General features: G+C 40.5%; 1 protein-coding gene across 1 annotated transcript; it reads right to left on the reverse strand.

Annotated features, from left to right (window-relative positions):
- Positions 1 to 1,985: 1,985 nt before the first annotated feature.
- Positions 1,986 to 53,453, reverse strand: LOC136886419 (farnesol dehydrogenase). Its single transcript, XM_067159192.2, has 6 exons — positions 53,027 to 53,453; positions 51,126 to 51,294; positions 39,146 to 39,275; positions 18,300 to 18,429; positions 6,653 to 6,802; positions 1,986 to 2,087 (listed from the first exon to the last, which is right to left on the reverse strand). Exons 1-6 carry the CDS (start codon positions 53,201 to 53,203, stop codon positions 2,046 to 2,048), a joined length of 798 nt encoding a protein of 265 aa, XP_067015293.1. The 5' UTR covers positions 53,204 to 53,453; the 3' UTR covers positions 1,986 to 2,045.
- Between the last annotated feature and the right edge of the window lie 18,636 nt (positions 53,454 to 72,089).

Genomic DNA, 72,089 nt, shown 5'->3' on the forward strand with positions numbered 1-72,089 from the left:
ACCGCAGTGTATAAATGTATTGCCATTGATGCTTTCACGACCCGTACTTATAGACATGATATAGGCTTTTGGGCTTATGCCGTGTCAAGAAAACAAGGTGAAATTCTTAACGTTTGGCAGACAACTGTGCTCTGCGTCATCGGAAGAAAATCTCGACTGTCCACGAGAAATGCTTCTTAAACAATGAGCTTTGAATTTAGACGTTATAGTAGAAGTGGAAATGGTACGTTCATTCGTCACCAGATGGCTCCTAGGACGCGGTACAGCGCTAGCGTTCGAAGCGGAAGCTGACGGAACCATCAGAATAAGCCCAAAAGCCTAGCCTATAATGAAAATGAAAACCTACAACCTGTTTTCCAGTCAGTGACCGGGTCAGGGATGGAATTAATGAAGTCCCCAACTTGCGACGAGGTTAGGAATTGTGCCGGCTGCCGAAGCCTGTCGCACTCCTCTGGGGCAATGATTAATGACTGACAGATGAATTGAAATGATACTGGAGAGTGTTGCTGGAATGAAAGTTGACAGGTAAAACTGGAGCACCCGGAGAAAAACCTGTCCTGCCTCCGCTTTGTCCAGCAAAAGTCTCACATAGAGCGACCGGGATTTGTACCACGGAACCCAGCGTTGAGAGGCCGACGCGCTGCCGTCTGAGCCACGGAGGCTCCGAAAGCCTATATCATGTATATAAATGTATTACTCAAAATTAATTTCAGCAGAGTCCGGCTCCATGGCTAAATGGTTAGCGTGCTGGCTTTTGGTGACAGGGGTCCCGGGTTCGATTCTAGGCAGGGTCGGGAATTTTAACCATCATTGGTTAATTTCGCTGGCACGGGGGCTGGGCGTATGTGTTGTCTTCATCATCATTTCATCCTCATCACGACGCGCAGGTCGCCTACGGGATTCAAATCAAGACCTGCACCTAGCGAGCCGAACTTGTCCTCGGACACTCCCGGCACTAAAAGCCAAACGCCATTTCATTTCAGTTTCAGCAGACCGAAGAACCTAACAGTTATAAATTATTCGGGATATCGTGGGTTCGAGCCCCACTGAAGGCAGTCTTGAAGATGGTTTTCCGTGGTTTCTCTTTTTCAAACTAGGCAAATGTTGGGGCTGTATCTTAATTAAAACCATGGTCGCCTCATTTCCAATCCTTTCAGTTTCCTATGCTATCGTCGCCATAAGACCTATCTGTACCGGTGCGATAAAAAACAAATAGTTAAAATGAAACACAAAATAATGAGAAAAGAAAACGTAATCATTCACTTTCCTGGTACGCGGTGATTACAAAGCATATCGTTTCGCGCGTTTTATTGGAACACCTGTTGAACACATTTAGGGCGTAATTTTGTATGCACACATATATGCGCTCATAACAGCTGTTTCTTATGCATGCAGAACTGTCAATCAACTCGTGACTACCGGGCGAGTTGGCCGTGCGCGTAGAGGCGCGCGGCTGTGAGCTTGCATCCGGGAGATAGTAGGTTCGAATCCCACTATCGGCAGCCCTGAAAATGGTTTTCCGTGGTTTCCCATTTTCACACCAGGCAAATGCTGGGCTGTACCTTAATTAAGGCCACGGCCGCTTCCTTCCAACTCCTAGGCCTTTCCTATCCCATTGTCTCCATAAGACCTATCTGTGTCGGTGCGACGTAAAGCCCATAGCAACTCGTGACTTTGAATGCGTGGGATAAGAGCTCCGAATTATAACATCTCCGGTATACCCCCATCTTCTTCTCTCACTGACTTCATTTTTCGTAGCAAGCCTCTATTCTAAATAAATTATTTGGTGGGGAAATTCGGTTAACGTGGTGGAGTTTTGGGATAGTGGAACTTGCTCATTCCAGAATGAAAGGAAGATTACGAAAGCTATGTAAGATACAACTTCTGGCCCATCGGTTTCAACAACGCCGCACAATTTGAAAGCTCTCACAAGGATTAAGGTCTGGATCTGAATAAGTTGATTGGGCGGAAAAAACATACACATGTTAAACTTATAATACAATTTATTTTCTTCAAATACTTTCAATTGTGGAATGCGCATCATCTTACGCAGCTTCTCCAACCGGTTTAATGGTAAGTTCATGGATCTGAAACAAGATAAACAACACATATTTAATATATTGTTTGTACAACTCATCGATGTAAATTTCGTCTATTTGTATTGCCTCCCACAAGACAGATGTTGGATGTCCAGTTTTACTGACATATTTTCTTCTGATTTACTGCTGAAAATAAATAATACGACGTATCTCCTGTTTTATTTTTCCCTTTGGAAGCTAAATTTCAAGCTGTATTGGAAATGATTTGTCAAAAGTATCATTCAAAAATATTGCAAAAGAACTTAAGGGTTGTCATGGTTCAAATCCCGGTCACTCCATGTGAGATTTGTGCTGGACAAAGCGGAGGCGGGACAGGTTGTTTTCCGGGTATTCCGGTTTTCCCTTTCATTAATCATTGCCCCAGAGGAGTGCGACAGGCTTCGGTAGCCGACACAATTACTATCCTCGCCGCTAGATGGGGGCTTCATTCATTCCCTTCCTGACCCGGTCGAATGACTTGAAACACGCTGTGGATTTGTCAATATAATGCGTTGTTTTATACAAAATAAGAATTATGGATTTATATGGACGTACCTATGTCAAAAATATGCACGTATTCCGTATATATGAATTTATATGCACTATAGGGAGCCTCCGTGGCTCAGACGGCAGCGCATCGGCCTCTCACCGCTGGATACCGTGGTTCAAATTCCGGTCACTCCATGTGAGATTTGTGCTGGACAAAGCGCAGGCGAGACAGGATTTTCTCCGGGTACTCCGGTTTTCCCTGTCATCTTTCATTCCAGCAACACCCTCCATTCTCATTTCACAGCATCTATCAGTCATTACTAAATCACTTTGGGAGTGGCGACCCCATCGTACTAATAGACTATACATGATTCATTTATTACATCCCTGACCCAGACAATGACTGGAAAACAGGTTGTAGGTTTTCATTTTCATTTTCATGCACTATAAAACTTAGCCAATCGATTTCAACTGGTATGAATTTCCTCGAGCTCGATAGCTGCAGTCGCTTAAGTGCGGCCAGTATCCAGTACTCGAGAGATAGTGGGTTCGAGCCCCACTGTCGGCAGCCCTGAAGATGGTTGTCCATGGTTTCCCATTTTCACACCAGGCAAATGCTGGGGCTATACCTTAAATAAGGGTTGTCATGGTTCAAATCCCGGTCACTCCATGTGAGATTTGTGCTGGACAAAGCGGAGGCGGGACAGGTTGTTTTCCGGGTATTCCGGTTTTCCGGCTTCCTTCCCACTTCTAGCCTTCTCCTGTCCCATCGTCGCCACAAGACCCAACTGTCTCGGTGCGACGTAAGCAACTTCAAAAAATATATTGTACCAGGAAAGCATAGGCCCTGGCACATGTATGTATGTTCAGTCTTCAGCCCTAAGGCTGGATCCCCAACAGCTCTGCCATCAGCTGTCATAGATGGCCTAGGCATCACTGAAGAGGCGTACTAGGGAAATGAGGAGTGAGGTAGTTTCCCGTTGCTTTTCTCACCGAGCCAGAAGTTGCTATTACATATCAGTCTGCCAATCCCACGGAAATGCATGCACCAACCGACCCTATGAGCAACATTCTCACATCATTCATAGCAGGGACTGGCTGCACAAGGAATAGCATTACTAGCATCACTCATACCTCAGTCACTTTCATATTGTCTAAGCCAAGGATACGACAGAGACAGATCAATGAAAGTAACAAAATTGCTCTAGCCCATACCAGAAGACATAGTGCACTGTAAACACTAGGTCCTGCCAGCAAAGGCATTCCCGGCACATATGAGTTATAAAATCTTTATTCATGAGCGAACGGCTAAGTTACGACGTACAAACAGCTGTGCGAGAGAATGTTCTCGTCCCTACTGCACTGCGTGAGGAAGACAGCATGAGAGGGGCAAGGTCGAGTGACGTCAGCACTGCTTGTAGCTCACCTGCCCGCAGAAACGTCTCGAAATTACTTTTTTAGCTTCTCAACGACTGGACCAATAAATATGAGACTAACACCAAATTGTAGCTCGCATTTTAAAAGTACAACCCTGCAAATTTGAGACTAATCCGTCCAGTGGTTTCAAAGATATGACGAGTTGAAGTTTGGGAAGTATTATCACCCCTCTGTCACCTGACTCAGAGTGCGGCTCCCAGCCAGATATAAATAGGTCGGCGAACCGAGGATATAGTCAGTGTATCTTAAACTCTACAATCATGACAAGACGTCAGTATGCTCCGTCGCGCTTCGCGAGAGACATAAAAGTTACACTCTAGAACTTTGAAAGTGTGCGAGGACATCGCAAGTGAAGTTTCAGCCGCGTCGAGGCGTGTGAAATGTTATAAAATTTTCTCCGACTAAACCATCATTGTATAAGATTTACGAGTGTCTTAACCAAATGAATTTACGATTGAGACTGTGCATTGAAGTATAATTGGGAATTCAAATGTTTAGTTTACCAGTTGACGGTATTGTGGCCTTTGTCAATCTCTCGTAATTTTGAACTTTATCACTGACAGTAACAGCATACTAGGACATCGTGTGTAATAAACTGAACTTCCAATTTATGACAATTTAATTTATTCTGATACTCATTTCTCGTATACTAGTGCGATTATGAACTGTGTGAAATACAATTCCACTAAATATTCAACAAATAACAGGACTAAATGTGACAATTTTTTCACATATTTTCTCGAACTTTCGATCATGACCCTGAAAAACTAACTGAATGTTAAGGACTTTTTATAGCAATATTAGGTCATACGAACTCGCGTCATGCAAATTCAGTCATAAAAACTTCTTAATCTATGAACCTTAGTATTCCAGAGACTGTTATAGGAGTGATATTACTGGCATTTTCTCGAGTGTTTCATGGACTGTGATGATTATGCTACGATTGAACCTAAGACATAATCAGTGACTATAATGAACTGTGACAGTGTTCAATTTTTATTCAATGAGTGAAACACTGTGTTTTCCATTTTTGAAAACGACTGTAGGTCATTACTGCATTAACTTGACTTATGGGCCATACTATAGCATAGACTGTGGTATTCTGAGTCACGTATTTAACATCGTAAAACAAAAGTGGGAATACGAACACTGCATTAAGACTTGTGTCAGTGTAAAATACCAATCTTAATGATAATTAAGAGTCCTACAACCCATTATATTGTGCCAATTGAACTTTCCGTGTTTCAACATTTCTCTTAAAAAAACATTGGAAATCTTGGCGAAGTGTCGTGATATTACACTGCGTAGAACGTCATTTCCAACGCGTGATCAAACGTGGTTTCTTCGATCGTGGTCTCCAGCGAGGGAATGATCGTGATTTCGGCGAGGGATAATAACGTGGTGTCTTCATTGAATGGACGTGTCACGCTGCTGGTGATGAGTTCGAGTCTTGGCTGCACGCTGCAGAAAGTTCCAGTCACCAAGCCGCAAGACAGTATTTCATCAATCCTTATAAGCAAATTACAGGTGATATAAGTGTTTTTCATACAATTTTTGAGTGAGTAATTCCACTTAGACACTAACTGACTTTTTAACAAAGCACTCAATCATTTATAGCGCTACATTCGCCAACAGAAAAGTGCTTCATGTGAATTTTACTATTCCTAATAATTCAACAAGACTCCATGTCTTGTTTTGAACTGTAGATTTCTCTTTAAAATCTTTTATAAATTTAATTCATTTCACTTAGACGAACTATAGGGTTTGCCATAAAGCAAGTGCACTATTTTATTTTCTTATAACATCGATTTAGATGAACTGTAGGAGTATACAGCAAGTGATTGAAAACTTTTACTTGAACTATCAGATTATTAATGGAAGTGTGTGTTAATATTATGTTTAAAAATCTTAGAAAAACTGTAGGTTTGCATCACAAGTGATGGACTTGTGTTTTACGCAAATTGGTTAAATGAAGTACTATGTGCAAAGTGTTATTTTGGAAGTTAAAGCTATATAAGAGATCCTAGATGAACTGTAGGGTGTTTATGATCTCAGAAAATTGGTATATCTTTTGGACATTTTTAACATCAAGTGGATGTCTCAGAATATAACAGCGCCGATATTTCATTTTTGCATTTTGAAAAGATTGACTGAAAAATTAAATTTGACAATTCAACTGCAGGGTAATTTACATGAAAATTTAAAAAAATATTGTCAAAAAGATTTTACCATCTATTATTCGCCCTGCGAAAATATCATTCTCTGTACCTGCTCCAATAAGTAACCGCACACTACCTGAGATCCTTCCCATGCTCTGGCCCCATAATCATTTCCCGGTACAATATATGTCTTAAAAGAAACGGAGCATGCAAATATGGCTAAATCTGCCCTCTAGTTATCACAGAATCCACAAAGGTTCAACCTGATAAAAACATTGGGATGCGTAAACCTTGAGGAAAAGAAATACTGTTAAGTGATATGAACAGAATCACGAAGTAATGTGAATTAAAAAAATCGAAACTATGAATTCTGTTTTGATTTAGAAATATATATAATGGGATGAGTATGCCGAGAGTATTTTCTGTCGCCAGAGGTAGAAAGAGGCAAAGGTGTCATTCTTGAGAACTACTAGAATACAATATAATCACCTGAACATGGGGTGGTGCTGCAAGAGCGTACAGAACAGCATCAGCGATGTCTTCAGGGAGAAGATGAGGACCTGTCGTCAAGACATTGGCTCTGCTGAACGTCTTCAGATTATCGAAGATCTCAGTGTTTACCAGACCAGGACTGATGCTCTGAAATGAAAAGGTGGTTATGCATTAAGTAGCTATAACGAGGAGGTTTCTAGCATTACTTAATGCTGATAATACTGACCCTTAATTTTATTTACTATCTTGTAAAATATTTGTTACATTGACAGTCTTCCTAATGAATGATGTGTAACTTTTATACCAGGTTTATACACCCTTTATGTGGAATTTGTCACTAATAAAGTGCGTATAAGTCTCCCGTGTATAGAGTCGGTAGATGTAGAGTGGGTCTTGGCCCATAAGTGGCCACGGCTCTGCACTCTGACCGGCCAACCGAGCAGAGGAGCGGTGGCCGTGGCTCTAGCGTGGCTCTCCGCCTCTGCATTCCGGAGACGGGACAGGGCTGGACGTCACGGCTGGCCCCAACTGTCGGCTGTCCTGAGAATGGTTTTCCGTGGTTTCCCATTCTCCTGCACTAAGGCGAATGCCGGGGCAGTTCCTAGTACAGGCCACGGCCGCCAACCCCCTCACCTTCTCCGAGCATCTCCTTCCCCGTAACAAATCTCCCGGCCTGAGAGACGGCGTCACCGTCTAATAAGGCTGGTTTCACACCAAGGAAGTCTTTACAAGTCAATCCAGTCACGTCTGGGTACGTCTAGGTCCGTCACGGCCAAGCCAGTCTAGTTAAGTCCTGTGGTTTCAAACTAAGCACGTCCAGTCCAGTCACATCCCCAGCTTAATGACCTGGTTCGAAAGAAGGTGAAAAGAAAAACACTAATTACCGAAAGGCTATATAATCAGAGCTTCGGCTAGCAATAATTTTAAGGTAAGTTAACACAAATACTACCGTACCTTTAATGCAAATAAGTATTTATTACACCACACAAAATAATTACAATACAAATTATATTATTTTAAGATAAATATTATAATTACAGTGATATTAACATAATTACAAAGCACAGACATTTAAGAAAATTGCGTAAAAGAAAATCCACTTTTCCAGATTCATGCACAAAACGCAAGAAGGAAATACGCTAAATAACAACACTGATCAGAATGTGACTCGTGTTGTTAAAACAATGAGACTGGACTGGACTGGACGCGTCAGAATCAAGCCCGGTTTGGTTCCCCTTCCACTTGACGGGACTAGATTAACCTTGATTTGACTGAGACCTGGTCTGTGTGAATGAAATATAGCTGTGGTAGCCTAAAACAAAGGGAGATTTCCGTGTTGGATTTTCCTGTTGACGGACTAGACGTGACTGGACGTGTTTGGTGTGAAACCAGCCTAAGAGGCCCACCTCCCGCTTCAGGGGAGAAATGAAAACATTTAGTAGCAGTAGTTACAGTGTATACATCTGTTATAGTTATTCACGGAATTGCTTATACAGACCAGAACCTCCTTACATTGAAAGAGCGGAAAATAACGTTGATGATCTCCACGATATTTTGAAGATAGAGGTTATGGGAGCTGGAAATGTCAGCAAAATAAAACACTTTAAGAGGCGGAGTGACTCATTTCTCCTGGATGACGGAAGTTAAAAAAATTAATGTCTATTTACGAAGGAATATGCTGGAATTGGTCCGCCTCTGTAGTTTAGTGGTTAGTATGATTAGCTGCCACCCGCGGAGGCCCAGGTTCGATTGCCGGCTCTGCCACGAAATTTGAAAAGTGGAACGAGGGCTGGAACAGGGTCCACTCAACCTCAGGAGGTCAACTGAGTAGAAGTGAGTTCGATTCCCTCCTCAACCATCCTCGAAGTGGTTTCCCGCGGTTTCCCACTTCTCCTGCAGGCAAATGCCCAGATGGTACCTAACTTACGGCCACGGCCGCTTCCTTCCCTCTTCCTTGTCCATCCCTTCCAATCATCCCATCCCCCCACGAGGCCCCTGTTCAGCATAGCAGGTGAGGCCACCTGGACGAAATACTGGTCATCCTCCCCCGTTGTATACCCCGACCCAGAATCTGAAGCTCCAGGACACTGCCCTTGAGGAAGTAGAGGTGGGATCCCTCGCTGAGTCCGAGGGAATAACCGCCCATGGAGGGTAAACAGATAAAGAAGAAGAAGACGAAGAAGAAATATGCCCGAATTGCCATTACCACAGACAGAAATGGCTTAATGAGACATCCTAGAGGTGGCTTTATACCTTGCGAATGTCAAGTTCTTACAGCACTACGGACATGAGCGCTGAATGAGGTTAGTAATTATTACCCGAGACGTAATTATTTCTTCTTCTCCCTCTTCTTCTTCTTCTTCTTCAAGTGCCATATCCGGTCCTCCCGACGTAGGCGATCACCCTGGAGAAAGCACCCCTTTCTTTAGCTAACTCAGAGTTGTTCGATTTTGTTGAAGCAAGTCCAGTCTTTGATGTTTTGGAGCCATGATATCGGTGTTCTACCAGCTTGCCTTCTCTCTTTCCTTGTAATATGAGGTGCAGAAGCCTGTACTATCTATCTATCTCTTAGAACATGACCTAAATAAGCTGTTTTCCTTTCTCTGGTGATGTTTGACAGCTCACGCTCGGCTCTTGCTCTCTTTAACACTTCAGTATTGGTCATAAAACCTGCCCCGGCTATTCTGAGCATTCCCCTATGTAACCACATTTCAAAGGCCTCTAATCTGTGAGAATTATATACCGCTGAAATATACGTATTATTGTTGTGCCCTTGTTTATTCAAACATCTGTTCGATTCGTGCTACCAAGTGGCTTCTCGAAAGGTTTGCTTCCTATATAGATAACTAGCAAAAGCGATCATAAAGGCGGTGATAAAACCAGTGGCTGGACGCAGCGTTTTACAACGAAGTCCAAAAAGCTAACCAGGAAGAAGAAGAAGAGGGTGATCGTGAAGAAATACGTCAGAGAAATGCAGGAAGAGATTCCTACGGCTTGGAACGAGTATATGCGTACGTTATAGTAATACAATGCGTATACCACGTTTATTAGGAAGAAAACATGCAACGCTTATACAGGGTTTATTCAATATATTTCTGTACAAAACCTTCTCAATGTATAACTATACAAGTGTTAACTAACTGTAATTTTTTGTTGTTGCTATTTGCTTTACGTCGCACCGACACAGATATGTCTTATGGCGACGATGGGATGGGAAAGGCCTAGGAAGTGGAAGGAAGCGGCCGTGGCCTTTATTAAGGTACAGCCCCGGCATTTGCCTGGTGTGAAAATGGAAAACCACGGAAAACCATCTTCAGGGCTGCCGACAGTGGGACTCGAACCCACGATCTCCCGATTACTGGATACTGGCCGCACTTAAGCGACTGCAGCTATCGAGCTCGGTCTGTAATTTTTTATTCGTAAGACTGTGAATATTTAATTTCTACAAAAGCATTATGCTCGAAACAAACTTTGAACGTAACAAGCCTTTGTGCAATCGCGATCAGAAGTATTCCGGGTGGAAAAGGAAACAGGTAACGTTCGGACGAAGATGATGGCTAACCCTGAGGATGAAGGAGAAGTAACCAAGCCAACGTCACATGTGTTCGTCTTCCAGGAGGTGTGGCTTGCAACGTTGCGCACTCAGAGGTCACTCCCAACTCATTTTTTTCGGCTATAATTTAATTGCGATGAAGTATGCACGATGTAATCCCACCCCAATATATGGCATTTAATTGTTTGATCAGCGCTGATAATAACTTCATAGGAACGGTTTTCCAAACGCCCTTGCGTCTCTGATAATCATAATTATTTAATGCCAGGTTATTTTTTTACTTTGGTTTTTGAGGATAAAAGTGATTATGGGCCGATGACCTACATTTTAGGCCCCTTTGAACAACAAGCATCATCATTATCATCAAAAATTATTATTGTTATTATTAGTATTAGTAGTATTTAACACGACCTATATTGACGAAAATGAGGGTCATTCTTTCTTACAGTGGTTGAACGCGATGCCATTTGATAACGAAGTCATCGCCGAGACCGCTAACATTTCAGTCAGACTTCCCACACAAGAATTACAAAGAAACTGGAGAATTTGACCTTCATTGAGTTGACATACACATTACATCTGTTGCCTTGAAGGAGCCGTGTGGTTCCTCCCTTCATTGCCCTCTCCCTTCATTGTCGAGCCAGTGGGACGTGTGGGCGGGCGGGGAAGCAAGTACCTTCCCCTCCGCGTGTGTTTCGTTCATTTTAGATATCGTCGTACTTCGTCTTCTCCACCTCCCCTCACTCTTCAGATGTGTGCATGTGTTAACGCGTCTAATGGATGTGACCAATGAGAGAGAGTGTGTATAAGCAAGTACTGGGTGGTACTGAGGGCTGTACTGATTTCTTGCCTGAAATGAATATTTCTGGCCACGAGATACTAAAGATTTCGAGTTGTAAACCATCAATTTTTGTTTGTTTGTTTGTCAAATTCAAGACTGCACAAGAGTTTTGAACATGCTACTTCACAAGTTTACCTGTCAAATTGCTTCCAATACATGAGAAGTCTTGAGAAGTCTTCAAGTGTCTTGAAAGATATTTTTCTTTTTGTGTTGGGGGCTAGTAAATGGAGAGCTCCAGGGTGAAAACTATGCCTTCTTACATACATATTTCCTAGAATTACCCGATGAGTCGGAAAATCTCAATTTTACTGTAATGGTGGGGGAGAAAACGATCTGGCTTGGAGGCGGTATTTTCTCCCAAGCCAGAGAAGAAAACCCCTCTTCGCTGAGTAATTTGGAGAATGTTGTGTTGAGATTTAATTAATGAGAGGATCAACCCTCACTTCCTAACAAACGTGTCTTTTCAGGGTTGAATTTTCAGTTATTTAGTGATCTAGATTTTTAATTTTGAAAAGGCCGATCACAACAAAAATGGCTTCGTCTTGAAACACCGGATCCCGAGAGATCTCGGAAGTTAAGCAACATTGGGTGTGGTCAAGATTTGGATGGGTTGTCACGCGCTGTTGGGGGGGGGGGGGTAAAGGAATGGAGAAGCGGAAAGGAACTGGCCACTCTACCGTACGTAAACTCCGGCTCAGGCACACATGTGCGGAGGTTGGGACCTGCCTTCGGGCAGATTACACCCTTACCTTATGGCGGAGGGATGTTGAATGTGTATTAATTGCGAAGTATGAGGCACTCCACGGCTATAGCCTAGTCAGTGAGCTTCGTAGAGTTTGTTTGTTTGTTTGTTTGTTTGTTTGTTTGTTTGTTCAACCCTTGTCCCGTTTCGTACGGGGTCGGGTATGAGGTGAGATGAATCTGTCGTGGCGGTTTTTTATGACCGGACGCCCTTCCTGACGTCATCTCATCAGAGGAGTTAATGAGATGAAATGAATGACGTGATATATGATACTAGGAAGGGAGAGGGCGAAACTTGGTGCTGGCACATAGCCTACTCCTGTCGAATAGCCTCAAGGGGTCTGATCAAGGCTTAACGTTTCCATCCGACGGACGAATCACCACCAACAGCGTCATATGCCCTCACTCCATATGAGCACTGCGGAGAGGTTCAGAATTTAATCCAGGTTTTTGGCACGCAATCTAGTGGTTAGAAATTGTATACCACAATAAAATGAATAAAAGGACAGCATATGAGGAGATTGCAAGATAAATATCTCAAGGAAGTTGACAGTTGTTTATTCTTAATACCATGCAGTAACTTAGAAGCAAACCCTATCTGGATGTTCGATTGACAATCTTCGCATATAAAAAATAGCATTCATTAAAAACTCAGCCATAGACGTCCAAGGGAGATACGGTTTACTCTGACATCTAGTAGGCCTAGAGTGAAACGAAACGTCGAAATGACGAGCAAACATCCAGATGGCGTCACATTAAAATAGCTGCACACGGTAGGTGAAGCCATATGATTATTTCAATTATTAAGATTATTGTTATCATGGAATTCCAAATACGTTTTCATGAAATAAGATATGAATTACCCTTGCATTGCTATCATTTTTATTCAATTCATGTGAGTAAATGCAATACAACATAACATCTGCAAATGATATATGATATATGATATATGATTATGTTGGAGGTACCCGCGTTAATCTTTTCCCAATGTAAATTATGCTATATTGCGTGTTTCTCTTCTTTTTTTTTTTTTTTCAAACATACATCCCACTGCAAGTCCAAGAACCACAACTGCTGCTTGCCTCTCCTTCATTGTATCAAACCTTGCTAAACCTTCAGCGATGTTGAACAGGCTTTGACACGATTTGACATTTTTTTCTTGTGAAATATTGAACTGAAAGAAAAACAGGCATTAGATCCTTTCCAACAGAGCAATATGACCTAGGCCACATTAGTTCAGTAGGTGTCTTAGATGCAACAACTTATCTCTTGGAGAGAGAATACAAGAAATACCATTCTGGTATCTTAGATGCAACAACTTAGAATAGCTTAGCTATTGGGCAGACAATAAAAGAAATACTGTTCTCATATCCAACGCGAAATCGGATGGTCGTGGGTTCGGATCCCACTTGTGCCCCGTTGGACATTTCTGTTCTCTACTCACTGAATTACGAGAGTATAGCTAGTTACCCAGTTGAACTACCCCTTAAAATAATAAGCAGCATCCACTGTCACCAGTGTTTAATTCGCATACAACAGCTTAGCTATCGGTGGGACAATACAAGAAATACCATTCTGGTATCTTAGATGCAACAGCTTAGCTATTGGAGAGACAATACAAAAAATACCAGTCTAATATCATAGAAGAACTTAGCTATTGGGGAGACAATAAAAGAAATACTGTTCTCGTATCTTAGATGCAACAACTTAGCTATTGGAGATATAATACAAAAAATGCCAGTCTGGTATCATAGAACAGCTTAGCTATTGGAGAGACAATACAAAAAATACCAGTCTGATATCACAGAAGAACTTAGCTATTGGGGAGACAATAAAAGAAATACTGTTCTCGTATCTTAGATGCAACAACTTAGCTATTGGAGATATAATACAAAAAATGCCAGTCTGGTATCATAGAACAGCTTAGCTATTGGAGAGACAATACAAAAAATACCAGTCTGATATCACAGAAGAACTTAGCTATTGGGGAGACAATAAAAGAAATACTGTTCTCGTATCTTAGATGCAACAACTTAGCTATTGGAGATATAATACAAAAAATGCCAGTCTGTTATCATAGAACAACTTAGCTATTGGAGGTACAACACAATAAATACCAGTCTGGTAACATACAACAGATTAGGTATTGGAGAGACAATATAAGAAATACCAGTCTGGTATCATACAATAGATTAGCTCTTGGAGAGACAATATAAAAAATACCAGTTTGGTATCTTTGATGCAACAGCTTAGTTATTGGAGAAACAGTACATTAAATACCATTCTGGTATCTTAGATGCAACAACTTAGCTATTGTAGAACCAATACAAGAAATACCGTTCTGGTATCTTAAATACAACAACTTAGCTATTGTAGAACCAATACAAGAAATACCGTTCTGGTATCTTAAGTGCAACAACTTAGCTATTGGAGGGACAATATAAGAAATACCTTTCAGGTATTTTAAATGCAACAGCTTAGCTATTAGAGAGAAAATACAATAAATACCATTCTGGTATCTTAGATGCAACAGCTTAGCTATTAGAGGGACAATACAAGAAATACCATTCTAGTGTCTTAGATGCAACAACTTAGCTATTAGAGCGACAATACAAGAAATATCATTCTAGTGTCTTAGATGCAACAACTTAGCTATTAGAGGGGCAATACAATAAATACCATTCTAGTGTCTTAGATGCAACAACTTAGCTATTAGAGCGACAATACAAGAAATACTATTCTAGTGTCTTAGATGCAACAACTTACCTATTAGAGGGGCAATACAAGAAATACCATTCTGGTGTCTTAGATGCAACAGCTTAGCTATTAGAGCGACAATACAAGAAATACTATTCTAGTGTCTTAGATGCAACAACTTAGCTATTAGAGCGACAATACAAGAAATACTATTCTAGTGTCTTAGATGCAACAGCTTAGCTATTAGAGCGGCAATACAAGAAATACCATTCTGGTATCTTAGATGCAACAACTTAGCTATTGGAGAGAAAATACAAGAAATACCACTCTGGTATCTTGGATGCAACAAATTCACTACTGGAGTGACAATAAAAGAAATACCAGTCTGGTATCATAGAACAGCTTAGCTATTGGAGAGACAATACAAAAAATACCAGTCTGATATCACAGAAGAACTTAGCTATTGGGGAGACAATAAAAGAAATACTGTTCTCGTATGTTAGATGCAACAACTTACTATTGGAGAGATAATACGAAAAATGCCAGTCTGTTATCATAGAACAACTTAGCTATTGTGGGGGACAATACAATAAATACCAGTCTGGTAACATACAACAGATTAGGTATTGGAGAGACAATATAAGAAATACCAGTCTGGTATCATACAACAGATTAGCTCTTGGAGAGACAATATAAGAAATACCAGTCTGGTATCTTTGATGCAACAACTTAGCTATTGGAGAGACAATACAATAAATACCATTCTGGTATTTTAGATGCAACAACTTAGCTATTGGAGAGACAATACAAGAAATATTGTTCTGGTATCTTAGATGCAACAGCTTAGCTATTAGAGGGACAATACAAGAAATACCATTCTAGTTTCTTAGATGCAACAACTTAGCTATTAGAGCGACAATACAAGAAATACTATTCTAGTGTCTTAGATGCAACAACTTACCTATTAGAGGGGCAATACAAGAAATACCATTCTGGTGTCTTAGATGCAACAGCTTAGCTATTAGAGCGACAATACAAGAAATACCATTCTGGTATCTTAGATGCAACAACTTAGCTATTGGAGAGAAAATACAAGAAATACCACTCTGGTATCTTGGATGCAACAAATTCACTACTGGAGTGACAATAAAAGAAATACCATTCTGGTATCATAGAACAGCTTAGCTATTAGAGCGACAATACAAGAAATACCAGTCTGATATCACAGAAGAACTTAGCTATTGGGGAGACAATAAAAGAAATACTGTTCTCGTATCTTAGATGCAACAACTTAGCTATTGGAGATATAATACAAAAAATGCCAGTCTGTTATCATAGAACAACTTAGCTATTGGAGGTACAACACAATAAATACCAGTCTGGTAACATACAACAGATTAGGTATTGGAGAGACAATATAAGAAATACCAGTCTGGTATCATACAACAGATTAGCTCTTGGAGAGACAATATAAAAAATACCAGTTTGGTATCTTTGATGCAACAGCTTAGTTATTGGAGAAACAGTACATTAAATACCATTCTGGTATCTTAGATGCAACAACTTAGCTATTGTAGAACCAATACAAGAAATACCGTTCTGGTATCTTAAATACAACAACTTAGCTATTGTAGAACCAATACAAGAAATACCGTTCTGGTATCTTAAGTGCAACAACTTAGCTATTGGAGGGACAATATAAGAAATACCTTTCAGGTATTTTAAATGCAACAGCTTAGCTATTAGAGAGAAAATACAATAAATACCATTCTGGTATCTTAGATGCAACAGCTTAGCTATTAGAGGGACAATACAAGAAATACCATTCTAGTGTCTTAGATGCAACAACTTAGCTATTAGAGCGACAATACAAGAAATATCATTCTAGTGTCTTAGATGCAACAACTTAGCTATTAGAGGGGCAATACAATAAATACCATTCTAGTGTCTTAGATGCAACAACTTAGCTATTAGAGCGACAATACAAGAAATACTATTCTAGTGTCTTAGATGCAACAACTTACCTATTAGAGGGGCAATACAAGAAATACCATTCTGGTGTCTTAGATGCAACAGCTTAGCTATTAGAGCGACAATACAAGAAATACTATTCTAGTGTCTTAGATGCAACAACTTAGCTATTAGAGCGACAATACAAGAAATACTATTCTAGTGTCTTAGATGCAACAGCTTAGCTATTAGAGCGACAATACAAGAAATACCATTCTGGTATCTTAGATGCAACAACTTAGCTATTGGAGAGAAAATACAAGAAATACCACTCTGGTATCTTGGATGCAACAAATTCACTACTGGAGTGACAATAAAAGAAATACCAGTCTGGTATCATAGAACAGCTTAGCTATTGGAGAGACAATACAAAAAATACCAGTCTGATATCACAGAAGAACTTAGCTATTGGGGAGACAATAAAAGAAATACTGTTCTCGTATGTTAGATGCAACAACTTAGCTATTGGAGAGATAATACGAAAAATGCCAGTCTGTTATCATAGAACAACTTAGCTATTGTGGGGGACAATACAATAAATACCAGTCTGGTAACATACAACAGATTAGGTATTGGAGAGACAATATAAGAAATACCAGTCTGGTATCATACAACAGATTAGCTCTTGGAGAGACAATATAAGAAATACCAGTCTGGTATCTTTGATGCAACAACTTAGCTATTGGAGAGACAATACAATAAATACCATTCTGGTATTTTAGATGCAACAACTTAGCTATTGGAGAGACAATACAAGAAATATTGTTCTGGTATCTTAGATGCAACAGCTTAGCTATTAGAGGGACAATACAAGAAATTCCATTCTAGTTTCTTAGATGCAACAACTTAGCTATTAGAGCGACAATACAAGAAATACTATTCTAGTGTCTTAGATGCAACAACTTACCTATTAGAGGGGCAATACAAGAAATACCATTCTGGTGTCTTAGATGCAACAGCTTAGCTATTAGAGCGACAATACAAGAAATACCATTCTGGTATCTTAGATGCAACAACTTAGCTATTGGAGAGAAAATACAAGAAATACCACTCTGGTATCTTGGATGCAACAAATTCACTACTGGAGTGACAATAAAAGAAATACCATTCTGGTATCATAGAACAGCTTAGCTATTAGAGCGACAATACAAGAAATACCAGTCTGATATCACAGAAGAACTTAGCTATTGGGGAGACAATAAAAGAAATACTGTTCTCGTATCTTAGATGCAACAACTTAGCTATTGGAGAGATAATACAAGAAATACCACTCTGGTATCTTGGATGCAACAAATTCACTACTGGAGTGACAATAAAAGAAATACCATTCTGGTATCATAGAACAACTTAGCTATTGGGGAGACAATAAAAGAAATACTGTTCTCGTATCTTAGATGCAACAACTTAGCTATTGGAGAGATAATACAAAAAATGCCAGTCTGTTATCGTAGAACAACTTAGCTATTGTGGGGGACAATACAATAAATACCAGTCTGGTATCATATAACAGATGAGGTATTGGAGAGACATTATAAGAAATACCAGTCTGGTATCATACAACAGATTAGCTCTTGGAGAGACAATATAAGAAATACCAGTCTGGTATCATACAACAGATTATCTATTGGAGGGACAATACAAGAAACACCAGTCTGGTATCGTACAACAGATTAGCTATTGGACGGACAGTACCATACAAGAAATACCATTCTAGTTTCATACAACAACTTGGCTACTGAATGTACAATTCTAGAAATACCATTCAAATATCCAACTTGTGATCAAAACGTAAGTAAACGTACCGTCACTCTAGTTCGGCTGTTGCTGGCTACCAAGTCCTTCCTCAGACCTTCGGTCAGCGCAGTCACGGCGTGCTTGGTAGCAGTGTACATTGCAATCTGTGGCAAAAACGGTGGGTTGTGGCCTGCAATACTGAAGATGAGAAACATACAATCAGCACTACACCATGTCCATGTTGCCTTGTCTGGCTAAATTTATCGTGTACTAACACAGAGGATTTTTTCAAACTGATCCATTTTGTTTTATTAACAGACCACCACATTAAGTATGTTACACTAGGGTTTGCATCTTTAGGGTATAAAAATTGTCCAAGTATGCAGGAGAATATGTTCTTAAAAATTGCTAAATATGACCCAAAAGAATGGAAAATATGGCCAAACATTCGTACTTCCAACGACTGATTCTTGCTTCTAGTCTTATATATGGAGGAAACAATTCATTACACAGTCGGTGTTCTACTGTATAATTTGGTTCAATATTGTATTCGATAAAGAGAAAGTACACTAACCTACTGATAGGGCCCAGATTCTAATGTCATTACACATTCAATTTCTTTACTTCTAGACAACTGAATATAAAAACTGTCGGCGAACTGTGGTTCTGATAAAGTTATAACCTGTGTTTCATGTTACATATTTTTAGTAATAGAGCATATTTTGACATATTATATGAATAATGTAACATTTGTGTACATATCTCGGTAATTACGTTCCAGTAATTGTGTCAGCTCGTTTAATTTTCAGACTACAGTAAAATAATTGGTGAATTTCATCTTACATATGTAGAATATATTTCAATTGCTAAAGTTGGTTTTAAAATTCCTTTAAAATTGGGATTTATAACCCTTTGTCTGTGAAATAAAGTAGGTCCAAGTGCCTGAATTGCATACAAGAGCACTAATCTTTCCTCATAATCTAGGATGGCTATTGATTGATTGATTGATTGATTGATTGATTGATTAATTGATTGATTGATTGATTGATTGATTGATTGATTGATTGATTGATTGATTGATTGATTGATTGATTGATTGATTGATTGATTGATTGATTGATTGATTGATTGATTGATTGATTGACTTAACTTTAGTAGTGGTGGAGTTAGGGCTCGTGGCCCTCTCTTACACTTAACCACATAAATTACAAGTTAATACATATGTAAAAGAGATATACTATTCTATTATAAAATCAAGGATAACTAAACTAAATAACACATATGAAAAACATATAAAGAAGAATAAAAGCAAAGCTCAACAAATAAAAACTAGAAAAGAAAGAAATCTGGAACAAGAGTAAAAAAGAATGAGAAAAGTCATAATGAAAAGTTGCATACATACTGAAAAACATAAGCACTGCATAAACAGAACACAACACATAATAAAGTAAAGGAAATACAAGTGTGGCAATAAATATTGATCTATGTACATGAGTTAAAAGCTTAATATTATGTACATTTACTCTATAACAATACAAATATAATAATATCCTAATATTAATTATAATAACAGCAGTGTCCTTCAGCTGTATAGTAAAATGTCACTGTTGCTAGCCTACGTTCCACGATCACAAACCCTTTCATTGGTCCGAGTTTTTAACAAACTCCTCTGCAGTCTTGAAACGAAATCCAGGTTATTCAAGCTGTCTATCTGTTTGCAAGATCATTACTGGTGAACAAAGAGATCCCCCGGAAGATATTTCACCCAAGAAAATTAGCGCCAAAACATCTCAATGGAAAATATGGAGAAGTACTTGGTAGCTCAATGCACATCACGATAAAAAAAAAAAAAAGTTACCGTGCTATTTGCATTTCTTAATAGGGGTTTGATGACGGCAGATTCTATATTAACTTTATTTAGTTCCATTTATTTGTTTCATTTTAGGGGTTGAGGGCAACATGGAATTACAGTAGCTACAACAATATATTGTGTAATATAAGTTACTCCGAAACTGACAGTGCATAGTATTTTTTGAAACATTCGCAGTATTTTGATTATACCTTTAATTTGATTATTTAATACTCTCAAAATTAGAATGCGGTATAAACTATATACATTATCTAAACCAACGATGACTTTGTCATAAAATATAGAGGGTATTTAAAACAACAATTTTACTGCGTCATATCAAAAGAATAAACAAACAATTTTGTAAATTTGGTGCATTAATACTATTACATACCGTATTTACGCGAATAATCCCCGCCGCCGAATAATCCCCGTACCCTAATTTTTGGAAGGCTCATGTTGAAAAAAAAACGCTAAATGAACTAAAATTCCTTCCATTGAAAGGCATAAACAAACATTTCATATCACTCCGCGAGGTCCACGTGGTCTTTATGCAAATATGAACGTGTAAATTTACGGATATAGCTGCTTTGCCTGAATGTATTTTCGAAATACATTATCACTGCTATAAAATATATTTGTCATGAAAATTTTCAAGTAGGTGAGCCAGGAGCATGTTGACAAATTTGACGCAAGTAGTATAATACAGGGATTCGGCGGCCACCTCCACCTCAGGCTCCCAGAGGCCATCTCCACCTCCACCACAGCCAGAGGCCTCCCAGATGCCTCCTCCACCGCCACCTCAGCCAGAGGTCTCCCAGAGGTCTCCTCCACCTCCCGCGGGAAATTTGAATTTGTAAACAAAGCCACGTGCTTTTTGACAGCTGTCATCGACAACAACGCATCGCTAACCTCAGTACTGCCATGTTGACGGGCCTAAACCTCAGTAGTGCCAACTTAACCTAACTAGCGCGAGGTAAACAAAGCCACGTGCTTTTTGACAGATTTGTAAACAAAGCCACGTGCTTTTTGACAGCTCTCATCAACAGCAACGCATCGCAAACCTCAGTACTACCATCTTGACGGGCCTAAACCTTAGTGGTACCAACTTAACCTAACTAGCATGAGGTAAACAAAGCCACGTGTTTTTTTTGACAGCCACGTGCTTTTTGACAGATTTGTAAACAAAGCCACGTGTTTTTTGACAGCCACGTGCTTTTTGACAGATTTGTAAACAAAGCCACGTGCTTTTTGACAAACAACAACGCATCGCTAACCTCAGTACTGCCATCTTGACGGGCCTAAACCGCAGTAGTACCAACTTAACCTAACTAGCGCGAGATAAACAAAGCCACGTGCTTTTTGACAGCCACGTGCTTTTTTGACAGCTGTCATCCGCCATCTTTAAACTACAGAGCACCGTGCTGCCCTCTTTCGTCACCTGTCATCGGCAGTGCTGCCATCTTGACGGGCCTAAACCTTAGTGCTACCAACTTAACCTCACTAGCTCGAGATAAACAAATCCACGTGCTTTTTGACAGCCACGTGCTTTTTTGATAGCTGTCATCCGCCATCTTTAATCTATAGAGCACAGTGCTGCCCTCTTTAGCTACTTACCTTTGAAATGTGGTGGCGGATAATTTGAAAAATGCTTTTCGACAAGCAGCCATCTTTAATCCAGAGAGAACAGTGCTGCCCTCTATGTGGTGGCGGCAAATTGAAAAATTCCACATGCTCTTGTTTGAAAACAAACTCACGTGCTTTTTTGACAGCTGTCATCTGCCACCTTTAATCACAGTGCTGCCCTCTTTAGTTTGAAATGTGGTGGTGGTAAATTCCACGTGCTCTTGTTTGGAAACAAAACCACGTGCAGCTGTCATCCGCCATCTTTAATCAACAGAGCACTGTGCTACTATCATGCGGGCAATTTCATCACCTGTCATCCGCCATCTTTAATCCACAGAACACCGTGCTGCCCTCTTTATGGCTACTACCTTAAGCACGTAGTAGCGGACAATTTGAAAAGTTCTGTTAGCTATCATCCGCCATCTTTAATCAAGAGAGCACCGTGCTGCCATCTTTAGCTAGATACCTTTGAAATGTGGTGGCGGCAAATTGAAAAATTCCACGTGCTCTTGTTTGGAAACAAACTCACGTGCTTTTTCGACAGCTACCATCCGCCATCTTTAATCAACAGAGCATAGTGCTGCCCTCTTTAGTTTGAAATGTGATGGCGGCAAATTCCACGTGCTCTTGTTTGGTAAACATAGCCATGTGCTTTTTTGACAGCTGTCATCCGCCATCTTTAATACAGAGAGCACCGTGCTGCCCTCTTTATCGTAGTAGATGTAAATTCGTCACCTGTCATCCGCGGTGCTGCCATCTTTAGCTAGATACCTTTGAAAAGTGGTGGCGGATAATTTAAAAAGAAAAATTCTACAGCAGCTCTCTCTCGACGCTAATTGCATAAGATGGTGGCTATACATGACTCCTTAAGGATGCTTACGCAAGATGGCTGCTATACACAGGTTCTTATGAGACGCCCTTGGGATGCTTGCGCAAGATGGCAGTTATACATGGCTCCTTATGAGATACCCTAGGGATGCTTGCGCAAGATAGCGGCTGATCTTATGGGATGGCTTAAGGGTCCTTGCACAAGATGGCTTGAGACGCCCTAAGGATGCTTGCGCAAGATGGCGGACACAAGATGGCAGCTATACATAACTCCTTATGAGACGCTTTAAGGGTGCTTGCGCAAGATAGTTGCTACTCTTAGCTTAGAGGCTAACGTGTCGTGATAGTTCGATTCATTAAATTTAGGGCTTAAATGCAAAATGTTAAATATATCGAAAACGGTGCACCGTAGAGCAAAACGGACAAAATTTTTCTGCCTAATACCTAGGTTCGCAGTATGAGGAACAAGAAAATCATAGTCTAATGATGGGATCAACGGTTCGGTTCCTACTTAGGCCCTTTGGCATTTGCTCTGTTTTAGCTTGTATTGAAGCGAGTCTTCGTAACATGATCAGGTCTAGCTATGGTAGAGAGTATAACGTACCGTGCAGGTTCGATTCATTAAATTTGGAGGCTTAAATGCAAAATGTTAAATATCTCGAAAACGATGCATCGTAGAGCAAAACGGACAAAATTTTTCCGCCTAATACGTAGGTTCGTAGTATCAGGAACAAGAAAAAACATAGTCTAATGATGAGATCAACGGTTCGATTCCTACTTAAGCCCGTTGCCATTCGCAGCTATCTATTTCTACAAGATGGTGGCTGCTCTTATGAGAAACAAGATGCCTTGAGACGTCCTAGGGATGCTTACGCAAGATGGCAGACACAAAATGGTGACTATACATAGCTCCTTATGAGACGGCCTAGGGGTGCTCGCACAAGATGGCGGCTACTCTTATGAAGAAAGCTAGCTTAGAGGCTACTGCGCAAGATAACAGCTGCTGTTATGCATGTGGTGGAGGGCAATTTGAAATTCTATGTGCTTAATCAACAGAGCACCGTGCTGCCCTCTTTAGCTGAAATGTGGTGGTGGATAATTTGAAAAATTCTTTTGACAGCTATCATCTTTAAAAACAATGGCGACTATACATAGGCTGTTAAGGTCTTATCATTCTCCTCCTCCTCCTCCTCCTCCCCCTCCTCCTTCTCTACCTCCTCCTCCGCCTCTTATGTCAAGGCATAGCTTTATATCGAACAAGTTTAAACCTGCATCGCGAAGGCAAGCGTGTGCAGCGATAACATTATTGTGCATGTTTAGACTTTCGAAACATAAGAAGAGTAGAATCAAACGCTGTACTCGATACGACATGTGATCAGAACATTGATTGATGCGTTCAGAAAAACAAAATAAGTGATCAAGACTAGAATCGAACAATGTACTCAATACATCATGTGTTTAGAATATGTCAGGGTATACGCTTGTTCTAAGAAGATCAGATTGAAACATAACAAGACTAGAATAGAACACTGTAATCGATATTGTTAACTTCAACATGTGATCAGAACATTGATTGATGTGTTCAGAACACAAAATACGTGATCATGACTAGAATCGAACACTGTACTCGATACAACATGTGATCAGAACATTGATCGATGTGTTCAGAACACGAAATAAGTGATCAAGACTAGAATCGAACACTGTACTCAATACAACATGTGTTTAGAACATGTTAGGGGGTACCCTTGTTCTAAGAAGATCAGAATGAAACATAACAAGGCTAGAATCGAACACTGTAATCGATGTTGTTAACCTCAACATATGATCAGAACATTGTTTGATGTGTTCAGAGCAAAAGTACAATTTTGATGATTTGCGCAGCTAACTCGCTCGGTAAACGATATAGCCAAAGTATAACTTCAAATTATTTACCTTCCATCATTCGTCTTGTGTGTAAAAATCAGTCGAACAAGTTATCGCATAAACATGGCTGAAAAAAAATCGTGATAGGGTATGGAACCCAGGGGTTACATCTTATCAGAAGGGCAAAAAGGATGAAAGGACTCTTCCTCCTCCTTACCGCACATTCCTTGGCTAAAGGGCTAATTGGCTGAAGGGCTAATGGGCAAAAGGGCTAAAGGGCTAAAGGGCTAATGGGCTAAAGGGCTAATGGGCTAAAGGGCTAAAGGAGCAACAACCTCGTCGATCGCTATCAGCAAGAACGCTTGTACTTTGTTAAGTGTAGAAAATTAATCTTTATTTGTAAATGGTTTCATGTTCAGAACAAGGAATGGAAAATTCCCGAGGTGCGATGAGTTACGTTTTTCGAACTAGTGTTTGGAACACTGAACTTTTCAAGATGATAGCAGAGAGTTTAGCAATGTCCTGTTGTTGGATTTTAAATTCCGCGCTACAACATGCATAAGGTTGTAGCCTTGAGGTTTACCGCCGTAAAGATGGCAAGAGTGAGGTTAACAATGTTCTGTTGTTGGATTTTAAATTCCGCGCTACAACATGCATAAGGTGGCAGCCTTGAGGTTTACCGCCGTAAAGATGGCAGCAGTGAGGTTAGCGACGCTCTATTGTCCTTCAAAGTGAGGTTAGGGTTCGTCAAGAAGACAGCTGTCAAAAAAGCACGTGGCTATGTTTACCAAACAAGAGCACGTGGTCGTGACGTCACGGTCACGTAATCAATCCTTAGCTCGACGTCGTTAAGAGCAGTATTAGGGTTAGCTATGCTTAAAAGTCTTGGGAACAGAGCAGCAGTATGAATTGCTATGTTTCAAAGCGTGTACACATGACCTATCGATTTTACATGCATCGACCATCGAACTAAACTTCATCCGCTAGATCGTGCTGCTATCTTAGCATAACCTATACCCATAAAATTAAAGTACAATGAATAGCCATGTTTCAAAGCGTGTACACATCACCTATCGATTTTGCACACATCGACTCTCGTACTAAACTTCTTCCGCTGGATTGTGCTGCTATCTTAGCATAACCTATACGCGTGACCTTAAGGTACAAAGAATAGCCATGTTTCAAAGCGTGTACACATTACCAATCGACTTTGCATGCAACAAATATCGTACTAAACTTCTTCCGCTAGGTTGTGCTGCTATCTTAGCATAACTTATACACATGAACTTAAAGTACAAAGAATAGCCATGTTTCAAAGCGTGTACACATTACTTATTGATTTTGCATGCATCAAATATCGTACTAAATTTCTTCCGCTAGATTGTGCTGCTATCTTAGCATAACCTATACCCATGAACTTAAAGTATAATGAATAGTCATGTTTCAAAGCGTGTACACATCAACTATCGAATTTGCATGTATCGACTCTCGTACTAAACTTCTGCAGGTAGATTGTGCTGCTATCTCAGCATAACTAAGACGCATGAACTTAAAGAACAAAGAAGAGCTATGTCTCAAAACGTGTACACATTACCTATCGATTTTGCAAGCATCGACTCTCGTACTAAACTTCTTCCGCTAGATTGTGCTGCTATCTTAGCGTAACCTATACGCATGACCTTAAGGTACAAAGAATAGCCATGTTTCAAAGCGTGTACACATTACCTATCGACTTTGCATGCAACAAATATCGTACTAAACTTCTTCCGCTAGGTTGTGCTGCTATCTTAGCATAACTTATACACATGAACTTAAAGTACGAAGAATAGCCATGTTTCAAAGCGTGTACACATTACTTATTGATTTTGCATTCATCGAATCTCGTACTAAATTTCTTCCGCTAGATTGTGCTGCTATCTTAGCATAACCTATACCCATGAACTTAAAGTACAATGAATAGTCATGTTTCAAAGCGTGTACACATCAACTATCGAATTTGCATGTATCGACTCTCATACTAAACTTCTGCAGGTAGATTGTGCTGCTATCTCAGCATAACTAAGACGCATGAACTTAAAGAACAAAGAACAGCTATATCTCAAAACGTGTACTCATTACCTATCGATTTTGCAAGCATCGACTCTCGTACTAAACTTCTTCCGCTAGATTGTGCTGCTATCTTAGCGTAACCTACACGCATGACCTCAAGGTATAAAGAATAGCCATGTTTCAAAGCGTGTACACATTACCTATCGACTTTGCATGCAACAAATATCGTACTAAACTTCTTCCGCTAGGTTGTGCTGCTATCTTAGCATAACTTATACACATGAACTTAAAGTACGAAGAATAGCCATGTTTCAAAGCGTGTACACATTACTTATTGATTTTGCATTCATCGAATCTCGTACTAAATTTCTTCCGCTAGATTGTGCTGCTATCTTAGCATAACCTATACCCATGAACTTAAAGTACAATGAATAGTCATGTTTCAAAGCGTGTACGCATCAACTATCGATTTTGCATGTATCGACTCTCGTACAAAACTTCTTCAGGTAGATTGTGCTGCTATCTTAGCATAACTAAGACGCATGAACTTAAAGTACAAAGAATAGCTTTGTTTCAAAGCGTGTACACATTACCTAATGATTTTGCAAGCATCGACTCTCGTACTAAACTTCTTCCACTAGATTGTGCTAAAATCGTGTAAGCCTATCTTAGCATAACCTATCGATTTTACATGCATCGACTATCGCAAGCATAACTAAGACGCATGAACTTAAAGTACAAAGAATAGCCTTGTTTCAAAGCGTGTACACATTACCTATCGATAATGTATGTATCGAATATCGTACTAAAATTCTTCCGCTAGATTGTGCTGCTATCTTAGCATAACCTATACGCATGACTTTAAGGTACAAAGAATAGCTATGTTTCAAAGCGTGTACACATGACCTATCGACTTTGCATGTATCGACTCTCGTACAAAACTTCTTCCGCTAGGTTGTGCTGCTATCTTAGCATAACTCATACACATGAACTTAAAGTACAAAGAATAGCTATGTTTCAAAGTGTGTACACAACACCTATCGATTTTGCATGCATCGAATCTCGTACTAAACTTCTTCCGCTAGATTGTGCTGGTATCTTAGCATAACTTATACCCATGAACTTAAAGTACAAAGAATAGCCATGCTTCAAAGCGTGTACACGTCACCTATCGATTTTGCATGCATCAAATATCGTACTAAACTTCTTCCGCTAGATTGTGCCGCTATCTTAGCATAACCTGTACGCATGAACTTAAAGTACAAAGAATAGCCTTGTTTCAAAGCGTTTACACATTACCTAATGATTTTGCACGAAACGACTATCATACTAAACTTTTCCCACTAGATTGTGCTAAAAACATGTAAGTGTGCTGTTATCTTAGCATAACCTATCGATTTTACATGCATCTACTATCGTACTAGACTTCTTCCGCTAGAGCATGTAGCAATCGCTTTTGTGTATCCCTAACCCATGTGCACGAACTTAAAGCATAAAGATGAGCTATGTTCTAAAGCGTGTACACATCACCTATCGATAATGTATGTATCGAATATCGTACTAAACTTCTCCTGCTAGAGCGTACGAGTATCGCTTGTGCGTGCACGAAATTAAAGCATAAAGAATAGCAATGTATAAAAATCTTGTAAACAAAGCAGCAGCATTACGTATAGTCAAGATTAAATGCGTGCACACATCATGTATCCATGACGCACACAGTACTAAACTTATTCCATTAGAATGTACAAAGTTCGCATGTGTTTGTACTGCTATCTTAGCATAGCCTATGTGCATGAACTTAAAGCATAAAGAATAGTTATGTGTAAAAAATCTTGTGAACATAGCAGAGTGTTTACTACGTAGGTGTAGACATTGAACTTTACATGCTGAGGCAACATACTACGTGACCGTGACGTCACGACCACGTGCTCTTGTTTGGTAAACATAGCCACGTGCTTTTTTGACAGCTGTCTTCTTGACGAACCCTAACCTCACTTTGAAGGACAATAGAGCGTCGCTAACCTCACTGCTGCCATCTTTACGGCGGTAAACCTCAAGGCTGCCACCTTTTGCATGTTATAGCGGGGAATTTTAAAAATCCAACAACAGAACATTGTTAACCTCACTCTTGCCATCTTTACGGCGGTAAACCTCAAGGCTACCACCTTATGCATGTTGTAGCGTGGAATTTAAAATCCAACAACAGAACATTGCTAAACTCTCTGCTATCATCTTGAAAAGTTCAGTGTTCCAAACACTAGTTCGAAAAACGTAACTCATCGCACCTCGGGGATTTTCCATTCCTTGTTCTGAACATGAAACCATTTACAAATAAAGATTAATTTTCTACACTTAACAAAGTACAAGCGTTCTTGTTGATAGCGATCGACGAGGTTGTTGCTCCTTTAGCCCTTTAGCCCATTAGCCCTTTAGCCCATTAGCCCTTTAGCCCTTTAGCCCTTTTGCCCATTAGCCCTTCAGCCAATTAGCCCTTTAGCCAAGGAATGTGCGGTAAGGAGGAGGAAGAGTCCTTTCATCCTTTTTGCCCTTCTGATAAGATGTAACCCCTGGGTTCCATACCCTATCACGATTTTTTTTCAGCCATGTTTATGCGATAACTTGTTCGACTGATTTTTACACACAAGACGAATGATGGAAGGTAAATAATTTGAAGTTATGCTTTGGCTATATCGTTTACCGAGCGAGTTAGCTGCGCAGTATGGGTACAGTGTGTTTTTGATTTTTACACTATGCAAATCATTGAAGTTGTAGTTTTGCGATATTGCTTACTGAGCGAGTTAGCTACGCGATATGTGCACAGTGTGTTTCCATAGTTTTTGATTTTACACTAAGCAAATCATCAAAATTGTACTTTTGCTCTGAACACATCAAACAATGTTCTGATCATATGTTGAGGTTAACAACATCGATTACAGTGTTCGATTCTAGTCTTGTTATGTTTCATTCTGATCTTCTTAGAACAAGGGTACCCCCTAACATGTTCTAAACACATGTTGTATTGAGTACAGTGTTCGATTCTAGTCTTGATCACTTATTTCGTGTTCTGAACACGTCGATCAATGTTCTGATCACATGTTGTATCGAGTACAGTGTTCGATTCTAGTCATGATCACTTATTTTGTGTTCTGAACACATCAATCAATGTTCTGATCACATGTTGAAGTTAACAACATCGATTACAGTGTTCTATTCTAGTCTTGTTATGTTTCAATCTGATCTTCTTAGAACAAGCGTATCCCCTGACATATTCTAAACACATGATGTATTGAGTACATCGTTCGATTCTAGTCTTGATCACTTATTTTGCTTTCTGAACGCATCAATCAATGTTCTGATCACATGTCGTATCGAGTACAGCGTTTGATTCTACTCTTCTTATGTTTCGAAAGTCTAAACATGCACAATAATGTTATCGCTGCACACGCTTGCCTTCGCGATGCAGGTTTAAACTTGTTCGATATAAAGCTATGCCTTGACATAAGAGGCGGAGGAGGAGGTAGAGAAGGGGGAGGAGGAGGGGAGGAGGAGGAGGAGGAGGAGAATGATAAGGCCTTAACAGCCTATGTATAGTCGCCATTGTTTTTAAAGATGATAGCTGTCAAAATAATTTTTCAAATTATCCACCACCACATTTCAGCTAAAGAGGGCAGCACGGTGCTCTGTTGATTAAGCACATAGAATTTCAAATTGTCCTCCACCACATGCATAACAGCAGCTGTTATCTTGCGCAGTAGCCTCTAAGCTAGCTTTCTTCATAAGAGTAGCCGCCATCTTGTGCGAGCACCCCTAGGCCGTCTCATAAGGAGCTATGTATAGTCACCATTTTGTGTCTGCCATCTTGCGTAAGCATCCCTAGGACGTCTCAAGGCATCTTGTTTCTCATAAGAGCAGCCACCATCTTGTGGAAATAGATAGCTGCGAATGCCAAAGGGCTTAAGTAGGAATCGAACCGTTGATCTCATCATTAGACTATGTTTTTTCTTGTTCCTGATACTACGAACCTACGTATTAGGCGGAAAAATTTTGTCCGTTTTGCTCTACGATGCATCGTTTTCGAGATATTTAATATTTTGCATTTAAGCCCCAAATTTAATGAATCGAACCTGCACGGCACGTTATACTCTCTACCATAGCTAAACCTGATCATGTTACGAAGACTCGCTTCAATACAAGCTAAAACAGAGTGAATGCCAAAGGGCCTAAGTAGGAACCGAACCGTTGATCTCATCATTAGACTATGTTTTTCTTGTTCCTCATACTGCGAACCGAGGTATTAGGCAGAAAAATTTTGTCCGTTTTGCTCTACGGTGCACCGTTTTCGATATATTTAACATTTTGCATTTAAGCCCCAAATTTAATGAATCGAACTAGCATGACACGTTAGCCTCTAAGCTATGAGTAGCAACTATCTTGCGCAAGCACCCTTAAAGCGTCTCATAAGGAGTTATGTATAGCTGCCATCTTGTGTCCGCCATCTTGCGCAAGCATCCTTAGGGCGTCTCAAGCCATCTTGTCCAAGGACCCTTAAGCCGTCCCATAAGAGCAGCCGCTATCTTGCGCAAGCATCCCTAGGGCATCTCATAAGGAGCCATGTATAACTGCCAACTTGCGCAAGCATCCCAAGGGCGTCTCATAAGAACCTGTGTATAGCAGCCATCTTGCGTAAGCACCCTTAAGGAGTCATGTATAGCCGCCATCTTATGCAATTAGCGTCGAAAGAGGGCTGCTGTAGAATTTTTCTTTTTAAATTATCCGCCACCACTTTTCAAAGGTATCTAGCTAAAGATGGCAGCACTGCGGATGACAGGTGACGAATTTACATCTACTACGATAAAGAGGGCAGCACGGTGCTCTCTGTATTAAAGATGGCGGATGACAGCTGTCAAAAAAGCACATGGCTATGTTTACCAAACAAGAGCACGTGGAATTTGCCGCCATCACATTTCAAACTAAAGAGGGCAGCACTATGCTCTGTTGATTAAAGATGGCGGATGGTAGCTGTCGAAAAAGCACGTGAGTTTGTTTCCAAACAAGAGCACGTGGAATTTTTCAATTTGCCGCCACCACATTTCAAAGGTATCTAGCTAAAGATGGCAGCACGGTGCTCTCTTGATTAAAGATGGCGGATGATAGCTAACAGAACTTTTCAAATTGTCCGCTACTACGTGCTTAAGGTAGTAGCCATAAAGAGGGCAGCACGGTGTTCTGTGGATTAAAGATGGCGGATGACAGGTGATGAAATTGCCCGCATGATAGTAGCACAGTGCTCTGTTGATTAAAGATGGCGGATGACAGCTGCACGTGGCTTTGTTTCCAAACAAGAGCACGTGGAATTTACCACCACCACATTTCAAACTAAAGAGGGCAGCACTGTGATTAAAGATGGCAGATGACAGCTGTCAAAAAAGCACGTGAGTTTGTTTTCAAACAAGAGCATGTGGAATTTTTCAATTTGCCGCCACCACATAGAAGGCAGCACTGTTCTCTCTGGATTAAAGATGGCTGCTTGTCGAAAAGCATTTTTCAAATTATCCGCCACCACATTTCAAAGGTAAGTAGCTAAAGAGGGCAGCACTGTGCTCTATAGATTAAAGATGGCGGATGACAGCTATCAAAAAAGCACGTGGCTGTCAAAAAGCACGTGGATTTGTTTATCTCGAGCTAGTGAGGTTAAGTTGGTAGCACTAAGGTTTAGGCCCGTCAAGATGGCAGCACTGCCGATGACAGGTGACGAAAGAGGGCAGCACGGTGCTCTGTAGTTTAAAGATGGCGGATGACAGCTGTCAAAAAGCACGTGGCTGTCAAAAAGCACGTGGCTTTGTTTATCTCGCGCTAGTTAGGTTAAGTTGGTACTACTGCGGTTTAGGCCCGTCAAGATGGCAGTACTGAGGTTAGCGATGCGTTGTTGTCTGTCAAAAAGCACGTGGCTTTGTTTACAAATCTGTCAAAAAGCACGTGGCTGTCAAAAAACACGTGGCTTTGTTTACCTCATGCTAGTGAGGTTAAGTTGGCACTACTGAGGTTTAGGCCCGTCAAGATGGTAGTACTGAGGTTTGCGATGCGTTGTTGTTGATGAGAGCTGTCAAAAAGCACGTGGCTTTGTTTACAAATCTGTCAAAAAGCACGTGGCTGTCAAAAAGCACGTGGCTTTGTTTACCTCGCGCTAGTTAGGTTAAGTTGGCACTACTGAGGTTTAGGCCCGTCAAGATGGCAGTACTGAGGTTAGCGATGCGTTGTTGTCGATGACAGCTGTCAAAAGGCACGTGGCTTTGTTTACAAATTCAAATTTCCCGCGGGAGGTGGAGGAGACCTCTGGGAGGCCTCTGGCTGAGGTGGAGGTGGAGAAGGCATCTGGGAGGCCTCTGGCTGAGGTGGAGGTGGAGGTGGCCACTGGGAGGCCTCTGGCTGAGGTGGAGGTGGAGGTGGCCTCTGGGAGCCTGAGGTGGAGGTGGCCGCCGAACCCGCCTATTATACTACTGACGCAAATAAAACCTGCCTCAAAAAATGTATGCGGGGATTATTCGCGTAAATACGGTACTTTATTTATTATTAACGAAAATGCGCACAATGTGCAAAATACAAACACTGTATTACATTATTCTAGTCCTAGTTTTGTTATAGACATTTCTCTTTTACTGCAGATATTTGCATTATATGTTTCACAGTGTTCATTGCACAATTCACATACGCACACTCACTTTTCATTCAAGTGATGAAATCTCTTATTTTGGCAGAAATTGTGAATTTTTAAATCTCGTGCGGCTATTTCTGGCCGAGAGCAGCCCTTGTAAGGCACACCCTCCGATGAGGGTGGGCGACATCTGCCATGTGTAGGTAACTGCGTGTTATTGTGGTGGTGGATAGAGTTATATGTGGTGTGTGTGTGTGTTGCAGGGATGTTGGGGACAGGACAAACACTCAGAACCCGGGCCATTGGAATTAACCAAGGAAGGTTAAAATCCCCGACCCGGCAGAGAATCGAACCCTGGACGCTCTGAAGCGAAGGCCAGTACGCTGAGCATTCAGCCAACGAGTCGGACAGAACTTGTGATGAAAACCATGTGTTGCATATCGCGTTATTACGTGTCGAAGCTCGTAATTTGCTTGTTTCAATCATCCGTCATTATGGCGTCTGTTGAATAAAAGTGGTTCCAGATATAGGCACCGTGCGAATGGCAAGTGGTGCGCTCTTGCGACTAACTCAGAAAACGTTTGATGGGGTAAACTGCAGGCCAGCGCTCGAGTTAGTTTATGTCGGTGTTAACTGAAATAATGGAGAGTCGAACGAATAAAAGCAAACAACACTTTCACTCATTTCCCAGCAAGGAATTGGCATTAACATTTATTGAAGGGGACTTCTCCTTCAAATTAAAATGAACTAGCCTCGTTGTGTTCACCCTGTTTTATTATGAGACATAAGGTGGGTTTTACAGCATGGTAAGCCTCTCAACATTGGCCAAAAAAGAGAAAGCAATGTCTCTTCAGCCCCTGAAAGCGTTTGGGACCGAATACAATTTACCTTTGTTACTGTTAGTTCTCTGCATTGAAAACTTTGAAGTACGTCAGTGAGCAAAATAAAAAGATAAAACTGCATACACGTGCCCTTCAATGTGACTACCCGTAACGACCATTCTTCTATTAAGAATACAGTTTTACATATTCCGAATTAATGGCAGATGATACTGAAAATAAAACCTTTCCAGTAAGGGAATGACAGTAGATAGGAATTGCTCACCCCTTGAAATTTTCACTGTGATACTTCCTCTAGGAGAATATACAAACAGTTCACATAAGTTGATGTTTAAAACATACATGGATATCTGCACTTGGGTGTAGTAGACGTAACTATCTTTAATATTAATTTCACCTTCTTGTGCCACATACAAGTACGGCACATTGCTCCGTTTCTCTTGAATAATAGGCTTTTCTTTACACGAAAAAGGACACTTAATTTCCAAGAGAGAAAAGCCATTGAGATGAAATACTATCTCGCCTGGACTCGAACACAGCCATGGCTGCTCTACTTTGATGCACACTCCCACCTGTTTGCAGTACTCAGCCACCGCTAGTTATTCAGTGTTCCTACCGTACCTCATTAGAATTAGAATTAGAATTAGAAATGACCTGGCTTTCTTTCCCTATGTTAGCTTAGCTGCTAGCCTCTGACTTTAGTCACCGTGGTTTGAACCCCAGCGTCACTGAAGAGTGATTTTCACTTGAAAGAATTGTGTTTCAGGAAAGGCATCCGACTTTAAATTCAAGTTTAAAACTCTTACAGGACTCAGTGTATGCAATGGCCCCGCGCAATGATTCAGTAATTTATAACTAAAGTTATTGTGAATAAATAATTAATTAACAATTTCCCGAAGTAGAAATAAAATATCGTAAATACCTTAATTTCAACGGTGTGTGGTGGCTGATTAATACTTGTTTCCCATAGATACCTAGGAGTAGACTGGGGAAGGAAATTACAGTGCGCTCAGAATGCCTGTGTAAGATTTATCTGTGGACTTCGTTACGCTGACCATGTCACACCGTCTTACACGCGGCTCGGGTGGCTTCGCCTGCAAGAACGACGCACACTTCATACTCTTTGCTTCTTGCATACTATTCTTAAAAGTTCTCAACCAGCCTATCTCCGTGATTGAATGAAGCTCCTCTCCACAGACCATAACAAAAATACCCGATCCTGCAGCACCATGTGTTTATCCCTTCCTGTACACAGAACAGCAATCTACACGAAATCATTCACCGTTACCGCAGCCCGACAATGTAATCTCTTACCAGTGGACGTCAGAAGCATGTCCAGCAGCTTAGCTTTTAAACATGCCTGTGTCGAAATACTAGGTAAACATGCATGAATCATCAAATTATGACCTGAAAACACCTACTCCTACCGCCTCTTCATCATCATTTCCCTCTTCCTTTCACAGATATTCTTCTTCCTCTTCTTCTACTTCTTACTAATCCTTCTCTTCACCTCTCAACTGAAGGCGATATTTCGGTGTACTGTAGAAATGTATATATTTTCTAAACTTTTTCTTAAGTAGTTGTTATAGTATTCATTATTCATAATGATATTCTTAGTACTCATTATTCATAATTATATTCTTAGTACTCATTATTCATAATAATACTCTTAGTACTCATTATTCATAATTATATTCTGCACTTTAGTACGATTTATATTATATAGATGATATGATATTTTTTTTAAAGTGTGGTTACTTTTGTTAATGGTATTACTGTTACTATTGTCCATATTATCATATTATTGTCATCAGTAGTTATTATTAAGTGTTCTAGGTTAAGACTGGTTAAGTGTAAGAAAGGGAGTACATCCCTAACTTTGCCAGGATAAATAAAACATATTACTTACTTACTATTACTATATTTCTTGCCCTAACCTTTCCTTCACGTCAAAGACATGGTTCCTGCTATTTAAATCTTCATCTTTCTTTAGCGTGGATTCCCGGAAGTAATCTGAGTGTTGCACTGTCTGAAACCCTACATAAATTATAGCGGTCGCTGCTACTGTCGAAGCCATTATTGTCTGGCTTTACCTCTTTATTTTACAATCACAAGTCAAAGCTTACTGCGCTGGTTGCAATGAACTGCACTGTCAAAGGTCTCGCGAGTGCCCCATCAAACGACTGAGGCTATTTCCGTTAGGGACGCTCGCTACTAAAAATCTCGTGAGCGCACGGTCCCTATAGCTGCGTTTTTGTATGAGAATTTGGAATGTGTTCTCGTAGGCCTTAGCGTTTGACAGGTGTATCTGCATTCTGATGTCTTCTATAAAGAAAGTTTCTTTTAGTAAGACATAGGTCAGTCTTGATGGTGCTGTCTTCCCGATACCCAGGATGCATTTCATATAACGAGCTTTAACTTTCTCTAGCGTTATCCGGTCGTTAATTTTAAGTTTATCCCAGATTATATGGATCCTATAAGTTGCTATTGGTGCCATAGCTGCTTTAAATAGTATCATCGCTGTTTCTGTTGAAAGTTTTTGTGGTTTTTGAATGTTGTAAATTGCTTTTATTGCTATGTTCTTTCTTTGATATGATTGTTAATAGATGGTGATGTTGTTTGAAGAGTAACTTCGAGATATTTGAATTTTGGTACTACTTCTAGAGGTTTATTTTGAAGGGTCAATGTATCTTTTGGAGAGAGCTTACTACCTCTTCTGAATGCCATTAGTTTAGGTTTGTCATGATTTATTTGCAAGTTTCTTTCTAGGGCCCATGACGTAAGTCTGTATAGCACCATCTGGAGCTCTTCTCTGTCTTCTGAACCTATTACCATATCATCTGCATAGAGTAGAAGTATTGCTGAACTGTCCTTAATGATATTTGTAATGTCTGCTGTCATGATATTGAACAGTAATGGGCTCATAGGATCTGCTTGTAGAACACCATTAGTTTGAATTCAACTTTTGGATAAGGTGATCTAATCAAATATTTGGCTGAAATTGTATTTTAAGATATCTGAAAGTATTTTCGTTATTTGGTGTGCTTCTCCAATCAACAAATTGAGTTTTGGGGTGAGTGTTTCCCTGTTAATGAAATCGACGGCTTTTCTGTAATCTATGAAGACTACAAAATATTTTCTACCTGGATGCCTTATTGTATCTTGAACATGTTCTAGTAGGTTTTTCACAACATGGAGAGTGATTCTTCCCTTTCTGAAACCAAATTGCTTTTCTCGTATTAGGATATCTACTTCATCCGTAAGCCTGCCGTTTAAAATTTCCATGAATATTTTGAAGGAAGTGTTTTCGAGGGCTATCCCTCTGTATGAGCCTGGGTTACATGTTTCCCCTTTCCCTTTGAAAATAACTTTTATTATTGATGTTCTCCATTGTTCAGGTATTTTTCCTGTACTCAAACATGTATTGAAAAATTCTATCCAATAGTTTTCCATCAAATTGTAATATTCTTTAAGATGTCCTATATATGTGCCGTCTGGTCCTGTAGCCTTATTGATTTTTGCTTTTGTTATTGCATGATCTAATTCCTGTCTCATTATCAGAGTGTATATTCTGTTGTTTCCGTAGCATAATATTCATATGCTGTATCCTTATGTTTGATGTTTAAAATGGTGCCAAAATGATTTTCCCATGTGTCCATGGAAATTCATTTTATTGTAGGTGATCTTGGCTTTCTGAGCGCTGTGGAACGATCTTTTTGAGCAAGGTCTGCTTATCTTCTGGCATCTAGATCTACGCGGTCTGCTTTTTTTTTCCTGTTTTATTAAAAAATGTTACAACTTTCTTTGTTGGGCGTATAATGATAAATCATGTTTTTGCGTTAGCCAGTGCCTGCGCCCCATATTCCCTCAGTCGTATTTGCCCTGTTATAGTGTGCGGAGTGTAGCCTCGTGGTGAACGTGACAACATAATGGCACAACGACGCCATGTGGACCCCATTTTGCAGGGTAGAATACTCGGCCGCCAGGAAGCAGGCTAGACACAGACCGAAGTCGCCGTATCCTTGAATGTGCCACAAAGATCATTTCCAGACTTTGGAGTCGATTTCGAGACACAGGAGGTGTTAGTCGTAGGCCAGTATCAGATCGACCGAGGGTAACCACCCCACAGCAGGACCGATATCTGGCCTTAATCGCCCGATGAAATCGGAGTGCACCTGCAAGGCAATTGTCGGCGGCGCTTGCGGCCGTCTCAGGGGTCGCCGTTTCCCGGCAAACTGTGTACCGGGGGCTCAGAACAGCAGGGCTGTTTGCCCGACGTCCAGCGGTTTGCGTCCCGCTAACTCCAGCACAGAGACGGGCCCGTTTACTGTGGAGCCGTCAACATCGAAACTCGACCATGAATGAGTGGAGGCATGTGCTCTTCACAGATGAATCCCGCTTCAGTTTTCAGAACGATTTCCGTCGCACATTAATCTGGAGAGCACCTGTTAGCCGATACAACCACAGGAACATCGTGGGACGGGACCAGTATGGTGGTGGTGGCGTCATGGTGAGGGGCGGAATCATGTTGTATGGCCGCACGGACCTGCACATCTTCACGAGTGGTCCTAGGAACACTGTTAACGCTCGGAGATACAGGGATGAGGTACTGAGACTACATGTTGGTCTCTTCAGAGGTGCGGTTGGTCCAGACTTCCTCTTAATTGACGATAATGCCCGACCGCACCGCGCTTCTCTGGTAGCTGAATTTCTGGCTGGGGAAGACATTCATCACATGGACTGGCCAGCGAGGTCTGCGGATCTGAATCCTATAGAACATGCCTGGGATGCACTGGGGAGGTGAATTGCATCCCGTCAGCCTCCACCAAGAACCCTCCAAGACCTTCGCATTGCCCTTTCGGAGGGATGAGATCGACTGCCACAAGAGCTCTTGGACCATCCGATGGAGAGCATACCACGTCGCTGCGAAGCATGTGTGGCCGTTAGGGGTAACCATACACCCTATTAACAGCATATTTTGTTGTGGAAGACATTGCCAAGTTTTGTTAGTTGTTGTAAAAGGTTTACCTTAGCTATCAGAACCTTTCTGACACTGTTTTTTGGACAAGTTGTGTGACATATGGTGTGTGAGTCAGCTTCCGTTTGTTCAGCAATCCGTCTGACATTCCTATCAGGCAGTATGGCCTCGTTTAGTGATTATGCTTAACGTTTGGACACTAGTGTACATAAAAATCCGGGCCTTACCTGTTGATATGAATGATGTGTCCATCATCGACGGATCTCTCCCTCATGCTCTTCACGGCCTCCCTGGTACAGATGCTGAGAGCCAGCACGTTTACATCCAGCTGTCTCCGCCATTCTTCTGTCTCTGCCTCTGGAACATAACATTAAAACTTTATATAACGAGGGTTAATCAATTATGAATGGGGTCTTTTTAATCGGGGTGACAGACGAAAAACCGGCCACGACCAGATACAAACTATAAGTAAAAGAAATGAGTTAACGCAAAGAGCTCTACTTATTGAAACGAACTTTCAACAATCATGTTATCGCCCAGACTTAGTCCCAATATGGCGGCTACTTGTGCGTGTCCTGACCTGTGTATATAGACTTTGGTCTCGTCGAGGTCTCACAGCTCATTGCAACATATTCCAATACGAAAAACTATAACAATTTATTAAAACTAGTCATTTCAGAAGACATCAAACAGATGTGAGATAAGAAATAGACCAAGAACAATTGTATCACCTATCAACAACGTATTTCTTACAATATGCTAAAAAAAATAAGTAACTGACGAAAACATTGTGATAAATTAATTAAGGCAAATACATCAGCAATATTAATGTTTACAAGGACAACTTAATTTCATTTCATAGAAATACCGGCATTGTACATACTGTGTGACGTACCGGTACATAATATTAGATTATCTGAATTGCAGGAAGCTATCATAATTTCAGTACTTTGCGGTTCAGGGGTTTCGTTCTGAAATTCTTGAAGGCATCGCTCTGATCGGAAATTTCCTTGGCGCGATTGTCCAGAATCAGTTTTAGAAACTTTGTTAGTATCATTTTACTTAGTCTTACCTGGCCACAACAATCAATACAGTGAAAGCGTTGCAGGAACTTCGGCACAACATACATATTTAGCTTCTTTACCAGATTTGTTTTTCCCAAGTAACGCAAAGCGAAGCAAGTGAATTTTAAAATGTTTCCTACGAAATTCAAAACTTTCTTTATGGATACCGCATTCTAATTAGGTACGTTAGAGGACTGTCACTGGTGTCTGATGATAGTCCTTGTAGGCAGGTTTCACAGTGTGTATGCTCCTCAACCACTCTCTTAACAGGAATTTAGTCCCGCAGGAGTTGTTTTACGTGATCTACTGACACGTATTTGAAAACCTCCAAATACCACCGGCCTGAGCGAGGATCGAACCTACCAAGTTGGGAACAGAAAGCCAGCACACCTCAACCGTCTGAGCCACTCAGCCCAGCTATCAGATTAAGAAAAACAATAAGGCCACGCCGCTTCCTTCCAACTCCTAGGCCTTTCCTATCCCATCGTCGCCATAAGACCTATCTGTGTCAGCGCGACGTAAAGCCCCTAGCAAAAAGAAAAAGAAAAACAATCTCTAAATTGAGAAGTGGGATACGGGTAATGAAATCAACAAATGTTTTAAGGTATCTAAACTTCTCAAAAAAGTAAACCAAATTGAAAAGAATGGTAAAAATAATAATTTAGGAGCTTGTCTCCCTGGCTACTGATTGTGTTATTAATTAATTAATTTTAACCGTCCACACTTTTATGAACATTACATTAATTTGTTCACGCTCAGGTGCCCTAAATTAGGTCTACTAGATCAAAAAATGTTATGATAATTTTGTCATATAGTCTGGTTTTAATTCCATTGCAACTGTCACAGTTTATGAAACCAGATTTCTTATAGATGGCAAAATTGATATCATTATTTCGCAATTCGCATGTTATAGGAAAGCTACCTATTAATTAAGTTATATGTAGTTTGAGGCAAATTTACTTATTTTAACAGCTTTTGTATTCGTAAATACATTTTTAAAATACGTATTTTCTTCGTATGAAAAACGAAAATCCCAACCGAAAATGTACATATTAAAAAGAATACAGCGGGATGTTTTACTCAATTTCACGAGCAGAGGGTGAGTTTGCTTTTGACTTTCTTGTTACATAGATTTATAGCAGGTCGTTTTATTATTGATACAGAACAAGCATAAAAGTAGTATAAATAGTCAGTAATCAAGTGAACCTTCATATGGTTATTTCTTGGGTTAATAATGTTGAGTACGCGCTGCCTTTTCTCCCCAAAAGTAATGCGAGTAAATGCAAAACCCAGTCTATAGATGTATAAATAAACGCAGTTCATAAAACCCAACCTTCCGTTAAACGATTTTAGCGTTTTTATGCATACATTTTAAAATATTAAAATTAGAGTACGGTACCTATTGCATGTAGATAGCATTTAGTTGTTAGAAGCAATGCAACTTAATAATTAAGGAATTATTCCTTGATAATTTCTGTGAATGTGGGAAATAACTAACAGATCTTCCTGGTTAGTGCATTATTATTTGGGAAAACATGGGCTATTCCTAAACGAAAAATGATTCAAAATATTTGTGTGCAAGCAAGGGTGTCAAGAAAGTCTTCGAAGTATAGTGCCAGAAGTGGCATGAAAAACCAAGAAAGCTACTGTATTTATGGATATCTAGAGATATATCTTCATATTTTTATCAATGCTTAATAATTACTTGTTGGGTATATTTACAAGTAAAACTCTCAAGCTTTGATCGCGTGGATGGAGAGCTTTGGTCATAAAATAGCCACTGCCGCAAAGAATTCTGAGAGCATCACCAGACCTGTGTTGCCTGTGTATATACATAGAGTTAGGAAATAATACATTGTTTACTAACTATGTGTATATATACCTTGCCTAGAACATAACAGAAAGCTGACATCTAGCGGCCAAACCGTGCCATAAATTAGTAGCTCCCCGGTCTTGTATATCTCGCACTGCCTGCTCGATCTGCATCCGATGGCTGCTTATACTGCCTGCTCATTCCATATTCAAACGTGTGGAGCTGCTTTCTATGAGATCACCTCGTTCATTTGAACGACCCACGGCTGTGAACGGTATCAAATGAACTAGTTCAAGCAAATTAACTAACTGGACCCATCCCTAGCAGTGGTTTTCAGCACCGCCATCTCGATCCTCCTATGCTGCCTGCTCTATGCGAGCCTTTTTGCGACTACGCTGCGACAAAATTTCTCCGCTAGATGGCAGACATAGACGCACTATGTTCTAAACTAATTCTAATGACGACAGCCTACAAAACACTATGCATTATGGTCATATGTTCACTGAAGCTCGTAAATTACATCAGTAATATTAAATATCGGCAATATTACCTGTATGAGTCGCAGTTGGCCTCTTCATGCACAATTTAAAGATTTTCCTGGACGAAGGCTTGGAATGGTACCGTACTTTTTGTGTTCTTGCCAATGCAATATCAAATAGTAGAGGTCTTACGAACTTGGTTAGAATAGTATCACCAACAGTTTGCTGATGTTCTTTGACATCACATTGTAACAAACCCATTCTGAAAGGTTCTTTTTTTGTTTTTGTTTTTTGCTATTTGTTTTACGTAACACCGACACATATAGGTCTTATGGCGACGATGGTATAGGAATGGGAAGGAAGTGGCCGTGGCCTTAATTAAAATACAGCCCCAGCATTTGCCTGGTGTGAAAATGAGAAACCATGGAAAACCATCTTCAGGGCTGCCAACAGTGGGGTTCGAACCCACTATCTCCCGGATGCAAGCTTACAGCTGCGCGCACGGCCAACTCGCCCGGTGTTCTGAAAGAGAAGACGTCGCAAGTCGTAGTATTACGCTCGTACGTTTGAAGGACTTCGACAATAGGGCACAGCAGCTTAAACGAACTCCTGCAGATGCTTCACCAGAGCAACAAAACAAGGTTTTGGGTATCGAACTCCTCCTCTGTCCTGATGCATAATCAGTTCCATTTAGCGGTGTCGAAGCTCTAGGCAGTGAGATTTTGCTGACACAAATGTGACACTCCATCCTATCTTCAACAACACGAACCTAGTACCCGCAAATTAGGATTTCCTGTTTCTAGTTTGATTGGAATATTATCGTCTGGATATCTGAGGTTGTCCAAAATATCTAAACATGAATACGTGTGTTTGTGATTGTCCGTCACAATTTTTATCACAAGGAAACCACTATCCTCCATGGCTTTAATCACCTTCTGAAAAATATTCCGCAGCCTGTTTCCAGTAATTCGACCGGGTAAGGAATTTAATGAATGAAGCCCCAATCTAGCAGCGAGGATAGGAATCGTGCCGGCTGCCGAAGCCTGTCGCACTCCTCCGGGGCAATGATTAATGAATGACAGATGAAATGAAATGATATAGGAGAGTGTTGCTGGAATTAATTATGACAGAGAAAACCGGAGTATCCGGAAAAAACCTGTCCCGTCTCCGCTTTGTCCAGCACAAATCTCACATGGAGTGACCGGGATTTGAACCACAGAACCCAGCGGTGAGAGGCTGGCGTGCTGCCTTCTGAAATAAGGTGTAAAGGCACAGATGCGAGAGTAATCTGAGGATATCCAATTAATTCCTTTAGTAGGTCCGTGCCTAGATAAAGCCGATAGCCGCTTTTCTCTTAATTCCCTTCTAGACGGTATTTCATGGAGTTGTATCTTTTCTGGCTGCGAACCACCTTGTCGAGATTGTCAAAATGGTACACAACAGTCGAATATTTCGGGTAAAGAATCTTAAGTTTCACTTCTATGAAAAATATACCTTGCACAAACGGAAAGAAACAAGTACCAACATCTTAAAATCACTTTTGAAATGTCTATAAGCATAACATGATTAATTCATTTCACAGTTCTACACAAAATATCTCTTGTACGAACAGAAGTGACCAGACACGTTTACTCATTGTACGAAATAATTCAGGTTTTCACACACATTCATGCACTAATAACGCAGTGCTACACCCACACTGACAGTGAAGATTGTGCGTCTACTGCTGCACTCTTACGGCGACTTGGAGAAATATTGGTAGTCGCGCCTTTCTGTGTTAAACTAGTGGCATAGAGCAGGCAGGTGGTTTTCAGGAACCTACTCCGGAACCTCAATCTAGGGGGAGCTGCTACATAACCACATAGCGGGTGGGATTGCTAATGGATCTGTTTAGTTCTCTCTGCACTGGTAGCTATCTCACGCCGAATATCTGGTGGTGATATCCCTGCAAACTGGATGAGTAGCGGTGAATAGCCCTTTGCCTGAAGAAGGAATTCGCAGCTCATAACAAATACAGTAGAGACAATACGCGACACTTCCGGATTTAGCATTGTTGAAATGGGAGACAAGTCGCAAGTGGCGCTCCTATAGTTCCGTTTTTATGAGTTTCGACTTGACAGTTAACCGGAAGTCAGACTGTGGTGCCAAACTGCTACGAATACAAACAGCTGATTTACGATACACAACACGAACGGAAATGTATATAACTGGAAAATGTCCATAATCAGTTTTCTTTGTAGCAACATACATAATTCACGTAAGATGAACAACAATACACAACACATTTATGATAAGACTACAAGATAAACATATATCAATGCTCGAAAAGATAAAACGTGAGAACATAAAATTAAATTTCTACTCACCATGTAGAAGAGCTCGCGTTGCTGTTAGATTTAATTTTCCCTAAGGAAGGAAATAATCCTACAAAGGGAATACACCACTCATTTCTGCGTCGCTATCGGCATTGTCATCGTCTGACCCTAAAGAGATAATAAAGTCTTCAACATAATCGTCTGTGAGACTTTCTTTCTCCCAAGATTTAATCATCTCGGATTTCGTGTGTCTCACAACATAGCTCCAGTCCTCCGCACTTATACGGCCTACGGGTTCGAAAATATCTTTCAACTTCGAATCTGTGAAGAGTCGGTTATTCTCAGCTACATAATCCTTCACTTGGGCCCAAATCAGTTCTATGACGTTAAAATGGCAATTGAAAACAATTTCCCGGACATAGCTCCTTAGTGGAGTACCGCGTCCGAACAGCTTTCTTCTCTTGGAAGCTTCATCCTTAGACGTAGGCGTCGACATGACAGAATGTGAAATTCACATACGGGCCTAAAATTAACCTATTATATAACTACCGAACGAAATATTAAACTAAGCTACTATATAAACTAGCTCACTGTTGTACATTGTTACACACTATTCACTACAATATAATGGGCTATACTATCAAAAATACTAAACAATAAATCTATAAACTCTACACTACGAAATATAAACGAACAGCCTAGCACAAAGACAAGCAAAGACCGCCAAAAGAACTGAGCACAATACAACCCCCAGCTGATAGCACGTGGTTACAGTAAACAGCAGATCGACAACACCGCTAACCGGAACTGGAATGTAACGCGCACTGTCGGAGCGATCGGCTGCCTATGATTGGCTGTTGATTAATTCACTTACTTCGTACTCAGAAAACATTGTCAACTGCATTGGTGTACTACTTTATTGAAATTGTGTGCGTGTGTAGAACTAGTACAAATATAATACAGTATTGTGTCTGGGTGAAATAACGAGCCCAAATCAACTTCACGAACAGAACAGATTAATTCACTTACCCTCCTCCGAAAGGCAGCGCTCAAACGTCAAGTCGAAACTCATAATAACTGAACTATAGTGGCTTGACCTGAAAATTTGCGCTAAATTCAAATATCAATGGAAATGTATATACGGAAATGGATAAATAAATTACGTCTAGAAAGAAAGTGTTACTAAGATATTAACTTTAAAGTTGCTAAAGCAATTAAGGATAAATGAATGAAGAATTATTTAACAGGTTATTCTTTAAAGACTGAAATTAGACATATAATCAAGATGTGAAATGGACTGCTGTGAAAGGGCTTGATCTTTCATTTATGCATTACCTTTTTAGCTTTACAATTCCTGCCTGAACGTTCACGGATAGATTTTTATTGTTTCTCATTTAAAAGCATTGTATCATCATATTAAAACACTTGTCAACAAAAATATCAGCACATTCCTTACACAATGATTCAATGAATTTACATTTAAGAGCTGGACAATTTTCCTTTTAACTTGAAGCCTGCTAACAGAAAGAAAATCTATAAATTTAGGCTCAGAAAACATTCAAACTTTCCCTATAAGCAATACTTGCCATAATGACATTACATTAGGGTAAAGCAAATTTGCATCGTCATATTGTTCCAACAAAATATGTACATTTCTTAAATCACCCATATTTTCTTCAGTGTTTGACAACGCATTCCAAATGGGGTAACTTGGAACACAACCAGCCACACTCATATGCATATGTATTTTCCTGAATTACATCAAACCCCAGATCACACCTACAACAACACATCGGTATTGAATGTTAACTGCTGCACTATACAATAAAATATGCGTATAATATTTTAAGCCAGTTAAAATATGGGTCGAGCAGGTCAAAAGGTTATGAAGTACTATAAAAATCTCTTTGTCAGTGGAAAAATATATAGGCAAACATAATATTACTTACATTTTCTTGTCAGGAGGGAAACAGAAGAAAGACCGCGCATTCTTCTCTACTTCATGGTTACTGCAGCCAAACACAGCACTTACCTTTCCCCTCATGTTGAAAGGAGATATCAAGGAATGACACACGCTACTATTTAATTATGTCAACTCACTGAAAACTCGTAAATAACACCAAAAACTTCACACATAAATACACGTGCTCTTATGACAGAACCAGTAGTACTCAGGTCAATCCGCTAGAGAGAGCTCTAATAGCTGTCCCTCGATATCTCGCTGAGTGTCGCGTATTGTCTCTACTGTATTTGTTCACAGTCCCATACATGCACGAAAATTCAGTAGTCTAAATACTTCCTATTAGCTTCCACATCACCACATTCACCCGCTACCTTCCCACATCCTGCAGTTTTATTTACAGTTCTTGTATCCAATCACTCCTAAAATAAATAAATAAATAAATAAATAAATAAATAAATAAATAAATAAATAAATAAATAAATAAATAAATAAATAAATAGTCCGCCTCCGTGGTGTAGTGGTTAGTGAGATTAGCTGCTATCCCCCGGAGGCCCGGGTTCGATTCCGGGCCCTGCTAAGAAATTTGAAAAGTGGAACGAGGAATGGAACGGGGTCCACTCATTGTCAGCCTCAGGAAGCCAACTGAGTAGAGGGGGTTTCGATTCCCACCTCAGCCATCCTCGAAGTGGTTTTCTGTGGTTTCCCACTTCTCCTCCAGGCAAATAGTGGGATGGTGCCCAACTTAAGGCCACGGCCGCTTCCTTCCGTGCTCCTTGCCCATCCCTACAAACCTGCGCATTCTCTAAAAGACCCCTGTTCAGCATAGCAGGTGAGACCGCTTAAGCGACGTACTGGTCTTTCTCACCAGTTTCATCCCCCACCTAAACGTCTCACGCTCCAGGACACCGCCTTTGAGGGAGTAGAGGTAGAATCCCTCCCTGAGTCCGGGGGGAAAACCTACCCTGGAGAGTAAACGGATTAAATAATAATAATAATAATAATAATAATAATAATAATAATAATAATAATAATAATAATAATAATAATATCGGGTATGAAGTGAGATGAATCTTCGTAGCGAAGTTTTACGACCGGATACCCTTCCTGACATTAACCTCATCAGAGGAGTTAATGGGATGAAGTGAATGACGTGATGTATGACAGTAGGAAGAGAGAATGTGAAACTCAGTGCCGGTACATAGCCTGGTGTGCTCAAGGCTTTACGTCTCCATCTGACGGAGAGTCACCCATCAAGAGCGCCTTATGCCCTCACTCCATATGACTCCGGCTCCATGGCTAAATGGGACGCTTTCAGACCTTTGAACCAAAGAGTCCTGAGTTCGATTCCCGGCCGGGTCAGGGATTTTAAACTCAATTGTTTAATTCGTCTAGCTCAATGGCTGAGTGTGTGTGTGCCATCTTCATCATTAGAAATCATCCAGGTAGAGTCCCATCCTCCCAGATATGCAGGTCACTTATAGGCCGTCTTCTAGAAAAATACCTGCACCAGGCCTCTCCGGGGGCCAGATGCCATTATTATTATTATTATTATTATTATTATTATTATTATTATTATTATTATTATTATTATTATTATTATTATTATTGTTGTTGTTGTTATTATTATTGTTATTATTATACTCTATATTATGAGGACTGCGGAGAGGTCTGAAACTTAATCCAGGCTTTTGGCACGCCGTCTAGTGATGAAAAATAAATTGTATACAACCACCTCTTGCCTGCTGTCATTTCTTGATGGATACAGTACTTTTGCATCCATCTCTTGGCACAGGCCAGAGTAAAGTGTAGCTTCCACCGAAGTCTCAGTCTCATCCATGGCTGTGACAATATGGTAGCTTCTGGGGTAAGGGTGGTGCTGACTAATGACATTCAGAGCACGACTTGATTGTATGAGTGCTATGAAAGGTGTTGCTCATAGGGTCAGTCGTGCTGCAATAGTACTTTCTGACCCAGTGAGGAAAGCAATGGCAAACTATTTCACTCCTCATCTTGCCTAGTATGCCTCATTTTGGTGCTGCCATTGGTTTTTGGGGTTTCCTTACCGCATTATCTTTGGTGGTGCGATTTGAGGATCCAGCCAGCCTCTGGGCTGATGACCTGACAGACAGACACCACCACCTCACCACCCCGCCGTCTAACCAATCAATCAATCCATACTGATCTGCATTTAGGGCAGTCGCCCAGGTGGCAGATTCCCTGTCTGTTATTTTCCTAGCCTATTCTTAAATGATTTCAAAGAAACTGGAAATTTATTGAACATCTCCCTAACATTCTGATGGTGATTTTTTGACTCGAACCGGCTAACTACGGTGTCAGATCATATAGACATGACGCATTTACGATAACTGCCACTATGGAGCAAATAAATAAATAAATAAATAAATAAATAAATAAATAAATAAATAAATAAATAAATAAATAAATAAATAAATAAATAAATAAATAAATATGTTTGAAGGGAAATATACAGTTGGGCCCACGAGAGTTGAAGTCTGATATTTGAAAGCGGCGAAAGCAGTAATTACGAAGTACGCTGCGTTGTCATAGTTACCTCAATCTGCGACATATCACTATTTTATACAGGCTGAGTATTTAATCAACTATGTTGTCCTAATGCAATTCAATAACCTTTGACCCGTTCCTAAGCTCGTGCTAATAATTCCGGCATTTAAGAAAGAACACGTCATTGCCGATAAATATGAAATTTCATATTCCCTAAACTGGCAATAACCTCAAAAATGCACATGTTAAATAGAGAATGGAACTATGCAATTAGCCACTGATTTACTTAAAAACCAAACCCCAAACCCCATGGCACTAGAGCTCTTGAAGGGACTTGGCCTACCAAGCGACCGCTGCTCAGCCTCAAGGCCTGCAAATTACGAGGTGTCGTGTGGTCAGCACGACGAATCCTCTCGGCCGTTATTCTTGGGTTTCTAGACCGGGGCTATCTCACCGTCAGATAGCTCCTCAATTCTAATCACGCAGGCTGAGTGGACCTCGAACCAGCCCTCAGGTCCAGGTAAATATCCCTGACGTGGCCTGGAATCGAACCCGGGGCCTCCGGGTAAGAGGCAGGCACGCTACCCCTATACCATGGGACCGGCACTGATTTACTTACACACACAAAAACCTAACAACGAAAATAATATTCAGGAAACAAATATTTAAATTATTATATAAACCAGCAACGATTAACACAGCTAACACAGTATTATTCCGAATAATATCACAAAAGCGAGTGAGAGCAAGCCAAACCACGTGGCGATAGCTTCCTCAAATGTGGCATCGCTGTTATCGTTGCCATAGCAACAGACCATTTTCGAGCAGCGTTAGTTAACGGTTTCTTCTCGCCGGTGGCTGTAAACGTTTGACTTCAACTCTCGTGGGCCAAACTATAGTTGGTGGCTAGCCGGCTGGTATGTCCGCTCTCTCACCGTTAAGTTTAAAGCTTGTCCAATAAGAGAACGGTTCTGACATTTGAGCGCTGCGATCGCTCAGTCACCTGTTATTTGCCCGCGCATTTCCATGTGATTCAATTGCTTAGAAGTACCTAGGCTAATATCTGTGATTATTTACAGCCGTCGTTATATCTTGTCATTTCAAGTATGTATTTCAGGAATGGTATTAATTGTATTATTGTGTTTTCAGCTAATATTACGCGCCATCCTATATTTGTATTTTATGACAATATCATTACAGTACGGGTAATAACATTTAAGAATGCATTCTGTCGGTTGATCGAATGTGTAAATTTCGTAGCTAAAGGAAGCGAAGAGAGAGTTTCATTAGGAAAACTGACGCAGAAATGCCATTCGGAGATTCAACGACAAATTAATAAGCTGATGGATTCTCACCCTGAAAATGGTTTTCCGTGGTTTCCCATTTTCACACCAGGCAAATGCTGGGGCTGTACCTTAATTAAGGCCACGGCCGCTTCCTTCCCACTCCTAGCCCTTCCCTGTCCCATCGTCGCCATAAGACCTATCTGTGTCGGTGCGACGTAAAACAACTAGCAAAAAAAAAAAAGACACGATGTTGCCACATTCCAGCATTCCTTTCTACATGCTCTTACCCCTCGCTTCCGGCTCACTTGTTCCCTCCTTCATTCTGGCCGCTGTGATCTGTTGTAGACTACCTGGCCAGGCGGTGTCGTCCCATTTGCGATCACTCTTATACAAACAATCAGGTTTTTATCAGTGACAGTGACAGGTTTGGCAACTCCAAGCAAGACGAGCTGCCCTGAAGTGTTATCTCCATGGCAACCGCAGTCGCCCCACCCTCGTTTCCATGGCAACCACACAGCCACTTCCTTTATCCCGCCTCGGCAGGCAGTAAACGGACCTCCCTCTAAGAAATGTCACACACCAACTCTTATTATTAGCAGTATTAGTTACGGCCGCAACTCTCGGAAGCCTTCTCTTACTGGAGAAACTGTAACTTACCTGCTGGCAGACGAATAACGTGCTGTTCAAGGACTCCGGTGTGGCCACTGAGTTTACTGTTTCTGTGATCAGTACTACGTGATAAACATATCCTTTAAAGTAAATACCTGTGAGCGCCGTCTCTCCAAGAACTCCGGCGTTATTTATGAGTACCTCAACGCCTTGCACATTTTCCTTGACCCATTTGAAGGCGGATAAAATATCTTCTTCGTCCCTCAAGTTGCACTTGACAGCATGTAATTTGCCCGGGGCAGCTTCCAGATTCTTAGCCATCTCCTGTGGGAGGAGCAAAACAGAGATAATTACACTCGAGTGCAATAGATAAGGATAACAGTTAGGCTAACAACGCACGGGACCACCAACCGCCCCGGTTCGTTCTCCCGGGTCCCGCTGCGGTTCTGGGTAGTGTTCAAAATGTCATGGCGAATAAATACCAGAACAATCATGCTATATATTTTTTGACAATTTTACTGACAAAAGTGTATCCGTAGGTTTTATTGTATTTAGTTTACGGTTGTCACTTAAGTACTTGCATAAAATGTTATTGAACATGACATATAACCATATTTTAAGCGTGTAAATAATATTTTAACAATCAAAATCGAAATAAGTACATGACAGTTACTTTAAATATGTGTCAACAGATTTTTCACTTACATAGTATGCAAAAGAATGTTGATAAATATGTAACGTAACACAAAACTAACCAAATATGTTAAACAATTATGCAATGGAATTAAAATATAAACATATCCAGTCTTTCTTCTCGAGAAAAAAATAAAAAAATGTGTCAGTTCATCAAACAAATAGCTCTTGAGTTTAGATGATACAAGTTTTCACGTCCTGGTATTTCACAGGATCACAATCTGTCACACATCTATCCAATTCCAGTCGAAACCATTTATTGCGACAATGCTTTTAACGACGTAGCGAAATCTAACGGTCTCGTATAAACCGCTTATTAAGACATATCGCATAAAACGGCATATTCGTATAGCATTTTGGGAGAAATACAGTATATTTATATAATTAATAAAGTTGTAGGTGGTTCACTGTCTGTAATTTCGTTTTATTTGCCATTGTTTCAGATATCTATCCGTTTTATGTCAACTCGAGACCATATCAGTGGTTTTTAGCTTTCGTGTCTGTTCGTCTGTTTGTCCGTCTGTTCCACCATCACGGCGAAATGGTTGGATAGATCTCGACCAAACTTCGTTGTTAGAGGATAGTCATCCAGGAGCACATTTAGATATGCATGTGATTTAAACATCACTGAACAGACTGGAGGATGTATAGGAAAACCAAGAATCGAATTGGTGAGAGGAGATGGATTTGGCAAAATTTGACGAGAAGAAGAGAGAGAATGATGGGACACATCTTAAGACACCCAGGACTTTTGTTTTTGAGGGATGTATAGGCAGTAAGAACGATAGGGGTAGACCAAGGTATGAATATGACAAGCAGGTTAGAGCATATGTAGGATGCAGTACTAGTTACACAGAAATGAAAAGGTTAGCACAGGATAGGGTGGCATAAAGGGCTGCATCAAACCAGTCTATGGACTGATGACTGAAACAACAAACAACCATATTATGATTGGAGAAAGTGCCGTACAAAGAACGTTTAATGAAATGATTTAATATGTTATTTCTTACTGATTTGCGCGTTATACCTCGGTGTATTTGAGATGTGAACAAAAATGTTGTGAACCTCCTGAAAATTGTGCCACGAGTCGCCACTCCCTCAAATGACCCTGATCTCACCCAGGGCAGAATGACGAATTTTATGAACATAAGGAGAACAACTGTAGGTACTCCTGAAGTTAGTCTTTCCATCATAGGCACGAACCCTGGATAACACACACCCCGTTCTTTGCTCTGTTATCACATCAAAAACACACAGGCCTTTTCGGCAAAGGGTCAGAACTTTAGTTAATGCGATAACAGTAAAGAACATACACAGATCAGTCTGACACTGATATGATGAGATATAAAACTTTTCGACTTACCTTAATTCTTTCATCCCTTCTCGCCAAGCCAACAACTGTCATCCCCTCGTTAACCAGAGCTTTGGCAACTGCCGCTCCAATACCTGCGCTAGCTCCGGTTACCATAGCAACGCGGCCACGCCAACGTTCCATGGCCTGCTGAAACATAGCTCTCCGGACAACACTGCCTAGTACCATGCCAAGGCAAGTAATATAACACTCAGTCACGCGAGTCTGCTGTATGCGAGCACAATAAAATTTCCACGACTGCTTTCTCTCTCTCTTTCTTTCCTCGACTCCACTGACGAAACAATACCAATTAGCCTGCAATATACAACTTATTATATATAGCCTTTCAGTACAATTGAGTCACTTCTGAGCTTTAGCCTTCAAGATACAGTTGGAACACTGGCGAATAGTATACAATTTTCACGGTAGGTGGTACTGCCTGTTGTAGAATTTACGCTCCATGGATTTGTTTAGCACGTCACAAGTAACCTGCACGTTCCTCTTACTGGTAACAATTTATGCAACAGGAGATAAGATGATATTGACATAAACTCACGTTACAAGTGGTCCACATGCTTCTCTAATTGATAACAATTATGTAACAGAAGATAAAGGGGTATTAAAAGAAACATGAGTAAATGCTTCATTACCGGTACCGTAACAAGAAGGTTCAGTAAAAGCTTTATTAACAATATAACAGGTGGTCCCACGGTGTAACGGTAGAGGACCTGCCTTTTACCGAAAGTGCTAGGGTTTTATTCCCGAGTAGGTCAGCGGCTTTTACTTCGAGGGTTGGTTCGAGGTCCACTCAGCCTACGTTAGAACAATTGGGGAGCTATTGGTGGTAAGATAGCGGCACTAGTCTAGAAAGCATAAAATAATGGCTTTTTAATTTCGTATGGCTATTTCTAGCCGAGTGCAGCCCTTGCAAGGCAGACCCTCCAATGAGGGTGGGCGGCATCTGCCATGTGTAGGTAACTGCGAGTTATTGTAGTGGAGGATAGTGTTATGTGTGGTGTGTGAGTTGCACGAATGTTAGGGACAGCACAAACACCCAGCCCCCGGGCCATTGGAATTAACCAATGAAGGTTAAAATCCCCGACCCGGCCGGGAATCAAACCCGGGACCCTCTGAACCGAAGGCCAGTACGCTGACAATTCAGCCAACGAGTCGGACAAATAACGGCTGAGAGGATCCGTCCTCCTGACCTCGTGTTACCTCGTAATCTGCAGGTTTTTCGGCTGAGTAGTGGTCGCTTGGTATCTAGCACAAGGCCTATGAGAGCTGCACCGCAATGAGTTTCGTTTAATAATATGTATGTTGACCCTTTACTTTTTACTGAACTTATTATTTGCTTTACGTCGCACCGATACAGATAGGTTTTATGGCGACGAAGGGAGAGGGAAGGGATAGGAGTGGGAAAAATGGCTGTGACCTCAATTAAGGTACAGCCCCAGCATGTTCCTGGTGTGAAAATGAGATACCACGCAAAATAACCTTCTGGGCTGCCGACAGTGGGGTTCGAACTCACTATCTCTCAGTGGCGGCGCGTGACTTTCATCACTGGGGGTTCAAAAGAAGAAAAAATTGCCTCCCCCCCAACCTCTCCTCTCCCCATCTCGGCCAGCTTCTCTTCCATCGTGGGCCGTAACCTCCTAAACTAAGATGACATAAGTTCTAGAAATGTGATCAAATACGAGAGGAGCAGAAAATACGGTAGGCCTACATGCCGAGTTTTACCAGATGCAAAATAAGAAATAACTGCTTCATTGAAGTCCGCAGAGTCTCGAACAAAGTTCCTTTCAATTGACAACATAGCAAGAGCAATAAGTCTATCCTCGGTCATTGTGCTGCGCTAGAAAGTCTTTATTCTCTTCAGGGTAGAGAAACACCTTTCTGCTTCCGATGTCATGGGAATAGTAACAACTATATTTAAAAGTTTTCATTGGTATTACCTTGCCGCTATTCTTTGCCTCAATGATTTTTGAGTTAAGTTTCTCTCCAAAAGGTAATTATTCCAAAGAAGGCAAATTAATAGATGTTTAGTAAGTAATGATATGTTTGGGACAAGATATTAATTGGAATTTGACAGTTTAATGTGACTTTTGATAGTAACGATGCTTTTCAACACTAGCGCTAATTACGTGCTCTATTGTCTGTTGCCTAGTCAAATTCCCGTAAGGCCAATAGATGGCAGGCACATACCCCAACCCCAACAACACGACTAGCTAGTCTTGAGACAGTGGCCTATTGCGCATGCGTAAAAAACAGAGATCCGTTTCTGCGATATCCTGGCAAAGAGGATAGAATAGAAGTATCCTGGTCTTGCCTTAGGGCTGGCTTTCGTCCCCCCGCACCTCGCTGCTCCCTTCGCCTATGTACGGACGGAGAGATCGCCTTTGCATTCATTCCAGACAAGTATCCAGCCACAGACCTTGCGCAGCTCACATGAATTGAAAGCCAGTACGAGTATATTACAATAGAGGGACTTAGCAAGAGCTTCGAGATTGACAAGGGAGTTATGAAAATTACGTAGTTGAGTACAATTTGATATAAACTGGAGGTTCATTGCACCATTGCGCTTTACCAGAAACCGCCACTGCTATCTCTCGAATGCAAGTTCACAGCTGGGCGCGCCTAACCGCACGACCAACTTGCTTGGTAAGGTGCGCTTCATACTACGCGACAGGAATCGGCGACCAGAATCGGTTACAGAGTAGCTCAGGTGAATTCCGTGTCGCCGTGCCGTAGTCGGCAGCGCTACTTAGCCACCTCCCCCTCCCACAAACGGCCTAGTGCCACTTTTCATCATGAGTTCTCAGGCAGTGGAGTGTCTCTTGCTGCTCTTATTACTGTCGAAAAGCAAGAAGGAAAGCTTCGTTTTCATTCACAGCCTATGTTGAAAGATCGTTTGGAAAAAGGACTTTTCTATAAACTATCTAATGATTTATGTGATGATGGTACAGTAGAACCCCGTTTATCCGAAATAAAGGGTGCGGAGCCACTTCGGTTGACGCGTATTTTCGGATGACACATGGTAAATATTTTCGGAAGTTAAATATCGAAATATAAGAAAACATAAACTCTGTTAAGCAAAGGTGCATACTGCATATTAACATTAAATTGTTTACTTAATGTCACTCATTGTATAAAATCAGTGATTTTCTTCTGAATTTTCTTGGTGCGCCACCGTTTAATCAACAATACATCAGCTGGTGTAGGTTCATCGCTTTGTTCAACAAAGCGCTAAGTAATCTGAAATAATAAAACATTTTTTGTTGCTACTGAATTGAAAACTGTATACAGTAATTAAAGCGTGTGGTACTGTATTTTAATAACAATTCGAAATCAATCTTACCTCCAATGCACTCAATCCATCATCTAATGTAACTCGATTCTCTGAACTGCTGTTGTCAAGGTCGGAGTCGTCTGCATAATCTTCATGACGAATAATACAGTAATAATAATAATAATAATTCCTGCTTGTTCAAGAAAAAATGTATCATGGAACGAACTAGAGGGTAAGAAACTGTTTTGATTTGTGCTACATGTGCATTCTGGCATAAGTCATAATATAAAAACAGGGTTTGCCTAGTAGCTCTCAGCACATAACTTATAGCAAGAGAATTACTAATATCGACGGCTAAGAACGAGAGGGTAAAAATAAAATATTAAAATACAATTTTGCCAGAACATTTCGCTTAAGCCGGGTTCCGGTTAAGCGAAGTTCGGTTAAGCGGGGTTCTACTGTACCAAGTGGTGTATTCTTTTTTACCGGTACTTCATTTTTCTTTGTAGACTACTGAGAAGACGATACTGTAGAGTTGTTCGTAGGCCTACACACAGCCACACTTTGAAAATTGTTAGTTGATTCCCTTCAACCCTCATTTTTAAAGTAAAATCAAGAACGCTCGCAACAGGGTGCCTTAAATATTGTTCTCTCCACAACTTAATAATTAAAAATTGCCTGCCTGCCCTCGTATTGGCAAAATCTCCATTATCTTCTTATTCTGCCTGTCATTTTCCCAATCAATCACTTTATGTGAATCTGACCCACTTTTAGGGAGCGATGTATTCGCTATTGCATATATCTGTTATGGTTGATAGTGTGGTGTGTTGTGTGTATAGACGAACAAAAGCGCCCAGTCCCGAGGCAGTGGCATTAACCATGTATGTCTGTTAGGTCAACAGCCCAGAGGCTGGCTGGATCCTCAAATAGCACCACCAAAAGTTACGCGGTTATAAGGAAACCGCAAAAACCAATGGCAGCACCAAAATGAGGCGTACTAGGCAAGACGAGGAGTGAGGTAGTTTGCCATTACTTTCCTCACTGGGCCAGAAAGTGCTATTGCAGCACGACCGACCCTATGAGCAACACCTTTCATAACAATCAGATGTACTAGTCGTGCTCTGAATGTCATGACTCAGCACCACCATATCGTCACAGCCATGGATGAGACTGGGACTTCGGTGAAAGCTACACTTTACTCTGGCCTGTGTCAAGAGATGGATACAAAAGTACTGTATCCATCAAGAAATGGCAGCAGGCAAGCAATTAAAATTCCCGACCGAGCAAACAGCCGCGCTGTTTGGGCCACGTAGCATTCATTTTGCGTTCGAGCGATAGTGAGTTCGAACTCCACTGTCGGCAGTCCTGAAGATAGTTTTCCGTGGTTTACCATTTTCACACCAGGCAAATGCTGGGGCTCTACTTTAATTAAGGACACGGTCGCTTCCTTCCCACTCTTAACACTTTCCTACACTCTCGCCCCCATAAGACGTATCTGTGTCGGTGCTACCTAAAGCAAATTGTAAAAAAAAACAAAATCATTCCCGACTCATTCGGGAATCGAACCCAAAAAACTCTGTACCGAAGGACGCTGTGCTGAGCATACAGCCAAACGAGTCGGACAGCAAAATCTCAATTATATCCGGCTCCATGGCTAAATGGTTTGCGTGCTGGCCTTTGGTCGCAGGGGTCCCGGGTTCGATTACCGGCAGGGTCGGGAATTTTAACCATAATTGGTTAATTTCGCTGGCACGGGGGCTGGGTGTAGACTATGTGTCGTCTTCATCATCATTTCATCCTCATAACGACGCGCAGGTCGCCTACGAGAGTCAAATCAAAAGACCTGCATCTGGCGAGCCGAACTTGTCCTCGGACACTCCCGGCCACTAAAAGGCATACCCCATTTCATTTTAAAAATAAAGCATTTTCCGAGCAATGTCCATATAACACATTTTCTTCTTCTACGTGTGAACATTGTGCCCTGAAAGTTTCACCGTACCTTTTTATTACACTGTGTATACATAAGAAAACACAGACGTCCAAAAACACTGCTTTGCGGAACCCGCCGCCCTCATTAATCACTACACGATTAGATAATGCTTCACCTCCTCTAATTCTCTGAGTTCTATTTTCTAGAAATGTAGCCAGCCATTCAGGTACCTTTACTTTGTCTATTCCAATAGCCCTCATTTTCATCAATAATCTCCTATAATCTACCCTGCCAAGAGCCGAGCTGCCTTTTGTCAAACCAGTCAGTAAAATTTCGCAAACGTGTCTAATATAATCAGAAAGAATGCTTTCCCAGAGCTTACAAGCAAAACATGTGAAGGTGATTAGCCAGTGACTATCCGCTTTATGTGAATCACCCTTATTAACAGGTAGAAAGTAAGTACAACTCCGCACAACGAATGACAAGAATGCAGATCACATGTGGATTAAATGAAGGTCTTATGTTCTACGGCAGGGATGGTGAATCTATGCCACGCGTGTCACTAGGTGATACGCGAACACGATTTCGATGGCACGCCATATGAAAATATTAAATTTATTATCTTGTGCTACAGACTATACATATCTCATGGATCGTATAGTCATAGTGTTTCACGTGTAAGAAATACATATTGAAAACCTGGCCGTCAGTCAGTCAGTGAGTGAAGTTTGACTTGTGTGTGGTAGCCAGTAGCGCGTAATTATTCGTTGTGTTACTGTTTTTTGTATATCATTCGTATACGGACCTATCAAACATATTTTCGGTGCCGAAAAAAAAAAAACCAAAAAAACCAGAAACAGGTAGTGACAGTATTCTTCAAGAACACTGGACAAGGGAATTCGGACTGATAGAATGAAACAATAAAGCTTTGTGTTGCCTGTGCTTGAAAACCGCCGTGTCCCGCACATTTAATGTCGGCCTAAAGGACCATTTCGAGACGAATAATTTAAATGTTCGTTCCATGCGAAATCAAGAAAGAAGAGAACTCGTTTCACAGAAAATCGAACAATACACAAAACAAACTAGTTGTTTTTTATTATCTTTCAGGCCAAGGAATAATATCAGTGAGGTTGTTTCCATCTGTCTCACTGCATATCAGAGCATTTCTGACGGTGAGTTCTTGAGAGAGAACTTCTTACTGACGTCCGATACATTAATTGAAGACTGTCCTAACAAACAACAAATAATTAACAGAATTAAAGAAATGCCATCCAGCCGAAATACCGTCAAGGGTATAATAATAAGAATGAGTGAAGGTATTTCGGAGCAACTGAAAGCTGATTCGGATAACTCCCAGATATATTCAGTATGTCTTGATGAAAGCACGTATGTGACCTTACAAGAAAGGATTGCTGTCTTTGTCTGATTTACTTATGAAAATGTGATGAGCAAGGAATTAGTTAAATTGTTGAGTTTACGAAATACGACAATAGGTAAAGATATAATGAAGGATGTGAAGCAAGAACTTGTATTAAAAATGGGGTTTGACTTACAGAATATTGCTTCAAGTATTGTGGATATTCATAATGGGTTTGTGCAATTTCTGTAAGAAAAAGTTAAACACCCTATTTTACAGTTCTATCGTATGTTACACCAGGAAGCCCTATGTACGAAAGAAGGTATGCAGTCATTTGAAAGAGTACTCTCGCCACTCTCGGTGGTAACTAAAATTGTGAACTCCGTACCTGCACGTCATCTAAATAATCGCCAGTTCTTGAAAATGTCACACGAAGTGGAATCTCACTGTGACGTATTTGTGATGTACAATAATGTTCGCTGGATGAGTCGTGGGCAAGTACTCCAGAGGCTTGTCGAGCTCTTGGACGAAATTCGCTTCTTCATGATAGCGAAGCACGAAGAATTCCCAGAACTCACGGACCCTATTTGGCTGTGCGAATGAATGTTTATCCGTGATTTCATAGCAGTACAATGATATGAATAAGGAACTGCAAGGAAAGGGACATACTGCAGATAGATTGCTTGAGATAATATAATTATTCCGGAGAAAACGTGTATTCATCAGGGATGTTGAAACAGAGTAACAGAGAATTTTAAGTACTTTCCTTCCCTTAAAGTACAACTTGAACTGATGTCAAATTTTGAAAATCAATTAAATTTTTAAGGCACAAAAAGTATTTGTAAGAAGTTTGTGGACGTCTCATAAAATTCAAAACAAATAATTTCCAAGAGATTTTCCCATTTTCTAGATCTGGAGAAAACATTGCAATTTATTACAAAACCTCATATTGCACAAATGAGTTACATTAAGGTCAATTGTTTACTGACCATTTAGAAATGGAGTTGATTGGATGTGAAGAAAGCAGTACATTGGCGAACAAATTCGCACAACTTGGTGAAGCATGGGTGAAAATAGACTGTGCTCCAGAAGCCAGATAACTTAATACGTGAACAATGAGACAGCCTCCCACAAAAGTTTTCGGTGATGAAGAAACTTGCTAAAGCATTACTTACTTTGTTTGGGTCATCAAATGCCTACAAACAGCTATTTTCTAAAGTGAACGTTGTGTAGTCAACAGTTAGAAGCCGTCTTGGTTCAGACTTAAGTGCTTCTTGTGTGTTATTGAAGACAAGAAGTCATGAACCTAATATAAATGACATGGGTACTAAATGTGAGAACGATATTTCACTTAAAGTCCATTAGCAATATTAGTATTTTTAATTGTTATATCTGATAATATTTAAATGACGAAGTGTGTTACAATGGGAGCTTATAAGGCCTATATATATTTTACAGGTAATGTTAGGTATTCTCCAAACTTACATACCGGTACTTAAAAATGTATTTTTGTTGTATTTGAAAAATACAACTAGGAAACATGCAATCAAATGTATTTACAAGATATATATTTAAAAAGTAAATAAATCACAAAATGAATACATAACATATTATGAAACATAATTGGGAACTAAGAAAGGAAGTCGGTGGTGATGGGGAGGTTAGCCATTCCTTAAAATACCGTAATGATGGGCTACTTGGACCCTTAAGGTGTTACTTGGACCCAAATGAAAAAAATGTTTTCATCTCCTCAAGCCCGTTATACAACGTGATATCCAAATATTTTGCTGTTCCTTCCGTTAGGTGGTATCACAATGTAGGACTATGCACGTTCGAACTAGTTTTGCAGTAATCCACTAAGCAGCAGTGCGTCTATACAGTGGCTCGACTAAAGTGACGCGATTTGTTCACTACAAACTTTTATCTGTCTACTGTATTTTCATGGAAGCCAGAACATTGGTAAGTAAACATGTAAGCAATTACATATAGGGCAATAACATGCTGTAGGATTCTTTCTCAGATGTAGCAAGGCTTTTGTAGAAATTTGTGATATATAGAGTGAGTACACATAACCACGAGAACCGGGCTACTTGGACCCACGTCTAGACGTGGGTCCAAGTAGCTTGCAACATTTAATTTATCTTATAGAATGTGATAACTGGCCTGTTTCTATATTTTACACACTTTAAAATGTAACTTTGATCTCCGTTCTTCAGAGGTCTGAGCATTATGGTGTACAAATTTAAAAGACTGCCTGGAAGTCAAAAATATGCAGATTATACTGACCAACAGCTTGAAGAATATTTAGCAGTGATTCAGTCAGGGCAAATGTCGCAAAGGCAAGCTGAATAAGTCTTTAAAATAAGTCGATCAACCATCAAGACAAGATTAAAAAACAAATCCAGTCAGAAACCGGGTAATCCCAAAGTGTTTACTGAACAAGAAGAGCTAGCCTTCGTGAGCCACTGTGACAAAGCGTGTGATTTTTGATTTCTCTTAGTTAATTGAAATGAATTAGTGACATTATAACAGACAAACTAGCACAGAGTTATTAAGATTTTGTTATAAAAATATATTGTTCAAAACTAAATAAGTTGTCTAGTGCCTATCATCTGGTGGTTATTAAAATGTTTGCTGTACGTTTTTCAGTGTATGCGAATGCTGTTATTAAAGAACCTAAGTCCTACTTGGACCCAGAGCTACTTACAATGGTTTTATAATGGGAAAACGTGACATGGGTTCAAGTAGCCCAAACATGAGTGTTACTTGGACCCAATTTTCAAAAAGCTCCCCTGTACGTTGTGTTCAATACATACAATTAAAACTACTCTCAAGCTTTGAAATAACACCTACAATTATATAAAATAAAAGTTATTGGGCCCATTTTAAATTTTTATTCGACTAATAAAGCAAAATGTGGAAAAGGACTTGAAAATTGGGTCCAAGTAACCCGTGTTGACGGTAAATAAAATAAGTACATATGACGTTTTCCGTAACGGAAATGAACAACTCGAGATCGTGTCATCATTTAAATACCTGGGTATCACACTGCAGACCACAGGCTCAACCTTCACACTGCACGTAAAGGAAAAAGCAGCGGCAGCAACCAAAGCAATGTACGAGATCCCCAAGCCGCAGAACCTCTCAGTGAACACTGCAATGGCACTATTCAAGCTTAAAGTGGCCCCGGTAGTTACGTATGGGATACAATTGATATGGCACAAACTAACTGTTTCAAACATGAAAAGAATTGAAAGTATAAAGGCCAAGTACTTGAAACGGATCCTACAGATCTCAAAATTTACAGAGAATCGAATGGCATACATAATGGCAGACGAAACGTTCTTTCTGGAAGACATCAAACAAACATTCGGGCTACCAGATACCGCCCCATCGACTGCCGTCCTTGAAGAAAGGAGACAGAAATCCCAGCAGATACCTGAAGGTTTCTACGAAACGGAAGTTATGACGAACAGTGAATGGAAGGGCCCAAACCACGGTTACTAGACTAGACGGTAGGGGTCATCAGCTGGGTGCGCAATAGCAAGCCACGCCTCCTGACGACACAAGGCACCCTTGTTCGCTAAACGAAGCAGAGTGCTATTAGTCTAGTGATGGTGTTTACCTTGTCAACAATGTAAGAATTTAATTTTTCTGTGCTGTGCTGTGCTGTGCTGTGCCATGGTGTGTTGTGCTGTCGCCGGTTGCTCTAAGCACGATAGACACCAGAAGGATTTAGACATTAAATTTCATCGTTTTCCAAAGGACAGTGACATTAAATTAAAGTGGATTAATGCCTGTAAACGGGCTGACTCCTTTACTATTGAGAATGCTCGTGTATGCTCTGTACACTTCGACAATTCGGACTACAGAAGGGACTTGAAGGGTGAGTTGTTAAACCTTCCAATTAAACGTAATTTAAGGACTGACGCAGTACCACATTTAAATTTACCACTGAGTAGTAATAATTTAGCGAGTCAGTCCTGTAAAGATCGTGAAATAAGGGCACAAAAGCGAAATCATCGTAAGGAGATACGGCAAATTGTACAATCGCAGGCGCCAATTAAAGCAGAAAATATTAATAATGCAATCTTGAGGAAGGAATTAGATGACAGGAGTAAACATCAGTGTTTCTGTAATGAGAAAATTGCTGAACTGACTGCAGAATTGGAGTTAATTAAACTAGAAAATTGTGACTTATAACAGCAAAATAAGGGTCTTCAGGACCGTCTTAGTGCAGCTAATACCGAGATAATAAAATTAAAAAATAATGTTCAAGTTTTTGAGGGTAATTTTATCTAAAAGTCAACAGCAAGCTTTAGAAAAGGGCAGATGCTCAAGTTGGTCATCTGAGGACATTGCTAAGGCGGTAACCTTACGGTCCATATCATATAAAGCATTGTGTTTTGTTAGAGACGTGATTAATTACCCTCTTCCTAGCGAAGTTACAATCAAACGACGGCTAATACAGTTTTCTATTTCTCCTGGATTCATTGAGTTGAGCATCAATACCTTAAAAACACAATCGAGTCTTTTTACAAATTTTGAAAGAGATGTTGTCCTCAGCTTTGATGAAATGAAGGTTAACAACGACTTGTGCTTTGATCAAAATGAAGAAATGATTAGAGGACCTCATGATAATGTCCAAGTCACTGTAATAAGAAGTTTAGTTCAAAAGTGGATGCAACCTATCTACTAGAACTTTGATACAGCGATGTCAAGAGAACTGTTAATAGAAGTAATTCATGTCGTAGAAAGCACCGGATTTAAAGTTAGGGCAGTTGTATGTGACATGGGACCTTCAAATAGGAAATGTATGACAGATCTGAATATTTCGTGGCAAAAACCGTCGCTGGAAAACCCATCAAGTAAAGAACGTAACATATGGTTTTCTTGTGATGTGCCTCATGTACTTAAATTACTGCGGAATCACCTTCTTGATGAAGGATATAAACTGGAAAGTGGGAAATGTTTCACAAAAGAAGCATTTACAAAATTAATTGAAATGCAAAGTGAGGGCGAAGACCTACAATATGCTCACAAGCTTTCAATGAAGCATATCCTTGTGACTGGAACGGAGAGGCAAAATGTACGGAAAGTCGCTGAACTGTTATCACTGACTGTGGGTAAAGCAATATGCCATAACTTCCCAGAGCTCAGCTATGTAGGAGAGACTGTAATCACGATTAATAATGGATTTGACGTCCTAAACTCCCGTGTCCACGTGTGTGGCACAAACAGCTTAAAAAGTGCCTATGGGAATTGTATAGACCAACAAAATCATGCTCTTGACAAATTATTCGAATTAATTTTCACCATGAGAATAATTGGCAGAAACAAACTCCTTCCTTTTCAAGAAGGTTTTGGTAATGTCTGTAAGTAGCCTTCGTGGTCCATATAAGGACTTAAAATCAGAAGGCTATACTTACGTAATGGCGGCCAAATGTAACCAGGACATAATTGAGAGCTACTATTCCCAGATCCGAGGACTTGGTCGCTTTTATGATCATCCTCTCCCTACCATTGTATCGCAGCGAATTAAATCATTGATTTTAAGCCGGAATGCAGGTGAAGTGATAAACAGCAAAAACTGTCCAGATGAAAAAAATGTCCAATCTCTGAGCGCAGACGTTTTGTCTGCGCAAGATGAGGTGCCTCAATACTTCATACTTGATAATGACGAACATTGCCAAGCAGTGTCCAACCAAAATCGAGGAGCTTGCGACAAAAATTGTACTGTTGAGGATGAGGATGAGGATTCAGCTGTCAATGGACTTCTGGAACATTTTCAAGATGAAAATAATGCAAACGTGTCTGTCGAAGTAGTTAGAGAGAAGAACGAGCTACTAGAAATGATTGCTGGCTATGTAGCTTATAGGGTGAAGAAAAAGTACCCCCAGAAAGCTAATATGTACGGGATCCAAACCGTGAACATTTCTCCTTCACCTAGGAATTGGCTAGAAACCATTTCGAGAGGGCACTTAATGAAACCCACGGATGAGTGCATTAATTCTGTCATTAAAATGGAAAATGAATTTAGTGCCTTTCATGGAAACTACATTCTGAAATGTCCAGGAGTTTTTAGATTGTTAAATGAAAAAAAAAAAAAGACAAAATATCCTGATCTTGAAGATTTTGTTGTTTCACGTTTTGTTAGAACCAGAACCTTCATAAGGATGAAAAACATAAACAAACTTCAGGCACATGAATTCTTACAAGAGGTGTAAACGAACTCCTAATGAAAAAAGGAAAAGTGTGAAAAAAGTTAAGAAAGTTGTTGGATATACTGATTTTAAATAATGTAAAACAACGAAATAACATCTAGATGTAAATATTTTGTGTGGTACCTATATAATGTATGTATGCAGTTTTAGCACCATCATAAAAATTGGGTGTATTTTTAGGTGCTTTTAAATATTGAACTTTTGATCGCATTTTCTGACTGTGAGAGTTTTCTCCGTACCACAGGTCTATATGGCCTAAGCCTGTGGAAGCCTCTTTCTCCCCAAAAAAGAGTGACCCCTGATATGGTGGAAGAGGTTGACGTTTCTTCAGGGGCTTTTTACCAACATTCCATCGGCCAATACACATTTATAAATAGTTACTTATACATAAATATAATATTAGGTGTTTACAACACTACTTAACACCAACAATCCGCCAAAACAACGGTAAAACACATCCCGTGCGATTGGTCATGTTTCTTTAATTTTAGTAACGAGTTTTTGAAAAAATCTATGTATAAAATCGTTCTAAAATCACTGGATGGATAGAAAATACGAAAACCGAACCATAAATACTTTATTTGCGAGGCGAAAGATAATTTAATACTGAGAAAGCTACTGGAATAGTTCGTTAAGCACAGGGTCATTATATTACTTGTAATCTTCTGAAAAATACTGAAGTAAATTACAACATAATTATCTACACATAACAACCGGCAATTACATTTGACAAAATTGAAAAATATTAAGCAAATGGTTGAATAAAAACAAGCAAATCATTAACAGAAACGCACAAATACAATGGGTCGCGTTCACTGCAAGCCGGCCAGAGGAGACCCGATGACGTCATCAGCCAAAGCCAGCCTGCGCGTGACCCCTACCGTCTAGTCTAGTTACCGTGGCCCAAACTACAAACTACGCCATGTATACACACGCTTCGGTGTCCACGGATTCCACGGGAAAATATGCCTAACCAACAGATTTCACGCCCCAAACGAAGAATGTATCTGGCGTCTCTGCGGAATGACGTGTCCTAGGTACCACCTGATGAACTGTACTGAACAAACACAACGCATCAGCACACTTGCCAAAGACTGGTAAAAACAACAACAACAACAACAACAACAACACAAACGAAGTGATGTTCGTTCGTTCGTTCGTAATCTGTTTACCCTCCAGGGTCGATTTTTCCCTCGGACTCAGCGAGGGATCCCACCTCTACCGCCTCAAGGGCAGTGTCCTGGAGATTCAGACCTTGGATCAGAGATACAACTGGGGAGAATGACCAGTACCTCGCCCAGGCGGCCTCGCCTGCTATGCTGAACAGGGGCCTTGTGGAGGGATGGGAAGTTTGGATGGGACAGGCAAGGAAGAGGGAAGGAAGAGGCCGTGGCCTTAAGTTAAGTACCATCCCGGCATTTACCTGGAGGAGAAGTGGGAAACCACGGAAAACCACTTCTAGGATGGCTGAGGTGGGAATCGAACCCACCTCTACTCAGTTGACCTCCCGAGGCTGAGTGGACCCCGTTCCAGCCCTCGTACCACTTTTCAAATTTCGTGGCAGAGCCGGGAATCGAACCCGGACCTCCGGGGGTGGCAGCTAATCACGCCAACCACTACACCACAGAGGCGGACACGAAGTGATGTACTAAAAAAAATAATGACAAATTGTAACATTTAACACATATGTACACATTGTGTTTAATTTCAATAAATAAAATAAAATAAGTGGCACAGTAATCAGTAGAGAATAATACACCAGACTTAAAATGGCACACTGGTTGGAAAAGGTTCGCCATCCCTGTTCTACGGCCTTGTCCGCCGTGTTTTTTCGGTATTCGAGTCCACTGCCGACTTGATACGTCGCTCTGGCGAGCTCCGTATCGTGAATCTAGTTAACCTTGAATAACGCAGCGAGGCGCCACTTTCTCTTCTTAGTTTAATATAGAGAATTCCTTGGTGAAGACTAAATTCTTTGAACCATGTAGTACATGTTTCATGTTTGGAGGTCGTTGAGTGCGACTCTTCCGGAAAATATTGACGTTTCTAAATTGTAACAATGATGTAGTACGGGAAAGCTTATAAAGTTTACCTAATATTACCCGCTTGAAAAGGCTGGATATCTTGCAACATTGACGTTAGAATCATGAGCATTGCAAGAATTGTGACTCAGGTAAGTTTTATAATAATACTACTGAGTGGTTACATAAATCATTAGCTTCCTCATTAGCCTACCAAGTAGGAAGTTTGAATGAACTACTACTATTTCCTAACATAACTTCTGTATGTACATCCGAAAACATGTTTCATAGGAAAGATTCACGGACAATGAAGATGAATTTACCATTTAGCAGGAACTCTAGTTTTCATTGCATAGGATTTAATTTTAAGGTGATGAAAAGATTACCAGTCCTTGAGGGTTTGACAAATATCTGCCTTAGTACGAAACAACAGTTGTGCATGCAAAAGTCAATTTACGAATTTCTCAGTGAAAAGTACGTCTTCTCAAGGTTATGTCTTTTTCTTTACTTTCTCGCCAAGGGTGTTTTAACCTCAAGCTTCCCCTCTGTCGTTCTTTCGAACTCTCGAAAGGTGGGTATCTATTTGACGTCGTGATGAATGCTGGGATACACGGTGAATTACTGTAATATGTCATATTTGGCCCCCTTCCAGTATATAAGACGAGCGTAAATAACTAGACTCCGTTTAGGTATGCGTGTAAATGTACTATCATTGGTTGGTTTACTTAAGTACCCTATTTATTAAACAGACTGTGTACATGTAACGGCACACCTGCCATTTCTCTCGATTTGGGCGGGAACTCCTGAATGTTTACATTGCTTTCTAACATGGGAGTAATTTGAGCTTTTGAGCATTTTGATTGGCGGGGCAGTGATCATCAGAGTTCCATGGCTTCTCTCTTTTGAGAGCAATTTGCAACCTAAAAATTATTGCTAATATTCTCTATCTTTCCTTGAATATTCTGTGTTAATCACTTTAATCTGATAACCAAACTTCTGTAAAGTAAAGGTCATTCACACAGAATTAAAACAGTATATCTAATTTAAATGTATTTGTTACTTGGCCAGTTTTTATCCGTTAAAGTAAAAATCAAGCGGACAGCCCAGAAAAAGACCAGAACTTTTTTTTTTAAATTTGGCATAATCTGATCACATCGTACTTTTACACAAAATGAAGTCTTCTCTTTCGATTTGAATTAAAGTCATTATTGCAACATTAGTACTGCTTTCGGGGCCGATGACCTTTGATCTTAGGCCCCTTAAAACAAGCATCAAGCTAGCAGTACTGCTTTTGATAGCCAAAACGCCTTTTCTCGGCAATCGTGTTCCTGCAGTACGTTTTTAAACGCCGACAAGCCCCTAAATATCCTCATAACCATGTGCATCCATACTGCAGTGTCTCTCACAGGTTGCTGAATTAGCGACATTTTAATTAGAGTGATAGAGGAAGGTAAAAATTGAACAATATTAGACATTATATAGGAAGCCTGTATACAATTTTGCAACGATTATTTTGTTTCATTGAGCTAAATTAAACAGAGTAACGAAAAACATGCTTGTAAAATATGTATTACGAAAATTTGGTTTCCTGCAAAATATTTGGATGACAACTGCCACCCCCGAATTACGCCTATGCTTCCTAACCTCCCGATTAGTTACAAACTGTTTATCCTGATTATAAGTCAATGATTGCAGAACTTAAAATTAGTACTGGAACTCCCACCGTTTCAGAATGTTGCTTCAGTGTCTGAATCTATTTGCTGTCAATGGCGAAAGTCCTTTTGTTATTGGTCGCCATGAATGAGTGAAGGTGCATCTCGTAATTAACTGCAGCATGGTCAGAAGTCGTGTTCTCATCGGCAGCGTTAAAATCAAAAATGAATATCGCAGTGCTCAAATCTAGTCTGTTTTCTCTCCTTTGCATTGTTTCGCGGTTTGTTTCTTGCTTTGGGAGTGATTGTTCTGGTGTTCAGGAAGTTGATCAGTGTTGCTTTAATAAGTTCAATTATTGCGCCGAGTTCTTAATGCAGTTTTGTTTTTAAAACGTGGTATTGTTTGAGCGCGTGATAGAGGCAAAGACAGTGCTATTTTTCATACACTCAATTTAGCGTGTTGGTTATCATTACGGTACGAGTTGGATAGATCGAATTACGAATGAAGGGATACTGAATTGAATTGGCAAGGAGAAATCGATTTGGCTTAATGTGACGAGAAGAGATAGAATGATAGGACACTTGTTAAGTCACCCAGGACTTGATCAGTTGGTTTTTGAGGGAAGTGTGGGTGTTAAGAACGGTAGGGTAGACCAAGGTATGAATATAACAAGCAGATGCACGATGCAGCAGTTACCTAGTTAGTACACGATAGGGAGCATCAAACCAGTCTACGGACTGATGACATAAATAAACAGCAACACGGCACAGTGTGTTCATTCAAGATTTGGTGTTTTATTACGGCGAATGACTGCAATTTTCTTTTTCTGAAACACTTTTCCGAACAGTTTACATATATTTCCTTTACAATTGTCTTTCTCTGTGGTGTAGTGGTTAATGTCCTGCAGTACGTTTTTGTTTGTTTGTTATTTGCTTTACGTCGCACCGACACAGATAGGTCTTATGGCGATGTTGGGGCAGGAAGGGGCTAGGAGTTGGAAGGAAGCGGCCGTGGCCTTAATTAAGGTACAGCCCCAGCATTTGCCTGGTGTGAAAATGGGAAACCACGGAAAACCATCTTCAGGGCTGCCGACAGTGGGGTTCGAACCCACGATCTCCCGAATACTGGATACTGGCCGCACTTAAGCGACTGCAGCTATCGAGCTCGGTGCAGTACGTTTTTAAACGCTTGCAAAGCATCCTTACTACAGCCCCTAAATACCCTCATAACCATGTGCAACCATACTGCAGTACCTCTCTCAGGTTTTTGAATTAGCGGCATTTTAATTAGAATGATGGAGGAAGGTAAAAATTGAACAATATTAGACATTAAATAGAAAGCCTGTATACAATTTTGCAACTATTCGATTCCCGGCTCTGCCACGAAATTTGAAACGTAATACGTGGGCTGGAACGGGGTCCATTCAGCCTCGGGAGATCAACTGAGTAGAGGCGGGGGGGGGGGTTGATTCCCATCTCAGCCATCCTCGAACTGGTTTTCCGTGGTTTACCACTTCTCCAGGCAAATGCCGGGATGGTACCTACCTTAAGGCCTGGGCCGCTTCCTTCCCTCTTCCTTGTCTATCATTTGCAATCTTCCCATTCCCCCACAAAGCCCCTGTTCAGCATAGCAGGTGAGACCGCCTGGGCGACGAGGTAGTGGTCCTCCTCCTCAGTTGAATCTCCGACCCAAAGTCTCACGCTCCAGGACACCGCCATTCAGGCGGTAGAGGTGGGATCCATCACTGAGTCCGAGGGAAAAGTCAACCCTGGGCGGTAAACGGATGGACAAAGAAAGCAAGAAAGAAAAATAATGTCGAGGTAATTAAGAATGCATCGTGCCTCTAAATAATACTAATACTGTAATCCGTTTATATCATGGTCTGCATAATATGTCGGTGAATTAATCCTTGCTAGACATTAGGCAGAGTAATATATGACACTGTTCACATTGCTGTCCACATAGAGTGCGTGGTGAAATCCTCTTTGATCACAGATCCTGTACTCGAAGCCCAGTGATGCTAACTTATGGGTTTTGCCCCTACATTTAGGGGGATTTAATCGTCCCTGAGGGAAAGTTGGGAGATGGAAGAGTCAGGGGAATGTTAGGTGGGAAATTATTTTTTGAGGGATTATGGGGGTAACATAATTATGTATTTATTTCATTGCAATAGCATGCTTGGTTTCGCTAGTGTGTTGGTTTTATCTTGAGTTTTTTTTTTTTTCTGTTGGCCAGCCTTCCTGTCTCAGGCAGTACAATTAATCATGCAACGTCATGATGTTCTCTCCTAGCAGCTTTTAATATACGATTCCTCCACGTGCCTTGGGACTCCTTCTTCTCGTCTCTTTTATGAACGCAGCTGTCGCCTTATTCTTTACTTTTTTTTATTGACTACCAGCGGATACGTGTATTTATATAAAATCTAGTGAATTTCTTAATTAATAAGAATTACAATCTACATCAAAACATTGGAGACATGCATTGCATATCTCTCACCTTCTCCCTCTGTCCCTCCTTCTCCTTGCCAACCACAGGAGCATTTGTTCTTGTTGGTAGACATTACGGGGAATCAGGCACTTCGGGTCTCTCACATAGTTATTT

This window comes from Anabrus simplex, chromosome X (genome assembly GCF_040414725.1).
Source record: "Anabrus simplex isolate iqAnaSimp1 chromosome X, ASM4041472v1, whole genome shotgun sequence".
In the NCBI taxonomy this organism is placed as follows: Eukaryota; Metazoa; Arthropoda; class Insecta; order Orthoptera; family Tettigoniidae; genus Anabrus; species Anabrus simplex.

Bases quoted from the DNA above. Each gene is read 5' to 3' on its own strand.
- LOC136886419 (XM_067159192.2), bottom strand. From the start codon at position 53,203: ATGGTACTAGGCAGTGTTGTCCGGAGAGCTATGTTTCAGCAGGCCATG. The intron at 18,430-39,145 runs GTAAGGCCCGGA...TCTCATCTTCAG, and splicing joins CACATCATTCATATCAACAG to TATTGCAGGCCACAACCCAC. The intron at 2,088-6,652 runs GTGATTATATTG...ATCTTGTTTCAG, and splicing joins CAGCACCACCCCATGTTCAG to ATCCATGAACTTACCATTAA.